Here is a 72,089-nt window from a genome sequence, read left to right as displayed (position 1 = left end):
GCTTACATTGACAGGGTGGGTGATAGTGACGGGAGGATGTTACATTGTTCATGAGTCTTGTAGGAACAAGATCAGGAGAGGCACAGGCATTGGAGTGGGATCTACAGATCGGGAGTGTTGCAGGGACCTAAGAAGATAACACAGATAGGGATGGTGGTAGGGTCTCCACAGACTGATGGCGTTTTAGGGACTGGAAGAGGTTATGTAAGAGCTGCAGGAGCTTATGGAGAGTTGAAGAGTTGGAGCAGTTCACAGAGGGAGGGTTCTCCCACAGGAGTAGGTCACAGATAGTGAGGGTTGTGTGGCCGGAGAAAGTTAAAGAGAGGGGAGTTTTCGGGACTGGTAGATAGTACACTGACATGGACAGTTGAAGAGACTGTAGCAAAAATGCATGGAGAAGGTTACACAGATAGGGAGGTGAGTAGGGACTGAAGGTGAATACACAGGCATGGAGGGTTGTATTGTTAGACGGAGCTGAGAGGGATAGGGACTGGTGTACGGATTTACACAGATAGGGAAGGTTGTGTTGTTGGAGAAGGTTACACTGATACAGACAGTGTTAAAGAGTGTTGAATGGACTACAGAGGAGCTCAGAGAGAATGTATTATGGGGAGTGGAGGAGATTACAGACACAGAGATGGCTGTCGATTTGAACAGACCTTCTACAGATCCTCAGTGCTGTAAGGCTGAAGGGAGGTTACAATAATAAGGGTTACCTACACTTAATGACTTTTTTGATATAGAAAAAGTCTCAGAACGGGACTGTCAAAAGGAAGTACAGACAGTCCAGATGAGTTGACAGAGATATAAATGTTTTTGGGGCTTTCAGGATGGGACAGTGATTGGGAGTGATGTAACAAATGGCAATATTTATAGAGAAGGTTCTAAAAGCAGGAGGAGGTGACAGTCATATTGATCGTGGTAAGGACTGGAGAAGCTGACATCGCCAAGGAGTGTTTTAGAAACTGTTGGAGATTACACATATAAGGAGAGTATTGGGGATGAGGCAAGGTTCAAGAGACAGGGATGGTTTACAGGACTGGACAATAACCTGAATAGAATCTTCACACAGTGTGGAAACAGGCCATTCGGCCCAACAAGTCCAAAACAACCTCTCTAAAGAGCATCCTAACCAGACCCATCCCTCTCCCTGTCCAATAAACCCTGCATTCCTCATGGTGAACTCACCTAAACCACACTTGCCTGAATACTACAGTCAATTTATGACGGCCCATCCACGTATCGTGCAAATGTTGGACTGTGGCAGGAAACCAGAGCACCTGGAAGCAACCCACACAGTCTGGGGGAGAACATGCAAAGTCCACACAGACAGTCGGCCAAGGCTGGTATTGAAGCCAGATTCCAGTCACAGTGAGGCTGATTATACAGAGCACTCCAGAGATTGGACAATTTCACAAAGTTCACAAGGGTTTATTAGAACAGGAGGAAAATATAGTCAGGAACATTAGAAGCTTACATGGATGGTGTCCATGAGAGGGACTGGAGGAGGTTAACGCAATAGGGAGGGTTGTGCATTCTCTCGACAATTAGAGGTAGGGACGGTTGGGGAGACTGGATGAAGTTAGTCATACTCAGAGTTGTACACACTCTGAGTAATGGCAGATGGAGTTTACTTCTGATCACTGTGAGGTAATGCACTGTGGGAAGTCTCATAAGCGAAGGATATACATCATGAAGAGTAGGTCCTCCTGGAGAACTGAGTAACACCGGGACCTTGGTGGGCAAGTCCCTGGATGTCTGAAGGTGTCAGCACAGGTTGACAGGGTGGGGAAGGCACCTGAACTGGGAGCAGGAGGGGGACCCACATCCTGATGGGGCGAATTGTTAGAGCTGCTTGAGAGGATATAATCTTATCTGGCAGGGTGTTGGACCTTAAACAGTCATAAGGCCAGAAAGAAGATTGAGGTTGGTGCACAAGTTAAAGACAGCAATTTCAGCAGACAAGGCAGGCAAGAACATAGCAGGGAATGGGGGAGGGGGGAACTGATGATTAAAGTGTACTTATTTCAATGAAAGGGGCCTGACAGCTAAGGAAGATGAACTCGGCGCATGGATTGGAACATGGGACTGGGATATTATAGTTATTACAGAAACACAGCTGAGGAAGGGACAGGACTGGCAGCTCATTGTTTCAAGGTGGAGATGCTACAGGAAACATTGAAGGGGAGGCAAGAGAGGACGCGTGGTGGTGGGTTTTCATTGCATGAATCCCGAGAGAGGCTATTCCTGTGGGATCACCCAGTGACACTATGTTAGTGGAACTGAGAAATAAGAATGGGTCATCACTCTGACACGATTATCTTACTGACCCCGAATAATCAGTGGCAGACTGAGGAACAAACATATCAGGAGATCTCAAATATCAATCATAATAATAGGGCTGTTATGGTTGGGGTTTTTAAACTTTCCAAACCTAGACTGGGACAGCCAGTGTTCAGTGTTAAAGGGAGGAATTTGGTAATTGTGTTCCATAAAACTCCCGATCAATATGTAAATGGCCTGAAAAGAGAAAGGGGCAAAACCTGACCTCCCCTTGGGAAACAAGGTCGGGAAAGGGACTGAGGTGTGAATGGGAAAGCATTTTGCCAAAGTGACTCAAGTCTATTAGTTTGAAAATAGCGATGGAAAAGGACAGGGCTGGTCCACAGGTTCAAGTTATAAAATGGGGCCAGACTAATCTTGACGATATTAGCCAGGAACTCTCAAAAGGTGGTTGGTGAGTCTATTTGCAGGGAAAGGGAAGTCTGGCAAGTGAGAATATTTTAAAAGTGAGATAAATTGAGCGATCACCACCAGCATGTTCCTGTTTGTGTGAAGGTCAATGCTGACAGCATTCGGAAACACTGGCTGTCTGCTGAGGGTCTGGTCAAGGAAAAGGGGGCACATGTCAGGGAGAGCCAGATGGACCAAGGGAATCCCTGAGGATCACAGGGACTTTAGCAATACACTTTGGGTAGAAATCAGGATTGCAGAAAGTGTACATGCAATAGCTTTGGCAGAGAATGATAAGGAGAATCTAAAAGTGATTGTATAAATATATTGAGTAAAAGAGTAACTCGAGACAAAATGCTGTCCCTTAAAGATCAATGAGACCATTGGTGTGTGGAATCGCAGGATATGTCTAAGACCTTAAACACATTTTTTACTCCAGAACTTATTGTGGACAAAGACTGGGGAACTCAGGGAACAAGAGTAATACGTTAGACCACATTTGGAGTTCTCTGCAATTCCAGTATCCCCGCTATAGGAAGGATGGTGTGAAAGTTGAAAGCGCTCAGAAAAGATTGACAAGATATTACCAGGGTTACTGCTGAATAAGCTGGAGTTGTTTTTACTGGAACATCGGAGACTGAGGGGTGACCACACAGAGGTTTATATAAACATGAGGGGTATGGATTGGGTAAACATTCAAGGTCTTTTCCCAGGGGTTGGAGTGTCCAAAACTAGAGAGCATAGGTTTAAGGTTAAAGGGGAAAGGTTTAAATGGCACTGAAGGGACAGCTTTTTTATGCACACGGTGGTGTGTGTATGGAATGAGCTCAGAACATTACAGGTGATCACCATTGCACTACACACACATACACAGATATTCCTACACACACACACACTCTCACATACACACGGACACAGGTACACACAGACACCCACACACACCCTTATAGACACACACACTCACACATGCACTCCCTCACAGACCTAAGACACTCTGCACCCACTACACACACACTTTCTCACACTCACAACCCCCACCCCAGACAGACAAAGACCCACAGACACACATATATTTTGTGGGGTGAATTTGCACTTGCAGGATTACATTGTACTTTGATCAAATACTGCATGCATTCATGTAGAACTCTGCGCTCAAAAACTGCATGAATTTATGTCAAACTTTTATCTCACTTTTTAGATTAGAATCAATCTAAACATCAGGGCATAGACAGAGAACACAGGGGTCTAACACCTTCAACATATTGTCTAGCTATCACCATTGTTAACAGCTAACCCGAGAATGCAACTTTAAAAAAAATGTTTTGTGATTTACACATGAAAGAAGTGAAACTATCACTGTATTCTAAACGATGAAAGGCTTCACAGACAATCAATTCTTCAATGTATAATGTCAGTTACATCACACTGTAATTTTTTGCTATAAATTCTGTGTTACGATCGAGCTCCACACTATCACCTGATGAAGGAGCATCGCTCCGAAAGCTAGTGTGCTTCCAATTAAACCTGTTGGACTATAACCTGGTGTTGTGTGATTTTTAACTCTCTTCAAGAAGGTAGATTGATTTGTGACACAGAGATAAAATAAATTTAGACACCAGAGAGACGTGGTTACAGGGTGAACAAAAAGTGGACATAAATATTCAATGGATCACAACCTTGTGGAAACTCAGGAAAATGGGTAACGCTAACAATAATGGATAACAAAGGCATTACAGAGAAAGCATTTGGTCTCAGATCATGAAGTAGAGTCAGTCTGAATGTAAATTCTGGCTACTACTTGCCAAGGACACAAGGAGCAGAACAGTTTTAGCCACCGAACAGCATTCCATTGCTCATCACTGCATTACTCAGGAACTCATTGGAATTTTTTAATAAACACTTTGTGATAATTTTGGGAAACTTCAATATTCCCATAATCTGGGACAAACACTGACAACAGGAATATTGGAAGAGGAGTTCAGAGAATTTTTTTTCAGTGTTTCTTTGAATAACAAATTGTGCAACAGGCTAGGGACGTAACTATCTCAGAGCGACCGTTGTGTGATGAAACTTAGTGAATAAGTAATGTCACCTGGAGAGATCCTTCGGGAAATTGTGATAAAGTGCAGTTGAAAGAAATATAAAGTTTTAAAGTGAATCACAGAAAGAACATGCTACAACGAGAAACAAAAACAGCCAATGACATGGTTTGAGATGAGAACTGACCAAGGTAAAGAGGCGAAACAGACTGAAATCTGTGCCTATAAATGAACAGTGGAAAACATTTGAAAGGACAGTGTAAATCACTCAACAAAAGAACATTCCACTGAAACAGACAAAACCTCAGCAAGAAATTCCCACCGGCCCCTCACTCAGGACAAAATGTATCATATTAGATTATGAGGCTTAGAAGATCACCAAAAAGTACTTAAAATCCTGTAGTGAGAGTGTTTTAAGAGTAAGTGTTAAAGGGATTGCAAAGGGTCTGCTCGCAGAAGTTGGGCAGTGGGAAGGGGAATCAGTGTCAGGGTTCAATGTCACAAAAGGAACAGGGAGAGGTAAAGGTGCCGGAGGTGGTAAGAGTGTTGCTGAGAGTGGTCAGGGCCTGAACGATGTTACAAAACCAGTACGGATTGCTGCAGCTGGAGGGGTTTGTAGAGGTAGAGAGGGCCATATGTATTTTTATTTATTCATTCATGGGATGTGGGTGTCACTGTTAATTACCCAGAGGACAGCTCAGAGTCAGCCGTATTGCAGTGGGTCTGGAGTCACATGTTAGCCAGGTCAGGTTAAAATGTCAGATGGTCTACACAAAAGGAGGTCAGTGAACCAGATGAGTTCTTCCCACTGATCAACAACGCTTTTATGGTGGCCTGACCAATGTCTTGTACAGATACAAGATGACATCCCAACTCCTCCTCTCAATGCTCTCCCCAATGAAGGAAACCATCCCAAACGCCTGCTTCACCAGCCTGTCTATCTGTGACACCACTTTCAATGAACTGTGTACCTGCATCCCTGGGTCACTGACTGACAACATTCCCAGGGCCCAAACATTATCTGTACAGGTCCCACCCTGGTTTGTTTCACCAAAATGGAACACTTCACCTTTATCTAATTAAACTCCATCTGCTATTCTTCAGCCCACTTTCCCAGCAGTACTGTTCATCCTGTTGTATCATAGATAACCTTCATCACTGTCCAGTTTACCACCAATTTCAGTGTCACTCAAAAAACTTACTTATACTTACTTAACAATATTCCCATCCAAACCATTTATCCAAATGACAAACAGCAGGGGACTCACTTCACCGCTGGTCACATGCCTCCAGTCAGAAAAACAACATGTCTCCCACCACCCTCTGTCTCCATCAAGCCCAATTTTCTGTCCAGTTGACAAACTCCTCCTGAACGCCATAACCTTTTACACTGATCTGAGCTTATTACCCAGCTTACCATACGACACGTAGAACACAGAACAGGACAGAACAAGATCCTTTGGCCATGATGACATGCCAATCTTTTATCCGACCATAAGATCAAAAATAAAAGTGGCAGATAGAGTTTAATTCAGATAAATACGAGGTGATGCAATTTGGGAAAGCAAATCTTAGCAGGACTTACACACTTAATGGTAAGGTCCTATGGTGTGTTGCTGAACCAAGAGACCTTCAGGTGCAGGTTCATAGCTCCTTGAAAGTGGAGTCGCAGATAGATAGGATAGTGAAGAAGGCGTTGTTATGCTTTCCTTTATTGGTCAGAGTATTGAGTACAGGAGTTGGGAGGTCATGTTGCGGCTGTACAGGACTGTTGGAATATTGCGAGCATTTTTGGTTTCCTTACTATCGGAAAGATGTTGGGAAACCTGAAAGGGTTCAGAAAAGATTTACAAGGATGTTGCCAGGGCTGGAGGATTTGAGCTATAGGGAGAGGCTGAACAGGCTGGTGCTGTTTTCCTTGGAGCGTCGGAGGCTGAGGGATGACATGACAGAGGTTTACAAAATTATGCGAGGCATGGATAGGGTAAATAGACAAAGTCTTTTCCCTGGGATTGGGGCGTCCAGAACTAGAGGGCATAGGTTATGGATGAAAGGGGATTGATATAAAAGAGACCTAAGGGACAACTTTTTCATGCAGAGGGTAGTAGGTGTATGGAATGAGCTGCCAGAGGAAGTGGTGGAGACTGATACAATTACAACATTTAAGAGGTATTTGTTTGGGTATTTGAATAGTAGGGATTTGGAGGGATATGGACCAGGTGCTGGCAGGTGGGACTCGATTGGGTTGGGATGTCTGGTCAGCATGGACAGGTTGGACTGAAGGGTCTGTTTCCATGCTATACATCTCTATGACTCTAACTTCCATTCCCTTCATTTTATTATCATCCATGTTCCTATCCAGAAGTATATTAAATGTCCCTAATACATCGAATTTTACCGCCACCGCTGGCAGTGGATCCCACTCAGCCACCACTCTGTATGTAACGAACCTACCTCTGAAATCTCCCCTTCACCATCCACTAACCACCCTAAAATTATACCCCCTTGTAATAACTATTTATATGAGGGTAAAAAATATCTCTCTCTATTGACTCTATCTCTGACTTTCATCACCTTGTTCACCTCTGCCAAGTCACCCCTCGTCCTTCTTCACTCCAATGAGAAAAGCCTTAGCTCCCTCAACCTTTCTTCATAAGATATGTTCTCCATTACAGGCAGCATCCTGGTAAATCTCCTCTTTACCTTCTCTAAAGCTTCCGCATCCTTCGTGCAATGAAGGGACCAAAACTGAACACAATATTCCAAGTGGGGTCGAACTAGGTCTCTATAGAGCTGCAGCATAACCTCACGGCTTTAAAACTCAATCCCCAAACTAATGAAATCCCACACAATATATTGCTTCTTAACAAGCGTATCAGCTTGGGTGGCTACTTTGAGGGATCTATGGACTTGGTACCCAAGATCCCTCTGTTCCTCCACACTGCCAAAGATCCTACATGTAACTCTGCATTCTGCATTCAAATTCAATCTTCAAAATGAATGACTTCACACTTTTCCAAGATTGAACTCCATCTGCCACTTCTCAGCCCAACTCTGCATCCTGTCAATGTTCCGTTGCAACCTACAATAGCCCTCCACATTATCAACAACTTCACCATCCTTCGTGTCATTGGGAAACTTACTAACCCCTCTTTCAATCACACATCCAAGTCATTCATAAACTCACAAAGAGCAGAGGTCCTGTAACCTCTCCCTGCAGAAAACCACTGGTCATTGAGCTCCAGGATGAATGCTTTCCATCTATCATCACCCTCTGTCTTCTGTGGGCCAGTAATCCTGTATCCATACACACAGGTTTCCCTGTACCCCATGCCTCCATACTTTCTGAATGAACCATAAAGATGTTTTGTCACATTCTCTAAAGATTCGATAAGACTTGTAAGGCATGACCTGCCCCTTACAAATCCATACTGACTGTCTCTGATCAAACTAGGGTTTTCCAAGGAATAATAAATCCTGTCTCCCAGAGTCCTCTCCAATAATCTGCACACCACAGACATAAGACTGGCAGATGTGCAATTCCCAGGATTATCCCTATTCCCTTTCCTGAACAAGGGAATAATATTTTCCTGCCTCCAATCATCTGGTCCGACTCCAGTGGACAGTGAGGCTGCAAAGGTCATCACCAGGTGCGCAGCAACCACTCCATTGGTTCCTGTCGTAACTTTGGACGCATCCAGTCTGGTTCAGCGACTTTTCTATCCTTATCTTTTAGAAAATTCTCAGCACATCCTCCTTCTTAACATCCACCTGTTCATGTACATCAGCCTGTTTCACGCTGTCCTCACAAACGACAAGACCCTTCTCAGCAGGGAATACTGAGGCATAGTATTCATTAAGGACCTCCCCTACCTCCTGTGACTCCAGGCACAAGTTCCTTCACTATCCCAGATTGACCTTATCCTCACTCTGGCTTTGCTCTTGTTCCTCGCATAAGTGGAGAATGCCTCACGGTTTTCCTTAATCCTTGCCAACAATGCTTTTTCATGCCCCCTTCTAGTTGCCTTAAGTCCGTCTCTCGGTTCCTTCCTGGTACCTTCAGAGAATCCCTACTGTGTCGAAACAGGCCATTTGGCCCAGCACCTCCATATCAACCATCCAAACAGTATCCAACCCAGCCCCATTCCCCCACCCTATTACTCTCCATTTGCCCTGACTAATGCCCCAAACCTACCCATCCCTGAACACTATGGGTAATTTAGCATGGCTAAGGCACCAAACTGGCACATCTTTGGGCTATGGGGGAGAAACCGGAGAACCTGGAGGAAACCCACAGGGAGAATGCGCAAATACCCCAGAGACAGTTGCCTGAGGCTGTAATCGAAATGGAGTCCGTGGTGCTATGAGGTAGCAGTGCTAACCACTGAGACACCGTGCCATCCAATGTAACTCTCTGGAGCTCTGTCTGATCCTTGCTTCCTTGACCTTAAGTAAACTTCCTCCTTCCTCTTGACTAGATGCTAAAGTCCATGTGGACAATGTTGACTGCTCTGCTTTCATCTATCCTTGGCCACCTCCTCGAAGAGTCAATCCAGTTTGTGAAACGTGGTTTCCCACTCACAAAGCCATGCTGACCATCTCAAATCAGCCCTTGCCTTTGTAAATGTAAGGATCTCTTTTCTCTCAGAATCTCCTCCACCAACATCCCCATCACTGGTCTCACGGGGCTGTAATTTCCGGGCTTTTCCCTGCAGTCCTTCAGTGATGGAACAGCATTGGCCAACCTCCAGTCTTCCAACATCTTACTGTGTCTGTTGATAGTATACATATCTCTGTAAGGGTTACTGCAATCTCTTCCCTAGCTTCCCACAATATTCTAGCATTGACCTAATGAGCTACTGAGGATTGATCTAGCTTTATTTGTTTTAAGATTCCAGCACTTTCTCTTCTCTGTTGAGGATTCTTTCCAAGACATCACTATTTATTTCCCCACGTTCCCGAGCTTCCATGTCTTTCTCCACAGTAAATACTGAGAAGACTATTTTGTCTATTATCTCACCCATCTCCTCTGGTTCTACATATAGGCGACCTTATGATCTTTAAGGAGCCCTATTCTCTCCCAAGTTACTCTTTAACCCTTATTGAAACTTGCATAAAGGCTTCTGATAATTCAAATACACCATATCCCCTATACTACTACACCCCTCCTACACCCTTACAATTCTGCCATTTATATTCACACCAACTAATTCAATCCAACAGGCTCGTTGCTGTATCAGTCGGCATGGAGACCACTGTCACACAGTTACTGTACTGCCCTTGCCATAAGTACATTCAGTGTCCCGACTGTAACCATATTGACATTCCCATCACAGGTTGGTGCCTACAAAAGAATTCCTGCTAACGGTTGCTGCTGCTTGCTTATTCTCAGCTCCACTTTTCATATTCAGATCCACATGACTGTCTCATTAATGCATTAACCTCAAGCTTCCTTCATAAGTTGTTGGCTTTATGCCTAGTGTGCATATTGGGACTAGATTGGGTTGGGATATCTGCACAGCGTGGATGGGTTGGACCAAAGGGTCGGTTTCCATGCTGTACATCTCTCTGACACTGACTCTATTAAAACAACCCTTCAATATTCCCTTCCCAGTGATGGTCATTCTGCAGCTAAATCTCCGGAATGACGGTTCCATCATATCTGTTCCCTGTCATTCCATCTGCCTTATGGCGAATACAGGGAGTCATTCCTCAGGAGTGGGAGGGGGTTGAACAGATGGGTAGAGGTTACAGAGATAAGGAGGATTACAGGGACTCGAGGATGTTAGAGTTAAACAGAGTTACATCTGGTCAAGAATGTTCATGGGACAAAGGGGTTTGGGGGGATTGGAGGAATTTACAGAAATAAAGGGAGCTGGATTTGATTCTGGAGATAGGGATAGGGATAGATGTAGGGAGAGGCAGGCAGGCTGAGAGGCACAGACAGGGGGCTGTTTCATCTCGGAGATTATTGTGTATACTAACAGAGATATGGAAGGTTGTCCTGACCGAAGACATTTACAGATATAAGAAGGCTTCTAGACTCTGGAGGCCTCATAGATAGGAAGGCAATGGAGAATGCCAGGTTACTGGGTTGGAGACAGTTACACAAATGGGGAGGGTTGCACAAACTGAAAGAGGTTCCTGTGGTCGGGAGGGGTATGGTGTCGGGAATGAGGGTGAAATTTAACAAGATAAAGATCAAAGAATTGGAGAAGGAGAAGGAGATTACAAATTTTTCACAGTTTAAGAAGGGTTGTAGGAGCTGGAGAAGATTACATAGGTAAGGACGGATGGAGAGGTTAAAGACAAATACATTGACATGGAGGGTGGTATTGGTGGGAGGAGCTTACAGGGATAGACAGGTCTGTCAGGATTTACAGGGATGAAGGAATTTAGTATCTACTGGAGAAGGTTAGGGATTAGGGTGTTAGGGACTGGAGAACCTGACAGAGACAGAGACAGAGACACAGAGAATGGTGTGGACTAGAGGAGATTCCAAACAGAGGAAGGATTATCGGGACTGGAGAATATTACAAAGATCGGCATGGGCCAGGATTGGTGCCTGCGATCCCCTGTGCTGTCGCATTGAGGACCAGTACAGAAGAGGTGAAAGCAGGACCCTCACAAGATGGTGGGAATGAAGCCTAGAATGTTGCTGTTCCTTACCCAGCTCTGTATCTATGTCCTATCTTCCAGGTATGAATATAGACTTCTCCTACCTCCACCCTGTGCTGTTTACTGTGAGTGATCTTACCGGCTGTAGGATTTACTGAAGGCTCCAGATCTCCCTCTCCATCTCTCTCTGGCTGACCAACTGTCTTCAATGAGGTGATGGATGAGACAGGAGTTAGGAACATCCTGATGACCTGCATGACACAGAAATAGACAGAATGGGAAATTCGACTGATGCAATGAGGATAACTCATGCAGAGTGGCACTGAGTACAGCAGAGATCTCGATAATCCCAGTCTCCATCCCTTGCCTGTGCTGCTGCATGTCTCTGGAATGGACAATTCTGTTGACTCAGGATCTCAGACCATCTGTAAGAGGCAGAAATGCTGACAGAGGCAGTAAATAGACCGACACAGCGAGGGATACCAGATGGAGAGATAGTGAGTGATAGCATATTATTAGACACTGCATTAACAGGGAATTGTTTGAATTTGTAACAAAGGCACTGGGATAATTGTGAGGGGATTCAACCTTCCTATCTCATCATCTCTTTGGCGGTGGGTCACAAACGAGACTAACTCTCCCACTCTCGGGGTGGGGTGGGTTGGGCAGGGGAGGTCTGGAGTTGGCTGTACAGACCGATGTGGCTTTCCACAGACTCTGTTACACTTGGGGCAGAAGGTGGCCAAGGGAAGGGGGTGGGTGTGTGGTCACGCGCTCCTTGTGCTGTTTTCTCCTGGATTCCCGTTTTCCCCACAGAAAGTCTCGAGGTGCTCGACACCTTCCCAATACTCCTTCCCCACTTCAGACGGTCTTGGCCGATTTGATTAAGAGATGAAAAAGAACCGATCAATTCTGAAGTAACCAACATTTAGAAATGTGGAGGAGTGCAGTAGGAAGAGTAAACATTGTCAGTGTTTAATCAGAGTAGTGGAACAGGGAGAATTGAAGGTGCTGGAGGTGGTGAGAGTGTTACAGAGAGGGGCAAAGGCCTGAACAACATTACAAAGCCAGTACAGATTGCTGCAGCTAGAGCTGTTTGCAAAGGGAGGGATAGACATCTGCATTTTTCATTGATTCATTCATGGCCTAAGGATGTCACCGGATGGACCAGCATACATTGCCCTCCTACTAATTGCCCAGAGGCAGCTCAGAGTCAGTTATATTGCTGTGGGACTGGAGTCACGTGTGAGCCAGACCAGGTAAGAATGTCAGATATCCCTCCCTAAAGGACATACGTGAACTAGTTGATTTTTACCAGATAATCAACAATGCTTATACAGTGGCCTCACTAATGTCCTGTACAGATACACCATGACATCCCAACTCCTACTCTCAATGCTCTGCCCAATGAAGGGTGACCCCATCCCAAACACCTGCTTCACCAGCCTGTCTACCTGTGACGCTACTTTCAAAAAACTGTGTACCTGCATCTTGCAATTCTCCACCTGTTATTCCTAACCTCACTGGTCCAGCAGTACTGTTGATCCCATTGTACTCTTCGATAACCCTCTTCACTGTCCACATTATCACCAATTTCAGTCTCAATCACAAACTTGATAATCATGACTCCTGCTTATCATTTATTATATAAGTGATGCACAACAGTGACCCGCACCGAACCCCATGGCACACCGTTGGTCACAGGCCTGCATTTTGAGCAGAAACCCTCTATGAACATGCTGTCTCCTACCATCAATCCTGTTTTGTATCTAGTTAGTGAGCACTCCCTGGTTATGTGTGATCTAAACTTACGATCCAGTCTGCCATGCAGGACCTTGTCAAAGGCCTTGCTAAAGTTCATGTGGACATCGTGTACTGCTCTGCTTTGACCTCTCACTTGTCTATCTCCACACTCAGGTTTGAGGCATGATTTCCCGTGCACAAAGCCATGCTGACGATCGTTAATCTGTCCTGACCTTTCCAAATGCACGATGATCGTTTCTCTCAGAATCTCCTCCAACAACTTACCACCCTGCCGTCAGTCTCACTGGTCCGTACTAGCTGTTGATGATGCAAATATCTCTGGAAGGGGTCCTGTAATTTCCTCCCTCGCTTCTCACAAGGCGCTGGGGTATATTTGATCATGTCCCAAGGTTTTATCTAACTTTTTGCATTTTAAGACATCCTGTTCTCCAATGTGAACTCTTTTCAAGACATCCCTATGTATTTTCCCAAGTTCCCGAGCTTCCATGTCTTTCTCCATAGTAAATCCGAACACAAAATATTTGTTCATTATCTCCCCCATCAGCAGTGATCCCACACAGACAGCCTCATTGACCTTTCAGGGGCCCTATTCTCTCACGAGCTAAGTTTTAGCCCTGGTTGAAACTTGTCTAAATGCTTCTGAAATTTCAAATATCCCTCTACCGCAATTAGCCTCCCCACCCTTATCTATTCTGCATTTATGGTCACACCAAAATATAGAATCCATCAGATTTAAAAATATTCCCCTTTTATAAAATCATACACCTCCCATTGTTTCTAAGTATCCAGTTATTATTTATTGTCATATCCTTCATAACACATTCCAGCACGTTCCCGACTTACTGTCAAGCTAACACCGTTTGGTTCAGACTGACTGCACAAAGGTTTTGGGAATCCTTGTGTATCAATCTGAAAAAGGTAGCTTACAGGATCAGCAGGTCATAGAGAAGGCAAAGGGAATGGAGTCTAAAAATAGGGAGGTCTTGCTGAAATGATGTCAGACCACACCTAGATTATAATGAATAGGTTGCGTGCCCTAAGGAAAGACTTTCTTGTGTTGGAGGCAGGCCAGGGAAGGTTCACTCGGCTGATCCTGGAGATGGCGGGATTTTCCAATGAGAAGAGAACATAGAACATAGAACATAGAACAATACAGCACAGAACAGGCCCTTCGGCCCACGATGTTGTGCCGAACTTCTATCCTAGATTAAGCACCCATCCATGTACCTATCCAAATGCCGCTTAAAGGTCGCCAATGAATCTGACTCTACCACTCCCTCGGGCAGCGCATTCCATGCCCCCACCACTCTCTGGGTAAAGAACCCACCCCTGACATCTCCCCTATACCTTCCACCCTTCACCTTAAATTTATGTCCCCTTGTAACACTCTGTTGTACCCGGGGAAAAAGTTTCTGACTGTCTACTCTATCTATTCCTCTGATCATCTTATAAACCTCTATCAAGTCACCCCTCATCCTTCGCCGTTCCAACGAGACAAGGCCGAGAACTCTCAACCTATCCTCGTACGACCTACTCTCCATTCCAGGCAACATCCTGGTAAATCTTCTCTGCACCCTCTCCAAAGCTTCCACATCTTTCCTAAAGTTAGGCGACCAGAACTGCACACAGTACTCCAAATGTGGCCTAACCAAAGTCCTGTACAGCTGCAACATCACCTCACGACTCTTGAATTCAATCCCTCTGCTAATGAACGATAATACTCCATAGGCCTTCTTACAAACTCTATCCACCTGAGTGGCAACCTTCAAAGATCTATGTACATAGACCCCAAGATCCCTCTGTTCCTCCACCTGACCAAGAACCCTACCATTAACCCTGTATTCCACATTCTTATTTGTTCTTCCAAAATGGACAACCTCACACTTGGCAGGGTTGAACTCCATCACCCACTCAAATACTAATCACTTACCTTCCCGCCCAGCTATGCGCTCCAACCTCACTTCTGCTGCCCGCTACAGGTAAGTAATTTTGAAACAAACTGTCTTACCTTAGCTGTAGTCTCCCGGGTTAGTTTTTCCTCGGCCGCTGCTCCCACTCAAAATTGCCCTTGAACCTACTGGGGTTTTGAAGAATGGGAGAGAAATTGAATGAAACATCCAGGATTTGGAGGGGCTTTGACAGGGTGGATGTCGTTAAGTTAGAAACTCGAACAGTACAGCAGAGTAATAGGCCCTTCGGCCCACCATGGCTGTGCTGACCATGATGCTATTCTAAACTAATCCCATCTGCCTGCACATGGGCGATATCCCTCTATTCTCGGCCTGTTCATGTTTCTGTCTAAATGCCACTTCAAAACTTTGCTCTTATTTCCACCTCTCCCACCTCCCGAGCAGCTTCTACCCTCTCGGTAAAGACAACTGGCCTCATTCATCTCACTTAAAACTTCTCACTCTCACCTTAAACAGATGCACCCTAGAATTTCATATTTCTACATTGGAAGGAAGATTCCAACTATCCACACTATTCACGCCTTTCCTAATGCTATATACCTGTACCAGGTCACCCCTCAGTCTCCGATACTCACGCAAAACAATCCAATTGCGTCCAACCTCCTTACAGTAAACACATTCTCATCCAGGCAATATTCTGCCAACCCTCTGTTACACCCTCCACATCCTTCCTGTAGTGTGGCAACGAGAATGACACGCAATCTTTCAAACATGGCTGACTGAAGTTTCATTCAGTCACAACATGACATGCAAACGTCTGTACTCAATACTGTGCCCAATAAAGGTAAGCATACCATACTCCCCCCTCGACCACTACATCCTGTGTTGTTATTTTTAGGGAGCTATGGACTAGCTTCCAATGTCTCTCTGTTTATCAATGTTTCCAGCTAGTCAATTAGTGTACTTCTCTCTTCCATTTGGCTTCATAAATGCATCACTTCACACCTGTCCAGATGAAATTCAATTTGCCCCATCTCTGCCCAACGTTCCAGCTGATCTACATACTGCTGCAACCTTGAACACTCTTCCTCACTATCCACAATTCCCCTAACTATCCCTAATCATTACATGCCTTTCCGAATGTCGTCTGTAAAATTACCACTCAAACTGCTGACCTTTTCATCTGACTCACAGATATAAATTACACACAGACATCGCAGTCCTGATCCTTGTGAAACAGCATTGGCCACAGATGTCCAATCAGAAATTCACCACTCCAAATGCCTCTGTCAACTATCACCAAGAAAATATTGCATCCAACTTACCAACGAGCATGGATTGTGATTTGATCTTCCAGATCCCCCTTGCTATTTGGAAGCTGACCATTCAAAATGACTCTATATTTTGATTCCCAGATTAAATTGGCTGTCTCACTAATGCACTGACTGCGTCCTTGCTTCACAACAAAACGGGACCTTGTTTGGTTTTTTGCTGATCCTGTCTAAATCCCTACAACCCCTCAATAATCACATTGCTGTCATGATCATTCTGCAGCCACACCTCCACAATAACAGTTCGATCATATCGGTTCTATTCAGTTAATGCTGTCATTCCATCTGCCTTGTTGCAAATGCATGGCGCGTGTCACCGAGAGAGGGCCTTTGAGGGATGGTTAGAGGTCACAGAGTGGGAGAGATGTTTGGGGGCGTGACAATGTTGCAGGGTTAAACATAGTTACAGTTGCTACAGAAAGTTCGCAGGAGAAAACATTTTATTGTTTGGAGGAAGTTAGAGAGATAAAGCGTCTTTGATTAGATTCCAGAGATAGGGACGTGTGTAGGGTTGTGGATCGTTACATGGACTATGTTGATCAGGACGTAGAAACATTCACAGGATTCCAGGATGTCGTACATTTAACAATAGTTGTGGGATCTGGAGAATATCACAGTGATAGGGAGGATGGCATGGACTGGAGAATATTACAGGGAAAGGGTGGGTAGTATGGACTGGGGAATGTTGCAAGCACATGGAAGATGATATAAGCTGGAGAATGCTGCAGCAATAGAGAGGAGTATATGGACTGGAGGATGTTGCAGGGACAGGGATGAAGTTGTAGACTGGATACAGTTAGAAGGAGAGATGAATTTATGCACTGGAAGGTATGTCAGAGAGAGTGAGTGGTGTGCATGCTGCAAGATACGACAGGGATAGGGAAGCTTGTCGAGACTGGAGGAGAGAGTGATAGAGAGTCTTGTGAGAGACCAGATTCACTTATGAGCATAGGATGTGCTACAGTGAGCAGAGCGTTTTGCAGATATAAATGAGAATACAATGGCCACAAAGCAGTCACACCTATACATAGGTATATAGGAACTGAAGGAATTGAAGGGATTACACAGGCTAGGAGTGTTGTATGCAGAGGAGGAGATTAACCTGATAGGAAAGCTTTTAGAGACTCAACAACGTTAGGAAATAATGGGGATTGCAATGGTGAGAGCAGGTTTCAACGATTCGGAGGATATAGACCTGAAGGAGCTTTGACAGATAGCGATGGTACAGTAAAGGGAATTGTAGTGGCTTCCCTTTCATAAGCAATCCATAAGCACTTAAAACAGCCTGTTTGACATATACATTATCTCTCGCCCATTCATCAGACAGCGCTGCAAATACTTCACTGGCTCTGCCTACCAGCTTAGACTGAACTAGCATTACCCAGAAGACCTCGAGCCACTCAACCTGTCTGTGCAATTTTTCAAATGAAATACAGAGTTCCTTGACAGTCGAGTCACAGGTAGTTAGGATAGAGAAGAAGGCGCTTGGTATGCATTCCTTTATTGGTCAGAGTATTGAGTACAGGAGTTGGGAGGTCATGTTGCGGCTGTACAAGACAGTGGTTAGGCCACTTTTGGAATACTGCATGCAACTCTGTTCTACTTCCGATCGGAAGGATTTTGTGAAACTTGAAAGGGTCCAGAAAAGATTTACAAGAATGTTGCCAGGGATGAGCTATAGGGAGAGTTTGAACAGGTGATGGTTGTTTTTCCTGGAGAGTCGGAGGCTGAGGGTGACCTTATAAAGGTTTATAAAACCAAGAGGGGCATGGATAGGGTAAATAGACAAAGGCTTTCTCCTGGGGTGTGCGAGTCCAGAATTATAGGGCGAGGTTTAGGGTGAGAGTAGAAAGATATAAAAGATAAAAAGGGGCAACTTTTTCACGCAGAGGATAGTACATATATGGAATGAGCTACCAGAGGAAGTGGTGGAAGCTAGTACAACTGCAACAGTTAAAAGATATCTGGATGGTTATCTGAATAGGAAGGGTTTAGAGGGAGATGGGCCGGGTGCTAGCAGGTGGGACTACATTGGGTTGGGAAATCTGATCTGCAGGATGGGACCATGAATGGGTTGTGGAACCTGGAGGATGTTATGATTTGAACAACAGGTAATGTTTGATTGGATCTTTCAGCCAATCTTACAGATGGTACAATTGCAACATTTAAGAAGTATTTGGATGGATATATGAATAGCAAGGGTTTGGAGGGAGATAGGCCAGGTACTGGCAGGTGGGACTAGATTGGGTTGGAATATCCTGTCGGCATGGCTGGGTTGGAATGAAGGGTCTGTTTCCATGCTGTATATCTGCATGACTGTAAGATCGGCTGAATGGTCCAATCAAAAATTACCTGTGGTTCAAATCATAATATCCTCCAGGTTCCACAACCCTGTCCCATCCTGCAGGTTCAATGAATCCCGGAACCTCTAACCTTCTGCAAGTCCCACGTCCCTTCCGACATTTGTACCATCCTCCAGGTTCTGCAGCCCTTCATACCTCGGAACATGGCCCAGACTCTCCAACTCCTCCTTCCTCTGCAATGTTCCCCAGAAGAGCACTGGAGGATGGTGGGGGTTACAGAGATATGGAGGGACATCAGGATGGGAGGATATTGCAGACATTAGGAATATAGGGACTTGAGGAGGTTTCACAGTTTATGAGTGTTGTAGGGACCGGAGGAACTTACAAAGATAGGGATAGTTTTAGATTGGAGGATTCTGCAGAAAACCTTTACGTGGTTAAATACAGGATTCTTAGCAGCGTGCAGGAACAAAGGGATCCTGTGTCCCTCAGGTTCCCACCCAAGTTGACAGGCTGTTAAGAAGGCGGATGGTGTGTTGGCTTTCATTAGCAGGGGGATTGAATTTAAGAGGTGTGAGATTTTGCTGCAGCTCTACAGAACCCCAGTTAGACCACACTGCGAATATTTTGAACAGTTCTGTTTGCTTCATTATAGGAAGGACGTGGAAGCTTTAAAGACAGTGCAGAGGAGATTTAGCAGGATGCTGCCTGGACTGGAGGGCATGCCCATAGAAGGGAGGTTGTGGGAGCTAGGGCTTTTCTGATCACAGCGAAGGAGGAAGAATGGTGACTTGTTAGAGGTGTACAAGGGAATGAGAGGGATAGATAGAGTGGGATAACCAGAGACTACTTCCTATGGCGAAATGGCTATCACAAGGGGACATACGTTTAAGGGAATTGGCGGAAGGTTTAGCTTAGATATCAGAGGGATATGGGCCAGGTGCTGGCAGGTAGGACTAGATTGGGTTGGGATATCCTGTCGGCATGGAAGGGACTGGTCCGTTATTTACACAGAGTGTGTTGGGTGCGTGGAATGGACTGCCAGCCGTGGTAATAGATTCAGACACATTACAGACATCTAAGCAACTCTTGGATAGGCACATCAATGATAGTAATATGTAAGGTATGTCGGTTCGTTTCATCTTCAGAGTAGGATAAAAGGCCAGCACAATATTGAGGGCGGAAGGGCTTGTACTGGAATGTGCTATTCCATGTTCAAAATAGCAAGGGTTATGATGGCAGCAAGAGGTTTCGGGAAGTGGGAGAGGATGCGATCTGAATGAAGTGACACAAATAGGAGGCGTTGCTCAGGTTGTATGAGGTAACAGAGACAGCAATGGTCTGATCTGGAGCAGATGACCCAGACTGGGAGAATTGTGGGGACTGGAGGTGCTTTTACAGGGAGGGAGGAGCATAGAGCCACAGGAGGTTACAGAAATGTGGAGAGCTGTCGGGCCTACAGGAGTTCATGGAGATGGGGAGGTTGGGAGGAATGGAGCAGTTTACAGGGATAAGGATGTTGATAGGATGGGGTGTTTTACACAGGCAGGAATGTTTCAGGTGAATGGAGCTGAGTACAGAGATAAAGTGGGTTGTACAGATTGGAAAAACAAATAGACGTATGGAGGGTAGTCGTGACTGAAGATGTTTATAGACACAGGAAGGCTTAGGTTCTGCAGGTTATTTAGATAAAGAGGGTGTGAAATCAGACAGATTCTCCAAGTGACAAAGACAGCAATTTTGGTTGGAGACAGTTTCGCAGATTAGGGAGCATTAGTAACCTCCTCCAGTTTGGTCAGAGTGGGAAGGGTTGAAGGGGAGGGTGATGTTTACACATGGAAGAGCTGGAGAAGATTGTGGAAATGAGTAGATGGATGGAGACACTGGAGGAGCTTACATTGACAGGGTAGGTGCTGGCAATGAAAAGATATCACATCGATAGTGGGTCTTGTAGGAACTGTATTGAAAGAGTCACAGACATTGGAATGACTTCTGCAGATTGGGAGTGTTACAGGGACTGAGAGGATTGTAGGGTCTCCACAGATTGATCGTGACTTTAAGAATATGTAGATACGAAATTCTTAAACCCAATGAATGCAGTCTTCATTTCAAGACCAGAACCTTATTATCCCTCATCAGCCAAGGATCCCTAACCCTGCCAGCTTTTCCCTTTTCCCCAATGGGTCATACTGGTCCTGGATTCTTGAGATCAGAATTTGAAAAGCCCCCCATTTGCCAGTTGCTCCTTTTCCTTCAAACAGACTCACCCAATCGATTAGAATCATAATATGGAGGTGCTGGTGTCGGACTGGGGGTGTACAAAGTTAAAAATCACCCGACACTCGGTTCCATTCCAGCCGGTTTATTTGAAAGCACTAGCTTTCCGACCACTACTTCTTCATCAGGTGGTTGGGGAGCACAATCCTAAGGTACAGAATTTATAGCAACAGGATGACAGTGTCATGGAATATAACATCAAACAAATTTAGTTTCAGCCTTTCATCTGTTACAGTGATCACCAGCGCTTCCAAAGCGAGTTGGATTATAACTGGGCGATGTGCAATTTTAATTTCACAGCATTGACGCTGGCCAGATCCTGCAGAATGGCCCCAAAACTGATCTTGTTCCAGTATTCCTCTTCAATCTGTGGACCTGCTGATCTTTTTCCATAACTATGTTAAAACGAAGACAGTTGTGGGCACTGGACCCAAAGTGCTCTCTGAATGACACTTCAGTCACTTGCCCGACCACGTTTTCTGAGGGGAGGTCCAGTATTGCACCTGCCTGAGTAGAGTAGGGCCCTCTGCATATTGATTTAGGAACCTCCCTTGGACACATTTGAAAAATTGCTCTCCGTCCAGGTCTTTTTATACTCTAGATGGCCCAGTCAATACAGGGAATATTAAAATCTCCAGCCTGCACTTCTCTAATATTCCTATAGTTATCTGCAATCTCTCTATACATCTGCTCCTTTGGTATCTGTTGGGTCTACAACAGTCTACAATACAGTCCCAACAAAGTGACCACCCCCCTTCTTCTTTCGAACTTCTAACCATGTGGAATTTTAAATGAATATATGTTTTAATAATTGGAATTAACAATCCATAAATAAGTATTGATAAAAATCCAAACACAGAGAAAGACAACAGTTCACTCTCATGTGGTCTGCAGGACATACTCACAGCAAAGTGTGTGCCTCTCAATGACCCTGTGAAATGGGCGAGCCAGCTGCTTCGCTCAAGGGCAGCAAGGGATGGGCAATAAACGCTAGTCAGCCAGAGACATCCACATCCCATACCTGATTTTTTTAAAAATCCATTTAGATCGGTCCCAGCACAGTTCCAGTGGAACAATGTCCTGGCCAATCACGTTGGTAGATTTATGGACAGGGCTTTAAACTGACAGAGAGGATGCTGGGGCAGGGTTCAGGTGAAAGGAGCTTTCCAAATCCAAAGAGAAAACGTGAAGCATCAGAGCAGCGTGGGAATGTGACTGAAGACAACAGAAAGGAACAGGATGGGACAAAATTTAACTAAACTGTAGATCAGCAAATCCATTTGTGACAGGGAATTGTGGGAACGAGTAAATTATGTTTTTTATTAATGGACAAAGTCTCTGCACAAGGTAGATTGATTTGTGACACAGAGATAAAAGAGATTTAGACACCAGAGAGATGTGGTTACAGGGTGAACAAAAGGTGGAACGTAAATATTAAATGGTTCACAACCTTGTGCAAATTCAGGCAAAATGGACGACGCTAACAATAATGGGTAAGAAAGGCATTACAGAGAAAGCATTTGGCATCAGATCATGAAGTAGAGTCAGGCTGAATGTAATTTCTGGCTACTACATGCCAAGGACACAAACAGCAGAACAGTTTTAGACCACCCACCGAACAGCATTTCATGGCTCATCACTGCAATAAATAGGAATTCATTGGAATGTTTAATACAGGCATGGGGAACATTTAGTGAAACGTCAATATTCACAAAGTCTGGGACAATCACACTGACAACAGTGATATTGGAAGGGGAGTTCAGAGAATTTTTTTCAGTGTTTCTTAGAATAACACATTGTGCAACTGGCGAGGGACGTAACTGTCTCAGAGCGACTTTGTGTGATAAAACTTCGTGAATGAGTAATGTCACCTGGAGAGATCCTCTGGGAAATTGTGATAAAGTGCAGTTTAAAGAAATGTAAAGTTTTAAAGTGAATCACAGAAAGGACAAGCTACAACTAGAAACAAAAATAGCCAATTACATGAGTTTGAGAGGAGAACTGACCAGGATAAACAGGCGAAACAGACTGAAATATGTGCCTGTAAATGAACAGTGGAAAACATTTGAAGGAACAGTGTAAAATACTCAACAAAAGGACATTCCACTGAAACAGACAAAAACTCAGCAAGAAATCCCCTTTGGTCCCTCACTCAGGACACAATGGATCATATTAGATTATGAGGCTGAGAAGATCACCACAAAATACTTAAAATCCTGAAGTGAGAGAGAGTTTTAGAGTAAGTTTTAAAGGGATTGCAATGGGTCTGCTAGCAGGAGGGGGGGCAATGGGAAGGGGAATCGTTGTCAGGGTTTATTGACATGATACGAACATGGAGAGGTGAAGGTGCTGGAGGTGGTGGGAGTGTTACAGAGAGCGGTCAGGGCCTGAACGGTGTTACAAAGCCAGTACGGATTGCTGCAGCTGGAGGGGTTTGCAGAGGTAGGGAGGGATATATGTATTTTTATTTGTTCATTCATGTGATGTGGGTGTCACTGCCTGGACCAGCATTCTTTGACCCCATGCTAATTACCCAGAGATTGTTGGGGCCCTGGTGGATAAATATAATACTTTGCTGGCCACAGGTGAAGTGCTGAATGACTGGAGGATCACTAATGTGGTTCCTTTGTTCAAGAAGGGCAGCAGGGATAGGCCAGGTAATTACAGAGCAGATAGTCTGACAGCAGGGGGAGGGACATTATTTTGAACTACTGTGAGGATGAATCAACACTTGCAAAGGTAAGGATCAACTCGGTTTAGTCATCACGGATTTGGCAGAGGAAGATACTGTCTGAGGAATTCAGTTCAGTTTTTTTTTAAATGGTGCTTTAGTATATTGATGAAGGCAGTGCAGATGATGTGGTTTACATGGACTTGAATAAGTCCTTAAACAAGATCCAACATGGAAGGCTGGTCCAAAAGGACTGGGTTCCAAGGCAAGTTGGCAAATTGGATGCAAAATTGGTGGACAGAATACTTTCACCGGGTGTACCACAGAGATCTGTGCAGGAACCATTGAACATTAATAACTCGGATGTGAAAGCAGAAGGTATCATCAGTCGGTTTGCAGATGACATGAAAGGTGAGGGTGTTGTTCACAGCGAGGAGGATGGTCTCCATCTGCAGTCTGATGTCGATCGGATGATAATCTAAGCAGAGTTTAGTTCTGATTGAAGTGAGGTAATACTCTGTGCGAGGTACGATAAGAGAAGAACAGACAAAATGAACGGTAGGTCATTGCGGAGTACTGAGGAATACAGGGACCTTGAAGGACAAGTCCATAGATCCCTAAAGGTGTCAGCACAGGGAGACAGGGTGGGAAAGGCACCTCAACTGGGAGCAGGAGATGGATCCATATCCTGGTGGGGTGAATTGCTCGAGCTGCTTGAGAGGGTATAACCTTGTTCTGGCAGGGTGTTGGACCTTAAATAAACGTAAGGCCAGAAAGAAGATTGAGGCTGGTGCACGAGTTAAAGACAGCAATTTCAGCAGACAAGGCAGGCAAGAACATAGCAGGGAATGGGGGAAAACTGATGATTAAACTGCATTTATTTCAATGTAAGGGGTCAGACAGCTAAGGAAGATGAACTCAAAAGCATGGATTGGAACATGGGACTGGGATATTATAGTTATTACAGAAACACAGCTGAGGGAGGGGCAGGACTGGCAGTTCATTGTTTAAAGGTAGAGATGCTACAGGAAGGCGAGGCAAGAGAGGACGTGTGGTGGTGGGGTTTTGATTGCATGAATCATCACAGCAGTACTTAGAGAGGATATTCGTGTGGGATCGCCCAGTGAAGCTATGTTAGTGGAACTGAGAAATAAGAATGGGTCATCACTTTGATACGATAGGACTGCTGACCCCGAATAATCTGTGGCAGACTGAGGAACAAATATGTCGGAACATCTTAAATATCAACCATAATAATAGGGCTGGAATGGCACGGTTTTTGAACTTTCCAAACCTAGACTGGGACTGCCAGTGTTCAGTGTTTAAGGGAGGAATTTGGTAATTGTGTTCCAGAAAACTCCCAATCAATATGTAAATAGCCTGAAAAGAGAAAGGGGCAAAACCTGACCTCCCCTTGGGAATTAAGGTAGGGAAAGGGACTGAGGTGTGAGTGGGAAAGCATTTTGCCAAAGTGACCACAGTTCTAGTAGTTTGAAATTCAGCTTTGGAAAAGGACAGGCCTGGTCCACAAGTGCAAGTTATAAAATGGAGCCTGACCAATCTTGATCGTATTAGCCAGGAACTTTCAAAATGTGATTGGGGAAGGGAATTAGTTACAGGGAAAGGGAAGTTTGGCAAGTGAGAATATTTTAAAAGTGAGATAAACTGATCGATCACCACCAGCATGTTCCTGTTTGTGTGCAGCTCAATGCTGACAGCATTCGGAAACACTGGCTGTCCATTGAGGGTCTGGTCAAGGAAAAGGGGGCACATGTCAGGTATAGCCAGCTGGATCAAGGGAATCCCTGAGGATATACAGGGACTGTTGGAATACACTTTGGGTGGAAAACAGGAATGGAGAAAGGCTAAATGAAATAGCCTCAGCAGAGAAGGAAAGGGGAATCCAAAAGTGATTGTATCAGTATATTAAGAGTGTATAAGTAACTCAGGACAAAATAGTGTCCATTAAAAATCAATGAGGCCATCGATGTTTGGAACTGCAGGATATTTGCTAAGATCCTAAACATTTTTTTCATTCCAGAACTTACTGTGGAGAAAGACTGGGGAACTCAGGGAACAGGAGTAATACATGAGACCGCAATTGGAGTTCTCTGCAATTCCAGTCTCTCTGCTACAGGAAGGATGTTGTCAAACTTGAAAGGGCTCAGAAAAGATTAACAAGGTATTGCCCGGGTTGTTGGTGAATAATCTGGGGTTACTGTCACTGGAGAATCGGAGACTGAGGGGTGACCTTACAGAGGTTTAATAAACATGGGGGCCATGGATAGGGTAAGCATTCAAGGCCTTTTCCCAGAAGTTGGGGAGTCCAAAACTGGAGGGCATAAGTTTAAGGTTAGAGGTGAATGGTTCACAGAGGGACTGAAGAGACAGCTTCTTCACACACATGGTGATGGGTGTATGGAATGAGCTGAAAGAGAAAGTAATGGAGACTGACACAATTACAACATTTAAAAGGTATCTGGATGGGCATCTGAATTGTGAGGGTGTAGACGTATATGGGCCAAATGCTGGAAAAGGGAATGGATTTATTCAGATCTTCTGGTAAGCCTGGACGAGTCGGAGACTGAAGGGTCTGTTTCTATGCTGTATATCTCTATGACTTGAAAAGAGTGCATGTTATAAAAGAGGTGGTGCTGGAGGTTTTAAAATACAAAGCCATGGCAAGTTCCAGAATCCGATTAAATGCATCACAAGGGTAGAGCTTATACAATTAATGTTAAGGCTTCGGTTAGTGTTTTAGTGCAGAGGGACCTCCGGGTTCAGGTACATAATCCTTGAAGTTTGCATCACAGGATGGATAAAACAGTGCTTGGCATGCCTGACTATTGCTCAGTCCATTGAGTGGAGGATATGGGACGTCATGTTGAGATTGCACAGACATTTGTGAGGCCTGTTCTGCAATACTCTGTCCAGTTCTGGTCGCCCCAGTTATAGGGAGGATATTATTAAGCTGCAGGGGGTTCAGAAGAGATTTACCAGGATATTGCTGGGTATGGAAGGCCTGAGTTCTGAAAAATGGCTGGATAGGCTGAGTCTTTTTTCACTGGAGCCTGGAGGTTGAGACATGATGCTATAAAGATTTATGGAAAAAAAATGAGGTACATAGATCAATTTAATGGTAGTTGCCTTTTCCTCAGGATGGGGGAGTCTCAAGAGGAGGGGCCACATTTTTAAGGTTAGAGGGGAGAGGTGTTCAAAAAAAAAGATATGGGGCAATTTGCTACACAGAAGGTGGTTTGAGTGTGGAATGAACTTCCTGAGAAAAGGGTTGATGTGGGTACAATTACAACATTTAAAAGATATTTGGATAAACAGGTGAATAGGGAAGAGTTGGAGTGATATGGGCCAGCAACAGGCAGCTGGGAAGAGTTTAGTTTTAGATTATGGTGAGTATCAACTGAAGGGTCAGTTTCCATGCTGTATGGCGTTATGACAAGAATATGGTTTGATTCCATTATTGAAGAAAGGATCAGGGCTGGGTCCACTGATGTGCATCATCGACATAAACAATTTGGTTGAAAATATAGGAGTGATTGTGCGAAAGTTTGTTGATGATCAATTGAATGGTGTCGTGGGCAGTAAATACGGTTATCAAAGGGGATACTGACCAACTGGGCCAGTGGACCAAGGAATGAAAGATGGAGTTTAATTCAGCTGTTGGATTTTGTTAAGACAAACCAGGGAGGACTAATACAGTTAATGGAAGGGCTCTGGCCAGAGTTGTTGACCAGAGAGAGAAAGAGAGAGAGAGAGAGAGAGAGAGAGAGAGAGACCAGGGGGTGCCAGTTACATTGTTCCTCGGAAATGGCATCACAGGTGGACAGGTTGGGGAAAGCGACATTTGGCACATTTGCCGACATTGGCCAGCACTTTGTTACATACGTTGGAGATATTTGTAACATTGTCCTAAATATTTCACTTGGGCAGAGGAGGCCAAGGGGTGACTCTAAGAATGGTGAATAACCAAGGGTAGGTGAGTCCAAAACTAGAGGGTATAAACAGGAGGTGAGAGAGCAAGGATTTAAAGAGGGAGCTGAGGGGGAACATCATCCACAGAGGATGGTGCATAGACGGAATAGACTGCCTCAGGCACATGGGAGAAACAAGAACAATTACAGCATGGAAAAGACATTTGAGCAGGTACATGGAGAGGAGAAGGTTTGAAGAGCTAAGGGCCAAAGGCAGGCAAATGAGACTCATTCAGTTTAGGTAATATGGGCAGCATTGAGGAGTTGGACCACAGGTTCTGTTTCCGTGCTGTATTACTCTGTATCCAGTTAAAGAGGATTAGTGTAACAAAATAAGGCATGTTGTAGACACTGAAGCAAGTTACAGTGATGGGTATGGTAGTCTGGAATGCAGTACATTTCAAATATGTGGAGGGACTATCGGGAAGGGAGGAGGTTACAGGGACAGGGACTATTGTAGGAGTTAAAAATGACTGAAGACACTGGTGCACAAGCCATGCCACAGATACAGTGTTGCAGAGTAATGAATCTTAGTACAGTGTTGGAGGGAGAACGCAGAACAGAAATATCCCAGGCAGCATTCACAAACTCTCGTCGGAGACCTACTCTCCCGTCTGTTGTACTGATGCTCACTAAGACAGCACAGGACTGAATTGATAACTATGAACTCCCGATGCTGTCTCAGTGCAACATCAGTTAAAGTAGACGTGGTGATTGAGCATGGGGTGTAACTGTACTGTACTGTGCTCCCCCTCCAGCACTGTATCTATGTCATGTCTTGTAAGTGATGTTTGGAGCCCTCTCATTGCTCTCTGCTCTGTGCACTATGAGTGATCTTACCTCACTGCAGGATTTATTGAAGGCTCCAGATCTCCCTTCCCTTTGTCTCTCTGGCTGACCAACTATCTTCAATGAGGTGATGGATGAGACACACAGCAGTTGGGAAGTCTATTGAGTCAGTAACTTCTTGAGTACCTACAGGAGACAGAGAGATAGACAGAATGGGAAATTAGACTGATGCAGTGAGGGTTACACAAGGAGAATGGAAATGAGCCCAAACAGATATCTGGAAAATCCCAAACTCCATCCCAGGCCGGTGCTGTTGCGTCTCTCTGGAGTGGAGAATTCTGTTAGCTCAGGATCTAGAGTAGCTGCAAGAGTGAGAGACGCTGACAGAGGCAGCAATTAGACCCACACAGTGAGGGATACCACATGGAGAGAGACTAAGTGATATCACTGGATTGCTGGAAGACTTCAGGATCACACAGTCATGTTAGAAGAATGGGTGTAGCTTCATGTATCAGTGCTCAGGGATTAGCAACCAGTGAGCAGGTGAAGTGATGGTGTAATAACATTATTGTTAGGGTATTTGTCCAAAACCTCAGCTAATGTTCAGGAGAGGCAGGTTTGAATCCCACCATAAGATATGGTGGAATTTAAAATCAATAATTTTAAAAATAGCAATGAACAATCGATAAACAAATATGAAACCATTGCTGATGTACAAAAATCACAATCCCTTCGATTAGATTCCCTACAGTGTGGAAACAGGCCTTTCGACCCAAGAGTAACCCACTCAGACCCATCTCCCTCGATCTAATACACCTAACATTATGGGCAATGTAGCATGGCCAATTCGCCTGAGCTGCGCGTCTTTGGACTGTGAGAGGAAACCGGAGCATCCAGAGGCAATTCACGTTGACACGTGGAGAATGTGCAAACTCCACACAGTCGCCCGCGGCTGGAATCGAACCTGGGACCCTGGTGCTGTGAGGCAGGAGTGCTAATCACTGAGCTACCGTGCCGCCCACTTGCCCTTTCAACAACGAGATCTGATCATCCTCACGTGGTCTGCATGACATACCCACAGCAAAGTATTTGCCTCTCAATGGTCCTCTGAAATGGCCAAGCAAGCTACTCAGCTCATGGGCAGCTAGGGATAGGCAATAAAGGCTAGTCAGCCAGAGACACCCACATCCCCTACCTGATTTATAAAAAAATCCAATAGGATGGTCCCACTGGAACCGTGATGGGACCAGTGTCCTGGCCAATCATGACAGTAGGTTTATGGACAGGGCTTTAAACTGACAGAGAGGATGCAGGGACAGGGTCCAGGTGAAAGGAGCTTTCCAAATTCAAAGAGAAAAGGTGAAGCATCGGAACAGTATGGGGATGTGACTGAAGGTAATCAAAAAGGAACACGATGGGACAGCGATTAACTAAAACTGTACTTCAGTGAATAGGTTTGTGACAGGAAATTGTGGGAGAGTAAATTATGTTTTTTTTTCAATGGACGACGTCTTATCAATAAGGTAGATGGATTTGTGACACTGAGATAAAAGAGGTTTAGATAACAGAGAGACATGGTTACAGGGTGAACAAAAGGTGGACATAAATATTCAATGGATCACAACCTTGCGGAAACTCAGGCAAAATGGGTAACACTAACAATAATGGATAACAAAGACATCACAGAGAAAGTATTTGGTCTCAGATCATGAAGTAGAATCAGTCTGAATGCAAATTCTGGCTACTACTTGCCAAGGACACAAGCAGCAGGATAGTTTTAGCCACCAAAAAGCATTCCGTTGCTCATCACTGCATTACACAGGAACTCATTGGAATTTTTTAACAAACACATTGTGATAATTTTGGGAAACATCAATATTCAAAATGTGGGACAGTCACACTGGCAAGAGTGATATTGGAAGAGGAGTTCAGAGAATTAGTTTTCAGTGTTTCTTTGATTAACAAATTGTGCAACTGGCTAGGGACGTAACTATCTCAGAGCGACCATTGTGTGATGAAACTTCGTGAATGAGTAATGACACCTGGAGAGATCCTCTGGGAAATTGTGATAAAGTGCAGTTTAAAGAAATATAAAGTTTTAAAGTGAATCACAGAAAGGACAAACTACAAGCAGAAACAAAAATAGCCAATGACATGAGTTGGAGAGGAGAACTGACCAAGGTAAATAGGCTAAACAGACTGAAATATGTATCTGTCAATGAACAGTGGAAAACATTTGAAGGAGCAGTGTAAAACACTCAACAAAAGGACATTCCATTGAAACAGACAAATCCTCACCAAGAAATCCCCATCGGTCCCTCACTCAAGTAAAAAGGATCATATCAGATTATCGGGCTTAGAGGATCACCAAAAAGTACTTAAAATCCTGAAGTGAGAGAAAGTTTTACAAGTAAGTTTTAAAGGGATTGCAAAGAGTCTGCTCGCAGGAGGAGGTCAGATGGAAGAGGGAATAATTGTCAAGGTTTTATGTCACAAAAGGAACTGGGAGAGCTGAAGGTGCTGGAGGTGGTGAGAGTGTTACAGAGAGGGGTCAGGGTCTGAACAGTGCTACAAAGCCAGTACAGATTGCTGCAGCTGGAGGTGTTTACAGAGGTAGGGAGGGATATATGTATTTTTATTTATTCATTCATGGGACAAGGATGTCACTGTGGGACCAACATTTTTTGCCCCACTGCTAATTACCCAGAGTATAGCACAGAGTCAGCCATATTGCTGTGGGTCTGGTGTCACGTGCAGGCCAGACCAGGTTAGAATGTCAGATGTCCTTCCCTAAAGGACGTAAGTGAACCAGATGAGTACTTTCTACTGGTCAACAATGCTTTTATGGTGGCCTCACCAATGTCCTGTACAGCCACAACATGACATCCCAACTTCTACTCTCAATGCTCTACCCAAAGAAGGTAACCACCCCAAACGCCTGCTTCACCAACCTGTCTACCTGTGACACCACTTACAAAGAACTGTCCACCTGCATCCCTGGGTCTCTGACTGACAACACTACCCAGGGCCCGAACATTTTCTATACAAACCCACCCTGGTTTGTTTCACCAAAATGGAACACCTCACCTTTATCTAATTAAACTCCATCTGCTATTCTTCAGCCCACTATCCCAGTGTACTATTTGAACTGTTGTATCACAGATAACTTTCTTCACTGTCCACTTTACCAACAATTTCAGAGTCACTCAAAAAAGTTACTTCCCACAAAACCAATATTCCCATCCGAACCATTTATCCAAATGACAAACAACAGGGGACCCACTCCACCGAAAGGCAACATGTCTCCCATCACCCTCTGTCTCCTACCATCAAGCCTAATTTTGTATCCAGTTCACTAGCTCCTCCTGAATACCATATCCTTTTACATTGATCTGAGCTTATTATCCAGTTTACCATACAGAACGTAGAACACAGAACAGTACAGCACAAGACGCTTCGGCCATGATGCCATGCCCATCTTTTACCTGACTGGAAGATCAAACTAACTTACATACCCTTCATTTTGCCGATCCAAGAGTCTGTTAAAGTGTCCCGTTCCACCCACCCACCACTCTCTGTGTAAAGAACCTCCATCTGAAATCTCCCCTTACCCATCCTCCAATCACCTTACAATTATGCCCCTTGTACCATGTATGCCATGGGATAAAGAGGTCTCTCACTGTTCACTCTATCTTTGCCTCACACCATCTTGTTCACCTCTACCAAATCACACCACACTCTTCTTCACTCCAATGAGAAAAGCCTTAGCTCCCTCAACCTTTCTTCATAAGACATGCCCTCCAGTCCAGGTAGTATCCTGGTAAATCTCCTCTTTACCCTCTCTAAAGCTTCCATATCCTTCCTGTAATGAAGGGATCAAAACTGAACACAATATTCTAATTGGGATTGAAACAGGGCTGTATAGAGCTGTAGCATAACCTCATGCCTTTAAAACTCAATCTCCCAGCTAATGAAAGCCAATACAACATATTCTTTCTTAACAACACTATAAGTTTGGTGGCAAATTTGATGGATCTCTGGTCATGAAATCCAAGATCCATCTGTTCCTCCACACTATTCAGCATTCTGCCTTTACCCCTGTATTCTGCATTCAAGTCTCACCTTCCAGAATACATCACTTCACACTTTTCCAGATTTGACTTCATCTGCCACTTCTCAGCCCAGCTCTACATCCTGTCAATGTCCCATTGCAACCTCCAGCAGACATCCACACTATTCACCACTCCACCAACCTTCATGTCATTGGCAAACTTACCTACCCACTCTTCCACTCACACATCCAAGTCATTCATAAAATCACTAAGAGCAGAGATTTTTTGACCTCTCCCTGCAGAAAACCACTGGTCACTGAGCTCCAGGCTGAATGATTTCCATCTGTCATCGCCCTCTGTCTTCTAAGGACCAGGATTTCTGTCTCCAGACAGGCAGGTTTCCCTGTATCCCATGCTCTGTACTTTCTCAATGAGCCATAAATGTGTTTTGTCACATTCTCAAAGGATTCAATAAGATTTGTGAGGCATGACCTGTCCCTTACAAAGTCATGATGACTTCCTCTAATCAAACTATGGTTTTCCAAGGAATCATAAATCCTGTCTCTTAGAGTCCTCTCCAATAATCTGCACATCACAGACAGAAGACTGACAGGTCTGTGATTCCCAGGATTATCTCTATTCCCTTTCTTGAACAACGCATGGCTGATTCACCTAACCTGCACATCTTTGGGCTGTGGGGGGAAACCGGAGCACCCGTCGGAAACTCACACAGACATGGTGAGAATGTGCAAACTCCACGCAGACAGTCGCACGGGGCTGGAATTGAAATCGTGTCCCTGGTGCTGTGAGGCAGCAGTGCTAACCACTGAGCCACCGTGCTGGCCCATGTAACTCTCTATAGCCCTGCTTCTGATCCTTGGTTCCTCAAGCTTAAATTAGCTTCCTTCTTCCTCTTGACTAGATGTTCTCCATCCCCTGGAACCATGTCAAATGCTTTGCTGTAGACAACGCTGACTGCGCTGCCTTCATTTATCGCTTGGTCAACTCCTCGAAGAGTCAATCCAGTTTGTGAAACACGGTTTCCCACTCACAAAGCCATGCTGACTATCTCTAATCAGCCCTTGCCTTTCCAAATATATGTAACTCCTTTCTCTCAGAATCTCCTCCAACAACTTACCTAGCACTGGGCTCACTGGGCTGTGATTTCCTGGCTACTCACTGCAGACCTTAAGTGATGGAACAGCATTAGCCACCCTCCAGTCTTCCGGTCGCTCATTGTGTGTATTGATAAAATAAATATATGTTAGGAACACTGCAATCTCTTCCCCAGATTCCCAAAATATTCTAGGATCGACCTAATAAGCGACTGAGGATTGATCTACCTTTATTTGTTTTCAGATTCCAACACTTTTTTTTCCTTTGTTGAGGATTCTTTCCAAGACATCACTATTTATTTCCCCAACTTCCTGAGCTTCCATGTCTTTCTCCACAGTAAATTCTGACAACACTATTTTGTCTAATATCTCACCCACCTCCGGACAGTTAAGGTGCCCTATTCTTTACCAAATTACTCTTTAGCCCTGATTGAAACTTGTGTAAAGTTTTCTGAAAATTCAAATAAATCGTATCTTCAGTCCAACCACTCCTACACCCGTATCTACTCTGCCATTTATATTCACAACAATAAAAATAAAATCCAACAGGCTCAAAAACACATCCTCTTTTTTATTAAAAGTGTTTCTAAGGGTCCAGTTGTTGTTCATTGACATATCCTTTCAAACATATTTCAGCTCCTGACCTACTATAGGCTAACACTGTTTGGTTTCAGACTGGCAGCAGAAAGGGTTATGGGAGTTCATGTTTATATCATGGTAATAGATGTTTTGGAAATAAGCAGGGTCGTGGGGACTGAAGGACATTATGGAGATAGGGAGTGATGTAGGGACTGAACGAGATTATGGACACAGAGTGCAGTGGTGACTGAAGAACATTATGGAGATAGGGAGTGCTGTGCGGACTGTATGAGATTATGGACACAGAGAGTGCAGTGGTGACTGAAGAACATTATGGAGATAGGGAGTGATGTGGGGCCTGATAGGGGCCAAAGAGATCTGCAGGGCTGTTGGGCCTAAAGGAGGTAGCACAGATCAGGAGGATGATGGGGATTGAAGGAGGTTACTCTGAACGGGAGGGTCATTGGGTCAGGATGAGATTATGGAGATAGGGAGGGTCGTGGGGCCTTTTGGAGGTTATGGAGTTAGGGAGGTTTGTGGGGAATGATTCAGGTTACATAGATAGGAAGAGTCGTGGGGACTGAAGGAGTTTATGGAGAGAGGGAGGGCTGTGGGGACTGAAGGAGGTTATATAGATAGTAAGTTTATAGAGAAGCACAGGAAAGAAGAGCAGGTATTGGCCACTTGACCACAGAGTCGGTCCCACCATTCAACATGATCACGACTGATCATTAACCCAGTACAGTATTCCTTCTTTCACACCTTACTCTGATATTATAGTGACTACTGGCATTTAGTGATACAGTGGGCTGTAGTAACTGGGATGGGGGTGGGGTGGGGGGTGTCTTACAGAGATAGGGAGGGTTGTGGAAGCTGGGACAGGTGACAGAAACAGGGTGGGTTTTAGGAAGGGGAGGACTTTACACAGATTTGGAGGAATGCAGGGATGGGACGTGATAACAATCACAGGGAAGATTTTGGAAGCTCGATCTGAGACGGGTACAGCTGAGAACAGAAGTGAGTCAATCAGTCAGGACAGGTAGGGACAAGGTAGGATTAATAAATTAAACTGCATTTATTTCAATGCAAGGGGCCTAACAGGGAAGGCAGATTAACTCAGGACATGGTTAGGAACATGGGACTGGGATCTCATAGCAATTACAGAAACATGGCTCAGGGATGGGCAGGACTGGCAGCTTAATGTTCCAGGATACAAATGCAACAGGAAGGATAGAAAGGGAGGCAAGAGAGGAGGGAGAGTGGCATTTTTGATAACGGATAGCATTATAGCTGTGCTAAGGGAGGATATTCCCAGAAATACATCCAGGGAAGTTATTTGGTGGAACTGAGAAATAAGAAAGGGATGATCACCTTATTGGGATTGTATTACAGACCCCTCAATAGTCAAAGGGAAATTGCCAAACAAACTTGTAAGGAGATCTCAGTTATCTGTAAGAATAATAGGGTAGATATGGTAGGGGATTTTAACTTTCCAAACATTGACTGGGACTGCCATAGTGTAAAGGTTTACATGGAGAGTAATTTGTTAAGTGTGTACAAGACAATTTTCTGATTCAGTATGTGGGTGTACCAACTAGAGAAGGTGCAAAACTTGACCTAAACTAAGGAAATAAGGCAGGGCAGGTGAGTGAGGTGTCAGTGGGGGGTCACTTTGGGACCAGCGACCATAATTCTATTCATTTTAAAATAGTGATGGAAAAGGATAGACCAGATCTAAAAGTTGAAGTTCTAAATTGGATAAAGGCCCATTTTGACGGTATTAGGCAAGAACTTTTGGAAGCTGATTGGAGGCAGATGTTCGCAGGTAAAGGGATGGGTGGAAAATGGGAAGCTTTCAGTAATGAGATAACAAGAATCCAGAGAAAGTATATTCCTGTCAGGGTGTAGGGGAAGGCTGGTAGGTATAGCGAATTCTGGATGACTAAAGAAATTGAGGGTTTAGTTCAGAAAAAGAAGAAAGCACATGTCGGGTATAGACAGGATAGATCGAGTGAGTCCTTTAGAGTATAAAGGAAGTTGGAGTATACTAAAGAGGGAAATCAGGAGGGCAAAAAGGGGACATGAGACAGCTCTGGCATATAGAATTAAGGAGAATGCACAGGGTTTTTACAAATATATTAAGGACAAAGGGTAACTAGGGAGAGAATAGGGCCCCTGAAAGGTCAGCAAGGCGGCCTTTGTGTGGAGCCACAGAAAATGGGAGAGATACTAAATTAATATTTTGCATCAGTATTTACTGTGGAAAAGGATATGGAAGATATAGACTGTAGGGAAATCGATGGTGACATCTTGCAAAATGTTCAGATACAGAGGAAGAAGTGCTGGATGTCTTGGAACGGTTAAAGGTGGATAACCCCCCAGGACCTGATCAGGTGTACCCGAGAAATCTGTGGGAAGCTGGAGAAGTGATTGCTGGGCCTCTTGCTGAGATATTTGTATCATCAATAATCACAGGTGAGGTGCTGGAAGACTGGAGGTTGGCAAACGTGATGCAACTGTTTAAGAAGGGTGGTAAAGACAAGCCAGGGAACTATAGACCGATGAGCCTGAACTCAGTGGTGAGCAGGTTGTTGGAGGGAACCCTGAGGGACAGGATGTACATGAATTTGGAAAGGCAAGGACTGATTAGGGATAGTCAACATGGCTTTGTACGTGGGAAATCATGTCCCACACACTCGAGTCATTTTTTGAAGAAGTAGCAAAGAAGATTGATGAGGGCAGAGTGATAGATGTGATCTATATGGACTTCAGTAAGGCATTCGACAAGGTTCCCCATGGGAGACTGATTAGCAAGGTTAGATCTCATGGAATACAGTGAAAACTAGCCGTTTAGATACAGAACTGGCTCAAAAGTAAAAGACAGAGAGTGGTGGTGGAGGATTGTTTTTCAGACTGGAGACCTGTGACCAGTGGAGTGTCACAAGGATCAGTGCTGGGCCCTCTACTTTTTTATCATTTACATAAATCATTTGGATGAGAGCATAAGAGCTACAGTTTGCAGATGACACCAAAATTGGAGGTGTAGTGGACAGCGAAGAGGGTTACAACAGGATCTGGACCAGATGGGACAATGGGCTAAGTGGCATATGGAGTTTAATTCAGATAAATGCGAGGTGCTGCATTTTCGAAAAGCAAATCTTAGCAGGACTTATACACGTAATGGTAAGGTCCTAGGGAGTGTTGTTGAACAAAGAGACCTTGGAGTGCAGGTTCATAGCTCCTTGAAAGTGGAATCGCAGATAGATAAGAGAGTGAAGGCGGCGTTTGGTATGTATTCCTTTATTGGTCAGAGTATTGAGTCCAGGAGTTGGGAGGTCATGTTGCGGCTGTACAGCACATTGGTTAGGCCACTGTTGGAATATTTTGTACAATTCTGGTCTCCTTCCTATCAGAAAAAATGTTGTGATACTTGAAAGGGTTTAGAAAAGATTTACAAGAATGTTGCCAGGGTTGGAGGATTTGAGCTACAGAGAGAGGCTGAACAGGCTGGGGCTGTGGCATCGGAGGCTCAGGGGTGATCTTACAGAGGTTTCAAAATTATGAGGGACATGGATAGGATAAACAGACAAAGACTTTTCCCTGGGCTCGGGGAGTCCACAACTAGAAGATATAGGTTTAGGGTGAGAGGGGAAAGATATCAAAGAGACCTAAGGGGCAACTTTTTCAAGCAGAGGGTGGTACGTGTATGGAACGAGCTGCCAGAGGATGTGGTGGAGGCTGATACAACTGCAACATTTAAAAGGCATTTGGATGGGTATAGGAATGGGACGGGTTTGGAGGGATATGGGCCGGGTGCTGGCCTGTGGGACTAGATTGGGTTGGGATATCTGGTCGGCATTGACAGGTTGAACCGAAGGGTCTGTTTCCGTGCTGTACATTTCTATGACTCCACCACTCATGGAGGTTATAGAGATAAACTGTGTGATTGCATCTGGAGGAGGTTAAAGGCATAAAGGTTTGTAGTTATCGTAGGAAATTACATCATTTGGGACCAGCAGAGTTTACAGAGGCTGACTGCATTTCAGAAACAGGAAGAGTTCATAATCATCATTAGAAATGCAGAAACTAATTTATGAGAGAAGCAGGGTCACTCTGCACTGTGCCCAGAGACAAGGAGGAGTCTTACAGCTGGAGGAGGTTACTAAGGTACAGGGCTTTTTTGTTGTCGTGACGGGAAGGTTACAGAGATCATGAAGGTAGTAGGAGTTCAAAAAAGTCACAAAGACAGGGAGGTTTCTCAGATCTGGAAAGGACTACACTGACCAGGGTGGCTTAAGGAACTGAAGAGTTGTTTTTCTTCAGTTAAGGAGAGATGTGACAGAACCCGGGATTAATGACAAAGGCAGAAACTTGGAGAGTTGTAGTGGTAGGAGGAGCTTACAGGGATAGGCAGTATTGTAGGGGCTGATAGAGATAGGGGAAGTGGTATCGATGAAACAGACAATGGAGAAACTGACAGACATAGGGAGGGTTCTGTGGAACAGATGAATTTACAGACAAGATGGTGATAATGAAGCCTGAGAATTTTCTCATGTTCCTTGCCCAGCATTGTTCCTACATCATGCCCTCAGGGTCTGAATTAAAATCCACTTACTCCTCCCTGTGCTGTTTACTGTGAGTGATCTTACCGGCTGCAGAATTTACTGAAGGCTCCAGATCTCCCTCTCCATCTCGCTGGCTGACCAACCGTCTTCAATGTGGTGATGTACGAGACAGGAATTGGGAATTCTGCTGAATCAGGGACATCAGGAATACCTACAGGAGGCAGAGAAATAGACAGAATGGAAAATTACACTGATGCATGAATGTTACACATGGAGAATGGCATTGAATCCCACAGAGATCTGGAAATTCCTAATGTCCATTCCTGGCCTGTTCTGCTGCGTCCCTCTGGAGTGGCTCAGGATCTGGAGGAGCTGCAAGAGCGGGAGACGCTGACAGAGGTAGCAATTAGACCCAAAAGTAAGGGATATCACATGCAGAGAGACTGAGTGATATCAGCAGTGTGAGGATCACACAATGGTAACATCAGAAGTGGTTCTGACCAGTGAGCACTGTTACAAGTACTCAGGGAAGACTGAGCTATTTTATTGAGATAGGCTCCCCAGGTATCAGGATTATGCAGTGTGCTATAAATGGACACAGATGTGAAGGGGGACAGGTCTGACGTGAATGGAAATTCCCAAGTCCAAAGAGAAAGGTTGAAATATTGGAACACGATGGAGATGTGGATGAAGACCAACAGAAAGAAACAGTAAGGGACTGAGTTTAATTAAAATACGACATTGTCAAATAGATTTGTGACAGGAAATTATTGGTTAACATAAAGTAAATGCCATTTCTGCCCCTCACAATTCCTCACACACCACAAATGATATCACTTCCGCCCCTCACATCATCGCGAATGTCACACACTCAGTGACTTCCATGCCCCCCGCCCCACTGCCGTGTTTGCCACCACTTCCGCCCCCACCAACGCCGCGCACTTGCATTCTGCTGACAACCCCCCCAGGTCTCACTGTCACAATCCCTGCCCCCAGAACCCTGAGGGGAATACCACCCCTGCTCATGACTCCATCCCCATCCCCCCTAACACCACACCCTCTCCAGTAACAGGCTCCGTCACCTCCCCCAGCTCCACACCTACGCCTGGTCCCAGCTCCCAGTCCTGCCGAGTTTTCACCATTCCCGCTGACCCCCCCTCACTGAGGACGAATGATCAATCCTCAGCAAAGGCCTCACCTTTATCCCCCTCCGTCCACACATCAATTAATTCAATACACGCCGTGACATCGAACACTTCTTCCACCGCCTCCGCCTCAGAGCTTACTTTTACAATGAAGACTCCCACCCACCTTCCAAGGACCCTTTTGCCCACCTCCAACATACTCCATCCACCTGGACACCCCGCGCTGGCCTATTACCTGCATTCGATCTCTTCATTTGCAACTGCCGCTGACACATTAACCGCCTCAACCTATCTACCCCCTCCCCCACTCCATCCTCTCACCCTCACATCGTGCAGCCCTCCATTCCCTCTGCTCCACTCCCGACCGCATCATCAAACCAGCAGATAGAGGGTGTGCAGTGGTAGTCTGGTGCGCTGACCTCTACACTGCTGAAGCCATGATGCCAACTCGAAGACACCTCCTCCTATCACCCCCTCGACCATGACCCACCTCCCATCACCAAACCATCATCTCCCAGAGCAGACAGAACCTCATCACCTCAGGAGGAGATCTCCCACCCACAGCTTCCTATCTCATTGTCCGGGATCCCCCACTGCCCGGTTCTACCTCCTTCCCAAGATCCACAAGCCTGACCATCCTGACCGACCCATTGTCTCAGCATGCTCCTACCCCACCGAACTCATGTCTGCCTACCTCGACATTGTCCTATCCCCCAGTCCAGGAATTACCCACATTCGTTCGAGACAACACCCATACCCTCCACCCCCTCCAAGACTTCTGTTTCCCTGGCCCCCAACGCCTCATCTTCACCATGGATATCCAATCCCTCTACACCTCCATCCTCCATGACCAGGAGCTCCAAGCCCTCCGTTTCTTCATCTCCCGATGTCCACAACAGTACCCTTCCACCAATACTCTCATTCGTTTGGCTGAACTTGTCCTCACACTTAACAATTTTTTCTTCAAATCCTCCCACTTCCTCCAGACCAAAGGGGTAGCCATGGGCACCCTTATGGGCCCCAGCTCTGCCTGTCTCTTTGTTAGCTACGCAGAACAGTCCATCTTCCGTAGTTACAATGGCACCACTCCCCACGTCTTCCTCCACTACATTGATGACTGCATTGGCGCCACATCGTGCTCCCTTGAGGAGTTTGAGCAATTCATCAACTTCACCAACACTTTCCACCCTGACCTTAAATTTACCTGGACCATCTCTGATACCTCCCTCCCCTTCCTGGACTTCTCCATCCCCATTAATGACAACCGATTTGACACTGACATTTTTTAATGAACCTTCCGACTCCCACAGCTACCTCGATTGCACCTCTTCCGAGACTACCGCCTGCAAATTTGCCAACCCGTATTCCCAATTCCTCCACCTCCGCCGTACCTGTTCCCAGGAGTGCCAGTTCCACCACAGAACACACCAGATAGCCTCCTTCTTTAGAGATCGGAATTTCCCTTCCCACGTGGTTAAAGATGCCCTCCAACGTATCTCGTCCATATCCCACACCTCCGCCCTCAGACCCCACCCCTCCAACCATAACAAGGACAGAACGCCCCTGGTGCTCACCTTCCACCCTACCAACCTTCGCATAAACCAAATCATCCGCCGACATTTCCGCCACCTCCAAACAGACCCTACCACCAGGGATACATTTCCCTCCCCACCCCTTTCTGCCTTCCGCAAAGACCGTTCCCTGAGTGACTACCTGGTCAGGTCCACCCCTCCCAAAATCCCACCCTCCCTTCCTGGCACCTTCCCCTGCCACTGCAGAAATTGCAAAACCTGCGCCCACACCTCTCCCCTCACCACCATCCAAGGCCCCAAAGGAGCCTTCCACATCCAAAGTTTTACCTGCACATCCACCAATATCATTTATTGTATCCGTTGCTCCCTATGCGGTCTCCTCTACATTGGGGAGACTGGACACCTCCTAGCAGAGCACTTTAGGGAATATCTCTGGTACACCCGCACCAATCAACCCCACTGCCCTGTGGCCCAACATTTCAACGCCCCCTCCCACTCTGCCGAGGACATGCAGGCCCTGGGCTTCCTCCACCGCTGCTTCATCACCACCTGACGCCTGGAGGAAGAACGTCTCACCTTCCGCCTCGGAGCACTTCAACCCCAGGGCATCAATGTGGACTTCACCAGTTTCCTCATTTCCCCACCTCCAGCCTTCCAGCTCAGCCCCCCATGACCTGTCCTAATGGACTATCTCCCTTCCCACCGATCCACTCCACCCTCGTCTCTGACCAATCACCCCCATCCCCACCCCCATTCACCCATTGTACTCTTTGCTACCTTCCCCCATCCTCCTCTCTGACCTATCACCTTCTTCCCCACCCCATTCACCTATTGTACTCTTTGCTACTTTCTCCCTATCCCCACCCCCCTCTCATTTATCTCCCAACTCTGCAGGCTCCCGGCCTCTATTCCTGATGAAGGGCTTTTGCCCGAAACACCGATTTTCCTGCTCCTCGGATGCTGCCTGACCTGCCGTGCTTTTCCAGCACCACTCTAATCTAGACTCTGGTTTCCAGCATCTGCAGTCCTTGTGTTTACATTATTGGAGGAGGAGACGACCGAGATAAAGCATGTTGTTAACACTGAACCAAGTTACAGGGATAAGGATGGTAGTCTGGAATGAAGTACATTTAAAATATGTGGAGGGACTATCGGGAAGGGAGGAGGTTACAGCGATAGGATCTATTATAGGAATTAAAAATTATTGAAGACACTGGACCACAAGACATGCCATAGATACACTGTTGTAGAGTCGTGAGTTTTAATATAACAGAACTTACATTGGGATGGTGATTGAGCCTGGGGTGTGTGTGTGTACTGTACTCCCCTCCAGCACTGTATCTATGTCATGTTGTGTTAACAGATGGTTGGATCCCTCTCATTGTTCTTTGCTCTGTGCACTGTGGGTGACCTTACTTCACTACAGGATTTATTGAAGGCTCCAGATCTCCTTTCCCTTTGTCTCTCTCTGGCAGACCAACTGCATTCAATGAGGTGATGGACGATCCACCCAGCAGCTGGGAAGGCTATTGAGTCAGGACTTTCCTGAGTACCTACAGGAGACAGAGAAATAGACAGAATGGGAAATTAAACAGATGCAGTGAGGGTTACACATTGAGAATGGCACTGAGTCCCACAGAGATATGGAAAATGGAGCGATATTAAGTGATAGTCCCAGATTGCTGGAAAATGTCAGGATCACACAGTCATGTTGTAAGAATGGGTTTAGCTTCATGATGCCCTGGTATCAGTGCTCAGGGATGAGCACCCAGTGAGCAGGTGAAGTAATGACCTAGTGGTATTATTGCGAGAGAATGTATCCAAAACCTCAGCTAATGTTCAGGGCAGACAGGATTGAATCCCGCCATCTGAAAAGGAGACATTTGAAATCAATAATTTTAAAAATAATAATTAACAATCCACAAATAAGTATGAAACCATTACTGATGTACAACAAATCCAAACACTTGTCCTTTAGAGAAGGACATCTGCCCATCCTCACGTGGTCTGCACAACATCCCCACAGCAAAGGGTTTGCCTCTCAATTACCCTCTGAAATGGCCGAGCAAGTCACTCAGCTCAAGGTCAACGAGGGCTGGTCAGACAGAGACACCCACATCCCATACCTGATTTAAAAGAAACTATTCGGATGGTCCCTCTGGAACCGTGCTGGGACCAGTGTCCTGGCCAATCATGTCGGTAGGTTTATGGACAGGGAATTAAACTGACAGAGAGAATGCAGGTGAAAGGAGCTTTCAAATCCAAAGGGAAAAGGTAAAGCAATGGAATAGCCTGGGAATGTGGCTGAACACTAGCAGAAAGGAACAGGATGGGACAGAGGTTAATTAAAATTGTACATCAGCAAATAGGTTTGTGACAGAAAATTGTGGAAGAGAGAATATTCTGTTTTTGTTTTGAACGGACAACGTTGCTGTAATAAGGTCGATGGATTTGTGACACAGAGATAAAAGAGAATTAGACACCAGGGAGACATGGATACAGGGTAAATAAAAATATTCAGTGGTTCGTAATCTTGTGCAAACTCAGGCAAAATGGGCAACGCTAACAATAATGGATAACAAAGGCTTTACAGAGAAATCAATTAGCCTCAGATCATGAAGTAGAGTCAGTCTGAATGTAAATTCTGGCTACTACTTGCCAAGGACAGAAGCAGCAGAACAGTTTTAGCCACCGAACAGCATTTAATGGCTCGTCACTGCATTAAACAGGAACTCATTGGAATTTTTTAACAAAGGTATTGTGATAACTTTGTAAAACTTCAATATTTGTATAATCTGGGACAATCACACGGACAGCATTGATATTGGAAGAGGAGTTCGGTTAATTTTTTTTCAGTGTTTCTTTGAAAAACACATTGTGCAACTGTTAAGGGACATAACAATCGCAGAGCGACCGTGTAATGAAACTTAGTGAATGAGTAATGTCACCTGCAGAGATCCTTCGGGAAATTGTGATAAAGTGCACTTTAAATAAACAAAGTTTTAAAGTGAATCACAGAAAGGACAAGCTACAACTAGAAACAAAAATAGCCAATGACATGAAGTTGAGAGGAGAACTGACCAAGGTAAACAGGCTAAACAGACTGAAATATGTGCCTGTAAATGAACAGTGGAAAACATTTGAAGGAACAGTGTAAAATACTCAACAAAACGACATTCCATTGAAACAGTAAAAACCTCAGCAAGAAATTCCCACTGATCCCTCACTCAGGTTCAAAAGGTAACATACTAGATTATGAGGCTGAGAAGATCACCAAAAAGGACTTAAAATCCTGAAGTGAGAGTGTGTTTTAGGAGTAAATGTTAATGGATTGCAATGGGTCTGCTGGCAGGAGGAGGGCTGTGGGAAGGGGAGCCATGGTCAGGATTCATTGACACGATAGGAACAGGGAGAGGTGAAGGTGCTGGAGGTGGTGAGAGTGTTACAGAGAGTGGTCAGGGTGTGACAAAGCCAGGATGGATTGCTGCAGCTGGAGGGATTTGCAGAGGTAGGGAGAGACATAGGTATGTTTATATATTCATTCATGGGATGTGGGTGTCACTGCCTGGAACAACGGTATTTGACCCCTCTGCTAATTACTGAGAGGGTAGCTCAGAGTCAGCAATATTGCTGTGGGTCTGGAGTCACATGTCGGCCAGACCAGGTTAGAATATTTGATGTCCTTCCCTAAAGGTGGTTAGTGAACTAGATGAGTTCTTCCTCCTGATAAACAATGTTTTAATGGTGGCCCCACCAATGTCTTTTACAGATACAACATGACATCCCAACTCTTACTCTTAATGCTCTCCCCAGTGAAGGTAACCATCCCAAACACCTGCTTCACCAGCCTGTCTACCTGGGACACCACATTCAAAGAACTGTGTACCTGCATCCCTGGGTCTCTGACTGAAAACACCACCCAGGCCCGAACATTAACTGTACAAGTCCCACCCTGGATTGTTTCACCAAAATGGAACACCTCACCTTTATCTAATTAAACTCCATCTGCTATTCTTCAGCCCACTATCCCAGCAGGACTGTTCATCCTGTTGTATCACAGATAACCTTCTTCACTGTCCACTTTCCCACCAATTTCAGTGTCACCCAAAACAATTACTTACCAGGAAACCAATATTTCCATCCAAACCATTTATCCAAATGACAAACAACAGTGGACCCACTCCACCGCTGGTCACATGCCTCCAGTCAGAAAAACAACATGTCTCCCACCACTCTCTGTCTCCTACCATCAAGCAAATTTTGTATCCAGTTCACTACCTCCTCCTGAATGCCATATCCTTTTTTACACTGATCTGAGCTTATTACTCAGTTTACCAGACAGAACACAGAACACAGAACAGTTCAGCCCAAGACCCTTCGGCCATGATTTCATGCCAACCTTTTCTCCAACTGTAAGCTCAAAATAACTACATACCCTTCATTTTACTATTATCCATGTGTCTGTCCAAGAGTCTATTAAATGTCCCAGATGTGTCTAATTTTACTCCCACCATTGGCAGTCCATCCAACCACCTACCATTTTCTATCCTCTTATCCATCCTCCATTGACCTTAAAATTATGCCGCCTTGTAATAGCCATTTATGCGATAGGAGGAAACGTCTCTGACTATTCACTCTCTCTGTGCCTCTCATCATCTTTTTCACCTCCACAAAGTCGCCCCACCTCCTTCTTCACTCCAATGAAAAAAGCCTTAGCTCCCTCAACCTTTCTCCACAAGAAATGCCCTCCATTGCAGGCAGCATCTTGGTAAATCTCCTGTGTACACTCTCTAAAACTTGCACATCCTTCCTGTAAACAGGAACTGAACACAGTATTCCAAGTGTGGTCTCACCAGGACGCTATAAAGATGCAGTAAAACCTCACGGCTCTTACAGTCAATCCCCTTCTAAGGGGAGCCAACACAACATATGCCTTTTTAACAACCCTACCAACGTGCGTGGCGATTTTGAGGGATCTATGGACACGGACCCCATGATCTCTGTTCCTCCACACTGACAAGTATTCTGCCTTTCACCCTGTATTCTGGATTCAAATTCGACCTTCCAGAATGAATCACTTCACACTTTCCCAGATTGAACTCCATCTGCCACTTCCAGCCCAGCTCTGCGTCCTGTCAATGTCCCATTGCAACCTCCAACAGCCCTCCCACATTCCCCACCACTCCACCAACCTTCATGTTATTGGCAAACTTACTAACCCACTCTCCAACATCCACATCCAAGTCATTTACAAAAATCACAGAGAGCAGACTCCTGGAGCTGATTGTTACAGAACCCCACTGGTCACTGAGCTCCAGGCTCAATACTGTCCATCTGCTGCCACCCTCTGTCTTCTCTGGGCCATCCAATCCTGTATCCAGACAGACAGATTTCCCTGTATCCCAATTTTCCTTCTTTTTTGAATGAGCCATCAACATATTCTGTCATATCCTCAAAGAATTCAATAAGGTTTGTGAGGCATGACCTGACCCCTCACAAACCCATACTGACTGTGGCTAATTTAACTATGGTTTTCCAAGTCGTCATAAATCCGGTCTTTAGAATCCTCGCCAATAATCTGCACACCACAGACATTCGACCAAATCTGTAATTCCCAGAATTCTACCTCCGTAACATGGCTCGGACTTTACAAATCTTCCCTCCTCTGCCATGTTCCCCAGAAGGGTACTGGAGGGTGGTAGGGATTACAGACTCAGGGAGGAATATCAGGACAGGAGGATTTTGCAGACATTAGGAGGGTTGCAGTGCCAAAAGGAGGCTTCAGTAATTGTGAGGTTTCATGGAGATGAAGGCATTTGAGGAGGGAGGGAGGGAGGGAAGATTGTAGGGAAATGAGAGGTTTCAGTTTAGGTGTTTTGTTAGGACTGTAAGTGGTTACTGAGTTGGGGAGGGTGTAAGCACTGGTGGTTGTTACATAAACATGTGGTTTTGGTTGCAATTCAGGAAGAGGATTCAGGAAGCTGGAGAGTATGGGGTCTGAACGATGTTACACAAATGGGAAGAGTTGTCAGGAGTGGAGGTGTTTACAGAGACAGCAATGGTCTGATCTGGAGCAGAGGACCCAGATTGGGAGGGATGTGGGGACTGGAGGTGGTTTCACAGGGAGGGAGGACCATAGACCCACAGGAGGTTACAGAAATTTGGAGAGCTGTACGGCTGACAGGGGTTCATGGAGATGGGAATGTTGGGAGGGATAGAGAAGTTTACAGGGATAAGGATGTTTGTAGACCAGGGCTGGATCACAGACAGGGACTGTTTTAGGGAGCTGAGCAGATTACAGAGATAAAGATGTTTGTATCGACTGGAAGAACAAACAGAGATATGGAGGGGAGTCGTGACTGAAGATGTTTATAGACATAGGAAGGCTTAGGTTCTGGGGGTTATGGAGGCTGTGGAATCTGGATTTCTTTTCAGAGACTGGGATAACAATTATGGTCAGAAACAGTTTCACAGATAAGGGAGCATAGCACAAACAGGAGGAAGTTTAGAAGAAGGTGACGTTTAAACAGATAGTGGTGTAAGAGCTGGACAATGTTATGGAGATGGGTAGATGATGGAGACACAGGAGGAGCTTACATTGACATGGGGGTGATAGTGACAGGAGGGTGTTAAATAGATAGTGGGGTTTGTAGGGACTGGATTGGGAGAGGCACAGGCATGGAGTGAGTTCGACAGATCAGGATTACTGCAGAGACCTGAGAGGATTACACTGATCGGGATGGTGGTCGGGTCTCCACAGACTGTTGGTGTTTAGGGAATGGAAGAGATTTGGTAGATAGGGAGGGATGTAAGAGCTGCAGGAGCTTATGGAGAGTGGAAGAGTTGGAGCAGTTTGCAGAGATAGGTTTCTCAGACAGGAGTAGGTTATAGATAGTGAGGGTTGTGGGGTCTGAGTAAGTCAAAAAGAGGAGAGTTTTCGGGTCTGGAAGAGGTTACACTGACAGGGACAGTTGTAGAGACTGAAGCAAAAATGCATGGAGAAGGTTACACAGATAGGGAGGTGAGTAGGGACTGAAGGTGAATACACAGACATGGAGGGTTGTATTGTTAGACGGAGCTGAGAGGGATAGGGACCGGTGTAGGGATTTACACGGATAGAGAAGGTTGTGTTTTTGGAGAAGGTTACACTGATACAGACAGTGTTAGGGAGTGTTTAGTGGATTACAGAGGAGCTCAGAGAGAATGTATTATGGGGAGTGGAGGAGATCACAGACACAGAGATGGCTCTCGGGTTGAAAAGAGCTTCTACAGATCCTCAGTGCTGTAAGGCTGGAGGGAGATTATAACAGTGAGTGCTGCCAAGACTTAATTACTTCACTGAAATAGAGCAGGTCTCAGCACGTTGTTGAGACAGTCCACATGAGTTTTCAGAGATACAAATGTTTATGGGAGTTTCAAGAGGGAACAATGATTGGGAGGCCTCTACCAAATGGGAATAGTTATAGGGAGGGTTCGAAAAGCAGGAAGAGGTGACAGACATATCGATCTTTGAAAGGACTGGAGAAGGTTATATAGGCAAAGAGTGTTTTAGAGTCTGGAGGAGATTACTGTGTTAAGGAGAATATTGGGGATGAGGCAAGGTGTAAGAGACGGGGATGGTTGGTAGGGCTGAACAATAACCTGAATAGAATCGCCATCGTGTGCAACCAGGCCATTCGGCCCAACCAGTCCATTCCAAAACTCTGAAGAGCATCCTACCCAGACCCACCCCTCTACCTATACATTAAACCCTGCATTTCTCGTGGTGAACTTACTTAAACCACACATTCCTGAATACCACAGTCAACTTATGATGGCCAATTCACTGATGGTGCAAATTTTGGACACACACACACACACACACACACACACACACACACACACACACACACACACACACAGCAAGGGAGTGACACACTGTGTGTGTTTGCGAGGGGGATACACGCAGACACACAGCGAGGGACGGACATACACACGCAAATCGAGGGTGGGACACGCACACACGCAAATCGAGGTTGGGACACGCACACACGCAAATCGAGGGTGGGACACGCACACACGCAAAGCGAGGGTGGGACACGCACACACGCGGCGAGGGTGGGACACGCACACACGCGGCGAGGGAGGGACACGTACACACGCGGCGAAGGTGGGGACGTGCATCTGCACACACACACAGACACCACGAGGGAAGGACACGCACAGACACCGAGGAAGGGACACTCACACACACAGCAAGAAAGGGATACGCACACACGAGGAAGAGACACGCACCCACACAGCGAGGGAGAGACACGCACACACACAGCGAGGGAGGGACACACAGTGAAGGAGGGACAAACACACACACGGTGAGGGGCAGGGCATGTGCACACAAATTGAGGGGGGGCACACACACGCAAAGCGAGGGAGGGACACGCAAACACACACACAGTGAGGGGAATACAGACAGACACACGGCGAGGGAGGGACACACACACACAATGAGGGACGGGGACACACACATGTAAAGCGAAGGAGGGACACGCACACATACACACACACACAAACACACAGCAAGGGAGAGACGTGCACACACAGCGAGGAAAGGACAAACACACACACTTATGGTGAGGGGAATACACGCAGACACACAGTGAGGGAGGGACACGCACATACACTGCAAGGGAGGGACAAGCACACACATGCCGAGGGGGAGGACATGTGCACAGAAATTGAGAGGGGGCACACACACACAGCGAGAGAGGACACACACAGACATGGCAAGCTGGTCACACACTCAAGGGACGGATACACACACACACACGCAAAGCGAAGGAGGGACACGCACACATACAAACACACAAACACACACAGAACAAGGGAAGGATATGCACCCACGCACACAAGGGACGGGGACACACACACGCACAGCGAGGGAGTGATATGCAAACGCAAACAGAGAGGGGGTTACCCGCAGACACACAGCGAAGGAAGGACACACTAACACACACGCACACTGCGAGGGAGGGACAAATATACACACACATAGCGAGGGAGGGACACGCATACGCACAGTGAGGGAGGGATACGCGCACTACACAGAGAGTGGGTTATCTGCAGACACACAGCGAGGGAGGGACATGCACACACACAGCAAGGGAGGGACACGCACACACACAGCAAGAAAGGGATACCCACACACGAGGCAGAGACAAGCACACACACAGCGAGGGAGGGACACGCACAGACACGCAGCAAAGGGAGACACACATGGACACAGTGAGGGAAGGACATGCACACACAGCGAGGGAGGGACACACTGAAACACGCAGTGAGGGAGCGACACGCACACACTCAGCGAGGGAGGGACACACTGAGACACGCAGTGAGGGAGCAACACGCACACACTCAGCGAGGAAGGGACACGCACACACGCAGTGAGGGAGCGACACGCACACACTCAGCGAGGGAGGGACACGCACACACTCAGCGAGGGAGGGAAACGCAGCGAAGGAGGGACACGCACACACACAGCGAGGGAGTGACACGCACACACGCAGCGAGGGAGCGACACGCACACACAGCGAGGGAGGGAAACGCAGCGAAGGAGGGACACGCACACACTCAGCGAGGGAGGGACAAACACATACCGCGAGGGAGAGGGCATGTGCACACAAATTGAGAGGGGGCACACACACGCAAAGCGAGGGAGGGACACGCAAACACACACACAGTGAGGGGAATACAGACAGACACACGGCGAGGGAGGGACACACACACAGCGAGGGAGGGATACGCACATACACACAGAGAGGGACGGGGACACACACACATAAAGCGAAGGAGGGACACGCACACATACACACACACATACACACACAAACACAGAGCAAGGGAGAGATGCGCACACACAGCGAGGAAGGGACAAACACACACACAAGAGACGGACACACACTCAGCGAGGGAGTGACACACGCACACACAGCAAGAGGCGCATACACACGCACAAAGCAAGGGAGGGACACGCACACATACACACACACACACAGCAAGAGGGACACACACACACACACACAGAGCAAGGGGGTAACTCACACATACACAGCGAGGGAAGGACACACACACACACACACACAGCAAGAGGGACACACACACACACACACAGAGCAAGGGGGTAACTCACACATACACAGCGAGGGAAGGACACACACACACACACACAGCAAGAGGGACACACACACACACACACACAGGGCAAGGGGGTAACTCACACGTACACAGCGAGGGAAGGCCACACACACACACACACACACACACAGCAAGAGGGACACACACACACACACACACACATGCGCAGCAAGAGGGGGACACACACACACAGGACAAGGGGGTAACTCACACATACACAGTGAGGGAAGAACACGCACACACACGCAGCAAGGGAGGGACACGCACACACAGAGACAGCGAGGGTGAGTGCCAACAAACACATACACACACACATACACAGAGCGAGGGAGTGTCACACACAGACACACAGAGCAAGGGAGTGTCACACATGCACACACAGAGCGAGGGAGGGACACACACACACACAAACAGCGTGGGAGGGACACGCACACACAGTGAGGGAGCAACATGCGCATGAGGAAGCACACAAACACAGACACACACAGTGAGAGAGGGACACGCGCACACACGCACAGCAAGAGGGACACACACACACAGAGCAAGGGGGGAACTCACACATACACAGTGAGGGAGGGCCACACACACACACACGCACAGCAAGAGGGGTGCGCGCACACACACACACCACACACACACACACAGAGGGAGGGACACACATGCACACACCTAGTGAGGGAGGGACACACAGAGAAGGAGGGACAAGCACACGCACTGCGAGGGGGAGGGCATGTGCACACAAATTGAGAGGGGGCACACACACGCAAAGCAAGGGAGGGACACACGCGCACACACACACACACACACACACACACACACACACACACACAGAGCGAGGGAGGGACACGCACATACACACAGTGAGGGGGATACACGCATACACACAGAGAGGGAGGGACACACACACACTGCGAGGGACGGGGACACACACACACAAAGCGAAGGAGGGGCATGCATATACACACACACAAACACAGAGCGAGTGAGAGACGCACACACACAGTGAAGGAGGGACAAACACACACACAAGGGACGGACACACAGTCAGAGCGAGGGAGTGACATGCGCACACACAGCAAGAGGTGCACACACACACACACACACACGCACATGCACACGCACAAAGCAAGGGAGGGACACGCACACATACACACAGACACACAGCAAGGGAGTGACACGCATACACACACACACACAGCGAGGGAAGGACAGTCACATACACTGTAAAAGCAAGAGGGGACACGCACACACAGCGAGGGATGGACACGCACATGCTCAAGCACACAAACACAGACACACAGCTAGAGGGGGACATGCACACACACAGCCAGGGAGGGACATGGACACATGCAAACACACACACACAGAGCAAGAGAGGGACACACACACAAACAGCGAGGGGGAGACACATGCACACACAGTGAGGGAGGGCCACGTACACACATGCACAGCAAGAGTAACACACATACACACACAGTGCAGGAAACTGACACATAAACAGTGAGGGAGGGACACACATGCATACACACACACACACATACACACACACACACACACACACAAGACACACCGCGAGGGAAGGACACTCACATATACTGCAAGAGGGACACACATACTCACAGCAAGAGGGGGACACGTACACACAGTGAGGGAAGAACACGCACATGCCCAAGCACATAAACACAGACACACAGCGAGAGAGGGACACGCGCACACAGAGACAGCGAGGGTGAGACCACACACACATACACACACAGCGAGGGAGTGTCTCTCACACACACACACACACACACAGAGCGAGGGAGTGTCACACATGCACACACACACAGCGAGGGAGGGCCACGCACACACACACACACAGAGCGAGGGAGTGTCACACATGCATACACACACAGCGAGGGAGGGCCACGCACACACACGCACAGCAAGAGGGACATACACACAGAGAGCAAGGGGGGAACTCACACATACTCAGTGAGGGAGGGACACACACACACGCACACATTCAGCGAGGGTGCGACACATGCACAGACAGCGAGGAAGGGCCACGTGCACACACACAAAGCAAGAGGAGCACACACACACACACACACACACACACACACACACACACACACACACACACACACAGAGCGAGGGAGGGACACACATACACAGACAGCGAGGGAGCAACACGTGCATGAGGAAGCACACAAACACAGGCACACACAGCGAGAGAGGGACACACACACACACATGCACACACAGCGAGGGAGGGACACACACACACACACACACACACACACACACAGCAAGAGAGGGATACGCACACACACAGTGAGGTGGAGACACATGCACACGCAGCGAGGGAGGGCCACGCGCACACACGCACAGAGCAAGTAGGGGAAACTCACACATACACAGCGAGAGAGGGACACACACACACAGACAGAGAGGGTGGGACCACGCACACACACACACACACACACACACACACACACAGCGAGGGAGGGACGGACCCGCACACTCACAGCGTGTGAGGGAGACACAATTACACACACGCACACACACAGAGGGACACCCACGTAAACACACACACAGAGCGAAGGAGGGATACACACACACACACAGGGAGAGAGATAAACATACACACAATGCGATAGAGTGACACACACTCAAACAGTGAGTGAGGGACACGCAGTGAAGGGGGGACACACAAGCACATACAGTGAGGATGTGACACGTACACACAAACAGCGAGGGAGGGACACACACACACACACTGAGCGAGGGACTTGCTGAGACACGCAGCGAGGGAGGGATGCGCGCACACACAGCAAAGGAGGGACACTCACACACAGCGAGGGAAGGACAAGCACACAGCAAGGGAGGGACAAGCACACACACAGAGAGAGAGAGGACATGCACAGGCACAGCGAAGGAGGGACACAAGCACACACAGCAAGGGGGGGGACATGCACTCACACAGCGAGGGGAGATGCGCACATACAGTGAGGGACACACACACACACAAGGTAGGGACACACACGCAAAGCAAGGGAGTGACACGTGCACACACAGTGAGAGAGGGACATGCGCCCACAGCGAGGGAAGGACATGCACATACACAGCGAGGGAGGGACATACACACACACACACACACACACACACAGGGATGGATGGAGACACACACACACTCACACAGCATGAGAGGGACACACAGACCCACAGTGAGGGAGTGACATGCGCGTGCACACACACACACAAACACAGCGAGGGAGGGACACACACATACACTGCAAGAGGGACAAACATACTCACAGCAAGAGGGGGACAAGCACACACAGCGAGGGAGGGACACGCGCATGCGCAAGCACACAAACACAGGCACACAGCTAGAGAGGGACACACAAATACACGGCAAGGGAGGGACGCACACACAGACAGCGAGGGAGAGACACACACACATACACATAACGAGGGGGCGACACATGCACACACAGCGAGGGAGGGCCACACACACACACACGCACAGCAAGAGGGACACGCACACATACAAACAGTTAAGGGGATACACGCAGACACACAGCGAGGGAGGGACACACAGGGAGGGACACACAGACATACAGTGAGGGAGTGACACGCACATACACATCAAGAGGGACACACATTCACACCAAAAGGGGGACATGCGCACACACACACAGAGCAAGGGAGAGAAGGACATGCACACACAGAGTGGGAGAGACACGCAAACACAGCAAGGGGGGACATGCACTCACACACAAACGGGGGGACTAACACATACACAGCGAGGGACACGCACACACACAGAGCGAGGGAGGGACACACATATACACAGCAAGGGTGGGACCATATACACACACACAGAGCGAGGGAGATGTACACACACACACACAGCAAGGAGGGACTAGCACACACACAGTGAGGAGGGGCATGCTCATACACAGCGAGGGAAGGACGTGCACACACACAGCGTGGTAGGAACATGCACACACACAGCGAGGGAGCAACATACACAAACACACACAGCAAGGGGGTCATGCACTCACACAGCAAGGGGAGATGGCACACACAGGGAGGGGGATATACACAAAGAGCAAGGGAGGGACACACACACACAGCAAGGGAGGGACACGCACACACACACACAGTTAAGGGGATACACGCAGACACACAGCCAGGGAGGGACACACATACTCACACACACACACACACACACACACACACACACAGCGAGGGAGGGACACTCACATACACTGCAAGAGCAATACACATACACTGCAAGAGCGATACACATACTCACAGCAAGAGGGGGACACACACACAGCGAGGGAGGGACACGCACATGCACAAGCACAAAATTACAGACACACAGCGAGAGAGGGACACGAACACACAGCCTGGAAGGGACATGCACACACAATGAGGGAGGGACACACACAAGCACAAACACACACACAGAGCAAGAGAGGGACATGCGCACACCCAACGATGGGGAGACATATGCACACACAGCAAGGGAGGGCCACGCACACACACAGCGAGGGAGGGACACACGCACACAGCGAGAGGAGATACACGCGCACACACACAGCGAGGGAGGGATACACACACACACACACACACACAGTGAGGGAGGGGGACACACACACAGCGAGGGGGTGATACACGCACACACACAGCGAGGGAGGGACACACACACAGAGCGAGGGGGAATACATGCGCTCACACACAGCGAGGTGGGGGACACGCAAACACACAGCGAAGGAGGGACACGCTCACAGACAGCGAGGGGGGGACACACGCACACAGCGAAGGAGGGACACGCTCACACACAGCGAGGGAGGGACATGCTCACACACAGCGAGGTGGGACACGCACACAGCGAAGGGGTGGACACGCACACACACAGCGAGGGAGGGACACGCTCACAGACAGCGAGGGGGGGACACGCTCACACACAGCGAAGGAGTTACACGCTCACACACAGCGAGGGGGGGACATGCTCACAGACAGCGAGGGAGGGACACGCTCACACACAGCGAGGGGGGGACACGCTCACACACAGCGAGGGGGACACACACGCACACAGCGAGGGGGACACACACGCACACAGCGAGGGGGACACACACGCACACAGCGAGGGGTGGACACACGCACACAGCGAGGGGGGGGGACACAGGCACACACAGCGAGGGGGGGACACGCTCACACAGCGAGGGATGGGGACACACACACACACACACAGCGAGGGGGGGGGACACACACACAGCGAAGGAGGGACATGCTCACAGACAGCGAAGGAGGGACACGCTCACAGACAGCGAGGGAGGGTCACACACACAGCGAGGGGGGGATACACGCACACACACAGCGAGGGGGACACACGCACACACAGCGAGGGAGGGTCACATGCACACAGCGAGGGGGATACACGTGCACACACACAGCGAGGGAGGGACATGCTCACACACAGCGAGGGAGGGTCACATGCACACAGCGAGGGGGGGACACGTGCACACACACAGCGAGGGAGGGACATGCTCACACACAGCGAGGGAGGGGGACACGAACACAGCGAAGGAGGGACACGCTCACAGACAGCGAGGGGAAGACACACGCACACAGCGAAGGAGGGACACGCTCACACACAGCGAGGGAGGGACACGCTCACACACAGCGAGGGGGGGACACGCTCACAGACAGCGAAGGAGGGACACGCTCACACACAGCGAGGGGGGGACATGCACACAGCGAGGTGGGGGACACAGGCACACACAGCGAGGTGGGGCACACACGCACACAGCGAGGTGGGGGACACAGGCACACACAGCGAGGTGGGGCACACACGCACACAGCGAGGCGGGGGACACACACACAGCGAAGGAGGGACACGCTAACACACAGCGAAGGAGGGGGACACACACACAGCGAAGGAGGGACACGCTCACACACAGCGAGGGAAGGACACGCACACACAGTGAGGGAGGGACACACGCGCACACAGTGAGGGAGGGACACACGCACACACAGCGAGGGGGGGACACACGCACACAGCGAGGGGGACACACGCACAGAGCACGGGGCGGACACACGCACACAGCGAAGGTGGGGACACGCACACAGCGAAGGAGGGACACGCTCACACACAGCGAGGGGGGGACACACGCACATAGTGAGGGGGACACACACGCACACAGTGAGGTGGGGGACACTCGCACACACAGCGAGGGGGGGACACGCGCACACACAGCGAGGGGGGGACACGCGCACACAGCGAGGGAGGGACACGCTCACACACAGCGAGGGAGGGACACGCTCACACACAGCGAGGGGGGGGACACACGCACACAGCGAGGGGGGATACACGCACTGAGCGAGGGGGGGACACACGCACACAGCGAGGTGGGGGACACACAAACACAGCGAGGGAGGGACACGCTCACACATAGCGAGGGAGGGACACGCACACACACAGCGAGGGGGGGACACGCACACACAGCGAGGGAGGGACACGCTCACACACAGCGAGGGGGACACACACACACACAGCGAGAGAGGGACACACGCACACAGCGATGGGGGACACGCTTTCACACAGCGAGGGAGGGACATGCGCACACACAGCGAGGGAGGGACACGCGCACACACAGCGAGGGAGGGACACGCACACACACAGCGAGGGAGGGACACGCACACACACAGCGAGGGAGGGACATGCACACACACAGCGAGGGAGGGACACGCGCACACACAGCGAGGGGGTACACACGCACACAGCGAGGGGGGACACACGCACACAGCGAGGGGGTACACACGCACACAGCGAGGGGGGGACACACGCACACAGCGAGGGGGGGACACACGCACACAGCGAGGGGGGGGACACACGAACACACACAGCGAGGGAGGGACACACACGCACACAGCGAGGGAGGGACACACACGCACACAGCGAGGGAGGGACACGCTCACACACAACGAGGGGGGGACACGCTCACACACAGCGAGGGAGTGACAGGCACACACAGAAGGAGGGAGGGACACGCTCACACACAGCGAGGGAGTGACAGGCACACACAGAAGGAGGGAGGGACATGCTCACACACAGCGAAGGGGTACACACACGCACACAGCGAGGGGGGACACATGCACACAGCGAGGGGGGGACACACGCACACAGCGAGGGGGGACACATGCACACAGCCAGGGGGGGACACACGCACACAGCCAGGGGGGGACACACGCACACAGCCAGGGGGACACACACACACACAGTGAGGGGGGGGGACACGCACACAGCGAGGGAGGGACACACGCACATACACAGCGAGGGGGGGACACACGCACACAGCGAAGGAGGGACACGCTCACAGACATCGAGGGAGGGACAAACACGCACACAGCGAAGGAGGGACACGCTCACACACATCGAGGGGACACACATGCACACAGCGAGGGGGTACACACGCACACAGCGAGGGGGACACCCGCACACAGCGGGGGGGGACACCCGCACACAGCGAGGGGGGATACACGCACTGAGCGAGGGGGGGACACACGCACACAGCGAGTGGTGGACACGCTCACACACAGCGAGGGAGGGACACGCACACACACAGCGAGGGGGGGACACGCTCACACACAGCGAGGGAGGGACACGCTCGCACACAGCGAGGGGGGGACACGCTCACACACAGCGAGGGGGGGACACGCACACACACAGTGAGGGAGGGACACGCTCACACACAGCGAGGGAAGGACACGCGCACACTCAGCGAGGGAGGGACACGCGCACACACAGTGAGGGAGGGACACGCTCACACACAGCGAGGGAGGGACACGCTCACACACAGCGAGGGAGGGACATGCGCACACTCAGCAAGGGAGGGACACGCGCACACACAGAGAGGGAGGGACACGCACACACACAGCGAGGGAGGGACACACGCACACACACAGCGAGGGAGGGACACGCTCACACACAGCGAGGGAGGGACACGCGCACACAGCGAGGGGGGATACACGTACACACAGCGAGGGAGGGACACGCTCACACACAGCGAGGGAGGGACATGCACACACACAGCGAGGGAGGGACACGCGCACACACAGCGAGGGAGGGACACGCACACACACAGCGAGGGAGGGACACGCACACACACAGCGAGGGAGGGACACGCACACACACAGCGAGGGAGGGACACGCGCACACACAGCGAGGGGGTACACACGCACACAGCGAGGGGGGACACACGCACACAGCGAGGGGGTACACACGCACACAGCGAGGGGGGGACACACGCACACAGCGAGGGGGGGACACACGCACACAGCGAGGGGGGGGACACACGAACACACACAGCGAGGGAGGGACACACACGCACACAGCGAGGGAGGGACACGCTCACACACAGCGAGGGGGGGACACGCTCACACACAGCGAGGGAGTGACAGGCACACACAGAAGGAGGGAGGGACATGCTCACACACAGCGAAGGGGTACACACACGCACACAGCGAGGGGGGACACATGCACACAGCGAGGGGGGGACACACGCACACAGCGAGGGGGGACACATGCACACAGCCAGGGGGGGACACACGCACACAGCCAGGGGGGGACACACGCACACAGCCAGGGGGGGACACACGCACACAGTGAGGGGGGGGGACACGTACACAGCGAGGGAGGGACACACGCACATACACAGCGAGGGGGGGACACACGCACACAGCGAAGGAGGGACACGCTCACAGACATCGAGGGAGGGACAAACACGCACACAGCGAAGGAGGGAAACGCTCACACACATCGAGGGGACACACATGCACACAGCGAGGGGGTACACACACACACAGCGAGGGGGACACCCGCACACAGCGGGGGGGGACACCCGCACACAGCGAGGGGGGATACACGCATTGAGCGAGGGGGGGACACACGCACACAGCGAGGTGGGGGACACACGCACACAGCGAGTGGTGGACACGCTTACACACAGCGAGGGAGGGACACGCACACACACAGCGAGGGGGGGACACGCTCACACACAGCGAGGGAGGGACACGCTCGCACACAGCGAGGGGGGGACACGCTCACACACAGCGAGGGGGGGACACGCACACACACAGTGAGGGAGGGACACGCTCACACACAGCGAGGGAAGGACATGCGCACACTCAGCGAGGGAGGGACACGCGCACACACAGTGAGGGAGGGACACGCTCACACACAGCGAGGGAGGGACACGCTCACACACAGCGAGGGAGGGACATGCGCACACTCAGCAAGGGAGGGACACGCGCACACACAGAGAGGGAGGGACACGCACACACACAGCGAGGGAGGGACACACGCACACACACAGCGAGGGGGGGGAACACGCACACAGCGAGGGCGGGGACACCCGGACACAGCGAGGGGGGACACACGCACACAGCGAGGGGGGGGGAAACACGCACACAGTGAGGGAGGGACACGCTCACACACAGCGAAGGAGGGACACACGCACACAGCGAGGGGGGGACACACGCACACTGCGAGGGGGGGACACACGCACACAGCGAGGGGGGGACACACGCACACAGCGAGGGGGGGGACACAAGCGCACAGCGAGGGGGGACACACTCACAGACAGCGAAGGAGGGACACGCTCACAGACAGCGAGGGGGAGACACGCTCACACACAGCGAGGGGGGGACACTCGCACACAGCGAGGTGGGGGACACGCACACACACAGCGAGGGGGGGACACTCGCACACAGCACAGGGGGGGACACCCACACCAAGCGAGGGGGGGGACACACAAACACAGTGAGGGGGGTGACACACGCACACAGCGAGGGGGGGACACACGCACACAGCGAGGGGGGGGACACACGCACACAGCTAGGGGGGGGGACACGCACACAGCGAGGGGGGGACACACGCACACAGCGAGGGGGACACACACGCACACAGCGAGGGGGGGGACAGACGCACACAGCGAGGGGGTACACACGCACACAGCGAGGGGGGACACAGGCACACAGCGAGGGGGGGGGACACGCTCACAGACAGCGAAGGAGGGACACGCTCACACAAAGCGAAGGAGGGACACACGCACACAGCGAGGGAGGGACACGCACACACACAGTGAGGGGACACACACGCACACACACAGCGAGGGAGACACACACACACACACACAGCGAAGGAGGGACACACGCACACAGCGAAGGGGGGGAACACGCACACACACAGCGAGGGAGGGGGACATGCTCACAGACAGCGAGGGGGAGGACACGCACACACAGCGAGGGAGGGGGACACTCTCACAGACAGCGAAGGAGGGACACGCTCACAGACAGCGAGGGGGGGACACGCTCACACACAGCGAGGGGGGACACACGCACACACACAGCGAGGGGGGACACACGCACACACACAGCGAGGGGGGACACACGCACACACACACAGCGAGGGGGGGAAACACGCACACAGCACAGGGGGGGAAACACGCACATAGTGAGGGGGGAGACACGCACACAGCGAGGGGGACACACGCACACAGCGAGGGGGGGGACACCCACACCAAGCAAGGGGGGGACACACAAACACAGTGAGGGGGACACACACGCACACAGCGAGGGGTGGGGACACGCTCACAGACAGCGAGGGAGGGACACGCACACACACAGCGAGGGGGACACGCGCACACACAGCGAGGGGGACACGCGCACACAGCGAGGGGGGGATACCCGCACACAGCGAGCGGGGGAGATGCTCACAAACAGCGAGGGGGGACACACGCACACAGCGAGGGGGGACACACACACGCACACAGTGAGGGAGGGACACGCTCACACACAGCGAGGGAGGGACACGCTCACACAGCGAGGGGGACACACTCGCACACAGCGAGGGGTGGGGACACGCACACACACACAGCGAGGGAGGGACACGCTCACACACAGCGAGGGGGGGACACACGCACACTGCGAGGGGGGACACACACGCACACAGCGAAGGAGGGACACACGCACACAGCGAGGGGGGACACACGCTCACACACAGCGAGGGTTGGGGACACGCACACAAACAGTGAGGGGGGACACACGCACACAGTGAGGGAGGGACACGCTCACACACAGCGAAGGAGGGACACACGCACACAGCGAGGGGGGAACACATGCTCACACACAGCGAGGGTTGGGGACACGCACACACACAGTGAGGGGGGACACACGCACACAGTGAGGGAGGGACACACGCACACAGCGAGGGGGACACACGCACACACACAGCGAGGGAGTGGGAACATGCACACAGCGAGGGGACACACACGCACACAGCGAGGGGGACACACATGCACATAGCGAGGGGGGGACACACGCACACAGTGAGGGGGGGACACACGCACACAGCGAGGGGGGGACACACGCACACAGCGAGGGGGGGGGACACCCACACAAAGCGAGGGGGGGAACACCCACACAAAGCGAGGGGGGGAACACGCACATACACAGCGAGGGGGGGAAACGCTCACAAACACCGAGTGGGGACACACGCACACAGCACGGGGGGGACACCCACACCAAGCGAGGGGGGGGACACACAAACACAGAGAGGGGGAGGACACACGCACACAACGAGGGGGGGGACACACGCACACAGCGAGGGGGGGACACACGCACACAGCGAGAGGGTACACAGGCACACAGCGAGGGGTGGGGACACACGCACACAGCGAGGGGTGGGGACACACGCACACAGCGAGGGGTGGGGACACGCTCACACTCAGCGAAGGAGGGACATACGCACACAGCGAGGGAGGGACACGCACACACACAGTGAGGGGGGACACACGCACACAGCGAGGGAGGGACACACGCACACAGCGAAGGGGGGGAACACGCACTCACACAGCGAGGGAGGGGGACACGCTCACAGACAGCGAAGGAGGGACACGCTCACAGACAGCGAGGGGGGACACGCTACACACAGCGAGGGGGGGACACACGCACACACACAGCGAGGGGGGACACGCTCACAGACAGCGAGGGGGGACACGCTCACACACAGCGAGGGGGGACACACGCACACACACAGCGAGGGGGGACACACGCACACACACAGCGAGGGGGGACACGCTCACAGACAGCGAGGGGGGGACACGCTCACACACAGCGAGGGGGGACACAACGCACACACACAGTGAGGGGGGACACACGCACACAGCGAGGGGGGTGACACCCACACCAAGCGAGGGGGGGGACACACAAACACAGTGAGGGGGGGGACTCACGCACACAGCGAGGGGGGGGACACACACACACAGCGAGGGGGGACTCACGCACACACAGCGAAGGAGGGACACACACATGCACACAGCGAGGGGGACACACACGCATACAGCGAGGAGGGGGACACACGCACACAGCGAGGGGGGGACACATGCACGCACACAGCGAGGGGGGGACACATGCACACAGCGGGGGGTGGACACACGCACACAGCGAGGGGGGGCTCACACACACACAGCGAAGGAGGGACACGCTCATGCCCACAGCGAGGGGGCGGCTCACGCACACAGCGAGGGGGGGACACACGCACACAGCGAGGGGGGGACTCACGCACACAGCGAGGGGGGGACTCACGCACACAGCGAGGGGGGACACAGGCACACAGCGAGGGGGGGGGACTCACACACACAGCGGGGGGGGACTCACGCACACAGCGAGGGGGGTCTCACACGCACACAGCGAAGGAGGGACACGCTCATGCCCACAGCGAGGGGGCGGCTCACGCACACAGCGAGGGGGGGACTCACGCACACAGTGAGGGGGTCTCACGCACTACAGCGAGGGGGGGGACTCGCACACAGCGAGGGGGGTGGACTCACGCACACAGCGAGGGGTGGACTCACGCACACAGCTGGGGGGGGAACTCACGCACACAGCGAGGGGGGGACTCACGCACACAGCGGGGGGGACTCACGCACACAGCGGGGGGGGACTCACGCACACACAGCGAAGGAGGGACACGCTCACGCACACAGTGAGGGGGACACACACGCACACAGCGAGGAGGGGGACACACACGCACAAGCGAGGAGGGGGACACACGCACACAGCGAGGGGGGGACACATGCACGCACACAGCGAGGGGTGGACACATGCACACAGCGGGGGGTGGACACACGCACACAGCGAGGGGGGGCTCACACACACACAGCGAAGGAGGGACACGCTCATGCCCACAGTGAGGGGGCAGCTCACGCACACAGCGAGGGGGGAACACACGCACACAGCAAGGGGGGGGGGGACTCACGCACACAGCGAGGGGGGTCTCACACGCACACAGCGAAGGAGGGACACGCTCATGCCCACAGCGAGGGGGCGGCTCACGCACACAGCGAGGGGGGAGTCACGCACTACAGCGAGGGGGGGACTCACGCACACAGCGAGGGGGGTGGACTCACGCACACAGCGAGGGGTGGACTCACGCACACAGCGAGGGGTGGACTCACGCACACAGCGAGGGGTGGACTCACGCACACAGTGGGGGGGGGGAACTCACGCACACAGCGAGGGAGGGGACTCACGCACACAGCGAGGGGGGGACTCACGCACACACAGCGAAGGAGGGACACGCTCACGCACACAGCGAGGGGGGGATACACGCAGACAGCGAGGGGGGGACACACGCACACACAGCGAAGGAGGGACACGCTCACGCACACAGCAAGGGGGGGGAGTCACGCACACAGCGAGGGGGGGCTCACGCACACAGCGAGGGGGGGCTCACGCACACAGCGAGGGGGGGGCTCACGCACACAGCGGGGAGGGGACTCATGCACACAGCGAGGGGGGTCTCACAAACACAGCGAGCGGGGGACTCACGCACACAGCGAGGGGGGGACGCACGCACACAGCGAGGGGGGTCTCACGCACACAGCGAGGGGGGGACACGCTCATGCACACAGCGAGGTGGGGTCTCACGCACACACAGCGAAGGAGGGACACGCTCACGCACACAGCGAGGGGGGGGGACACACGCACACAGCGAGGGGGGGGACACACGCACACAGCGAGGGGGGGGACACACGCACACAGCGAGGGGGTACACACGCACACAGCGAGGGGGGACACAGGCACACAGCGAGGGGGGGGGACACGCTCACAGACAGCGAAGGAGGGACACGCTCACACACAGCGAAGGAGGGACACACGCACACAGCGAGGGAGGGACACGCACACACACAGTGAGGGGGGACACATGCACACAGCGAAGGAGGGACACACGCACACAGCGAAGGAGGGACACATGCACACAGCGAAGGGGGGGAACACGCACACACACAGCGAGGGAGGGTGACACGCTCACAGACAGCGAGGGGGAGGACACGCACACACACAGCGAGGGAGGGGGACACTCTCACAGACAGCGAAGGAGGGACACGCTCACAGACAGCGAGGGGGGGACACGCTCACACACAGCGAGGGAGGGACACACGCACACACACAGCGAGGGAGGGACACGCTCACACACAACGAGGGAGGGACACACACGCACACAGCGAGGGAGGGACACGCTCACACACAGCGAGGGAGGGACAGGCTCAGACAGAACGAGTGAGGGACATGCTCACACACAGCGAAGGGGTACACATGCACACAGCGAGGGAGGGACACGCACACACAGCACAGGGGGGGAAACACGCACATAGTGAGGGGGGAAACACGCACACAGCGAGGGGGGGGACACCCACAACAAGCGAGGGGGGGGACACACAAACACAGTGAGGGGGGGACACGCACACACACAGTGAGGGGGGACACACGCACACAGCGAAGGAGGGACACACGCACACAGCGAAGGAGGGACACATGCACACAGCGAAGGGGGGGAACACGCACACACACAGCGAGGGAGGGGGACACACTCACAGACAGCGAGGGGGAGGACACGCACACACACAGCGAGGGAGGGGGACACTCTCACAGACAGCGAAGGAGGGACACGCTCACAGACAGCGAGGGGGGGACACGCTCACACACAGCGAGGGGGGACACACGCACACACACAGCGAGGGGGGACACACGCACACACACACAGCGAGGGGGGGAAACACGCACACAGCACAGGGGGGGAAACACGCACATAGTGAGGGGGGAGACACGCACACAGCGAGGGGGACACACGCACACAGCGAGGGGGGGGACACCCACACCAAGCGAGGGGGGGACACACAAACACAGTGAGGGGGGGACACACGCACACAGCGAGGGGTGGGGACACGCTCACAGACAGCGAGGGAGGGACACGCACACACACAGCGAGGGGGACACGCGCACACACAGCGAGGGGGGGACACCCGCACACAGCGAGCGGGGGAGATGCTCACAAACAGCGAGGGGGGACACACGCACACAGCGAGGGGGGGGACACACACGCACACAGTGAGGAAGGGACACGCTCACACACAGCGAGGGGGGGACACACGCACACTGCGAGGGGGGACACACACGCACACAGCGAAGGAGGGACACACGCTCACACACAGCGAGGGTTGGGGACACGCACACAAACAGTGAGGGGGGACACACGCGCACACACAGCGGGGGGGGGACACGCACACAGCGAGGGGGGGACACCCGCACACAGCGAGCGGGGGAGATGCTCACAAACAGCGAGGGGGGACACGCGCACACAGCGAGGGGGGGGACACACACGCACACAGTGAGGGAGGGACACGCTCACACACAGCGAGGGAGGGACACGCTCACACAGCGAGGGGGGGACACACGCACACAGCGAGGGGTGGGGACACGCACACACACACAGCGAGGGAGGGACACGCTCACACACAGCGAGGGGGGGACACACGCACACAGCGGGGGGGGACACATGCACACACACAGCGGGGGGGGACACGCACGCACACAGCGAGGGGGGGACTCACGCACACACAGCGAGGGGGGGGACTCACGCACACAGCGAAAGGTGGGACTCACGCACACAGCGAGGGGGGGACTCACGCACACAGCGAGGGGGGGACTCACGCACACAGCGGGGGGGGACACACACACAGCGGGGGGGGACTCACGCACACACAGCGAAGGAGGGACACGCTCATGCACACAGCGAGGGGGACACACACGCACACAGCGAGGAGGGGGACACACGCACACAGCGAGGGGGGGACACATGCACGCACACAGCGAGGGGGGGACACATGCACGCACACAGCGAGGGGGGTCACACGCACACAGCGAGGGGGGCTCACACACACACAGTGAAGGAAGGACACGCTCATGCCCACAGCGAGGGGGCGGCTCACGCACACAGCGAGGGGGGGGACTCACGCACACAGCGAGGGGGGACTCACGTACTACAGCGAGGGGGGGGACTCACGCACACAGCGAGGGGGGTGGACTCACGCACACAGCGAGGGGTGGACTCACGCACACAGCGAGGGGTGGACTCACGCACACAGCGGGGGGGGGGACTCACGCACACAGCGAGGGGTGGACTCACGCACACAGCGGGGGGTGGACTCACGCACACAGCGGGGGGGGGACTCACGCACACAGCCAGGGGGGGACTCACGCACACAGCGGGGGGGGGGACTCACGCACACACAGCGAAGGAGGGACACGCTCATGCCCACAGCGAGGGGGCGGCTCACGCACACAGCGAGGGGGGGGACTCACGCACACAGCGAGGGGGGACTCACGCACACAGCGAGGGGGGGACACACGCACACACAGCGAAGGAGGGACACGCTCACGCACACAGCAAGGGGGGGGAGTCACGCACACAGCGAGGGGGGGCTCACGCACACAGCGAGGGGGGGCTCACGCACACAGCGAGGGGGGGGCTCACGCACACAGCGGGGAGGGGACTCACGCACACAGCGAGGGGGGTCTCACAAACACAGCGAGGGGGGGACTCACGCACACAGCGAGGGGGGGAAGCACGCACACAGCGACGGGGGTCTCACGCACACAGCGAAGGAGGGACACGCTCATGCACACAGCGAGGTGGGGTCTCAAGCACACACAGCGAAGGAGGGACACGCTCACGCACACAGCGAGGGGGGGACACACGCACACAGCGAGGGGGGGAGACACGAACACAGCGAGGGGGGGACACACGAACACAGCGAGGGGGAGACACACGAACACAGCGAGGGGGGGGACACACGAACACAGCGAGGGGGGGACACACGCACACAGCGAGGGGGGGACACACGCACACAGCGAGGGGGGGACACACGCACACACACATCGAGGGGGGACACGCTCACAGACAGTGAGGGGGGGACACGCTCACACACAGCGAGGGAACACACACGCACACACACAGTGCGGGGGGACACACGCACACAGCGAGGGGGGTGACACCCACACCAAGCGAGGGGGGGGACACACAAACACAGTGAAGGGGGGGACTCACGCACACAGCGAGGGGTGGACTCACGCACACAGCGAGGGGGGGACACATGCACACAGCAGGGGGTGGACACACGCACACAGCGAGGGGGAGCTCACGCACACACAGCAAAGGAGGGACACGCTCATGCCCACAGCGAGGGGGCGGCTCACGCACACAGCGAGGGGGGAACACACGCACACAGCGAGGGGGGGGGACTCACGCACACAGCGAGGGGGGTCTCACACGCACACAGCGAAGGAGGGACACGCTCATGCCCACAGCGAGGGGGCGGCTCACGCACACAGCGAGGGGGGGGACTCACGCACTACAGCGAGGGGGAGACTCACGCACACAGCGAGGGGGGTGGACTCACGCACACAGCGAGGGGTGGACTCACGCACACAGCGAGGGGTGGACTCACGCACACAGCGGGGGGGGGACTCACGCACACAGCGAGGGAGGGGACTCACGCACACAGCGAGGGGGGGACTCACGCACACACAGCGAAGGAGGGACACGCTCACGCACACAGCGAGGGGGGACACACGCACACACACAGTGAGGGGGGACACACGCACACAGCGAGGGGGGTGACACCCACACCAAGCGAGGGGGGGGACACACAAACACAGTGAGGGGGGGGACTCACGCACACAGCGAGGGGGGGGACACACACACACAGCGAGGGGGGACTCACGCACACACAGCGAAGGAGGGACACGCACATGCACACAGCGAAGGGGACACACACGCATACAGCGAGGAGGGGGACACACGCACACAGCGAGGGGGGTCTCACAAACACAGCGAGGGGGGGACTCACGCACACAGCGAGGGGGGGACTCACGCACACAGCGAGGGGGGGACTCACGCACACACAGCGAAGGAGGGACACGCTCACGCACACAGCGAGGGGGGACACACGCACACACACAGTGAGGGGGGACACACGCACACAGCGAGGGGGGTGACACCCACACCAAGCGAGGGGGGGGACACACAAACACAGTGAGGGGGGGGACTCACGCACACAGCGAGGGGGGGGACACACACACACAGCGAGGGGGGACTCACGCACACACAGCGAAGGAGGGACACGCACATGCACACAGCGAAGGGGACACACACGCATACAGCGAGGAGGGGGACACACGCACACAGCGAGGGGGGGACACATGCACGCACACAGCGAGGGGGGGACACATGCACACAGCAGGGGGTGGACACACGCACACAGCGAGGGGGGGCTCACACACACACAGCGAAGGAGGGACACGCTCATGCCCACAGCGAGGGGGCGGCTCACGCACACAGCGAGGGGGGGACACATGCACACAGCAGGGGGTGGACTCACGCACACAGCGAGGGGGGGACTCACGCACACAGCGAGTGGGGACACAGGCACACAGCGAGGGGGGGGGACTCACGCACACAGCGGGGGGGGACTCACGCACACAGCGAGGGGGGTCTCACACGCACACAGCGAAGGAGGGACACGCTCATGCCCACAGCGAGGGGGCGGCTCACGCACACAGCGAGGGGGGGACTCACGCACACAGTGAGGGGGTCTCACGCACTACAGCGATGGGGGGGACTCACGCACACAGCGAGGGGGGTGGACTCACGCACACAGCGTGGGGTGGACTCACGCACACAGCGGGGGGGGAGACTCACGCACACAGCGAGGGGGGACTCACGCACACAGCGAGGGGTGGACTCACGCACACAGCGGGGGGGGAGACTCACGCACACAGCGAGGGGGGGACTCACGCACACAGCGGGGGGGACTCACGCACACAGCGGGGGGGGACTCACGCACACACAGCGAAGGAGGGACACGCTCATGCACACAGCGAGGGGGACACACACGCACACAGCGAGGAGGGGGACACACGCACACAGCGAGGGGGGGACACATGCACGCACACAGCGAGGGGGGGACACGCTCATGCCCACAGCGAGGGGGCGGCTCACGCACACAGCGAGGGGGGGACACACGCACACAGCGAGGGGGGGGGGGGACTCACGCACACAGCGAGGGGGGTCTCACACGCACACAGCGAAGGAGGGACACGCTCATGCCCACAGCGAGGGGGCGGCTCACGCACACAGCGAGGGGGGGGACTCACGCACACAGCGAGGGGGGACTCACGCACTACAGCGAGGGGGAGACTCACGCACACAGCGAGGGGGGTGGACTCACGCACACAGCGAGGGGTGGACTCACGCACACAGCGAGGGGTGGACTCACGCACACAGCGGGGGGGGGGGGACTCACGCACACAGCGAGGGAGGGGACTCTCGCACACAGCGAGGGGGGGACTCACGCACACACAGCGAAGGAGGGACACGCTCACGCACACAGCAAGGGGGGGGAGTCACGCACACAGCGAGGGGGGGCTCACGCACACAGCGAGGGGGGGCTCACGCACACAGCGAGGGGGGGGCTCACGCACACAGCGGGGAGGGGACTCATGCACACAGCGAGGGGGGGTCTCACAAACACAGCGAGCGGGGGACTCACGCACACAGCGAGGGGGGGACGCACGCACACAGCGAGGGGGGTCTCACGCACACAGCGAAGGAGGGACACGCTCATGCACACAGCGAGGTGGGGTCTCACGCACACACAGCGAAGGAGGGACACGCTCACACACACAGCGAGGGGGGAACACGCACACAGCGAGGTGGGGGGACTCACGCACACAGCGAGGGGGGTCTCACACGCACACAGCGAAGGAGGGACACGCTCATGCCCACAGCGAGGGGGCGGCTCACGCACACAGCGAGGGGGGGGACTCACGCACACAGCGAGGGGAGACTCACGCACTACAGCGAGGGGGGGGACTCACGCACACAGCGAGGGGGGTGGACTCACGCACACAGCGAGGGGTGGACTCACGCACACAGCGAGGGGTGGACTCACGCACACAGCGGGGGGGGGACTCACGCACACAGCGAGGGGTGGTCTCACGCACACAGCGGGGGGTGGACTCATGCACACAGCGGGGGGGGGACTCACGCACACAGCGGGGGGGGGGACTCACACACACAGCGGGGGGGGGACTCACGCACACAC

At 50.9% G+C, this 72,089-nt stretch overlaps 1 long non-coding RNA gene across 1 annotated transcript; it reads right to left on the bottom strand.

The window, feature by feature from the left end:
• Window positions 1-20,972: 20,972 nt before the first annotated feature.
• LOC140471427 (uncharacterized) lies at window positions 20,973-43,019 on the bottom strand. The gene is made up of 4 exons (XR_011957034.1): window positions 42,829-43,019; window positions 38,820-38,946; window positions 28,476-28,610; window positions 20,973-21,122 (listed from the first exon to the last, which is right to left on the bottom strand). It is a non-coding gene; the product is annotated as an uncharacterized lncRNA (long non-coding RNA).
• Window positions 43,020-72,089: the final 29,070 nt, after the last annotated feature.

The sequence above is a fragment of the Chiloscyllium punctatum genome, unplaced genomic scaffold (genome assembly GCF_047496795.1).
Source record: "Chiloscyllium punctatum isolate Juve2018m unplaced genomic scaffold, sChiPun1.3 scaffold_84, whole genome shotgun sequence".
Taxonomy (NCBI): Eukaryota; Metazoa; Chordata; class Chondrichthyes; order Orectolobiformes; family Hemiscylliidae; genus Chiloscyllium; species Chiloscyllium punctatum.
Note: the sequence above shows the minus strand (reverse complement) of the source record. Positions and strands in the feature narration are given on the sequence as shown.